Below are 72089 nucleotides of genomic sequence, written 5' to 3' on the forward strand. Positions count from 1 at the left end.
GAGTCTGAGGAATATCCATCAACTCAAGCACCGCTGGGCAGATCTGATCAGCAGGGAACAGGACCTGCTGGACCACCTGGGACTCCGGATTGGTGGCTATGTTGGTGAGTAATAATCAATTACATGGGAATAATAGGAATGTGTGCGTGAACATGTGATGATTGGTAGCCAATCTGCAAAATAAGTAGCTGACTGCGTGTTATACTAGGGAAACCTAGGCCCATGGGCATACACATAAATCCCCATTTTTGCTACACATGTACACCCAATAACAGCAGTAAAATGCAACATCTATTTGTATTTTGCTAAGTAGCCCCCTCTCTGCGTCACAAAATGATGCAAATGCTGCGCTACAAAGGTATACATATGTGTCCAAATGTGTATTTGTTGCCGGGTGTGTATGAAGACCTATGCTACCAGGCCGATGCCTCATTTTTGCAACACATACCAGATGGCTGTAGCTGCATGGAATGTACTGTTGCATTTGTGTCTGAAAAGCAACACGTGAACTGCTCTATTTGTACTCTACTGGTCATAATGGCCAGTGAGTACGTCATGTAGAAACAACATACCTACATATGTAGACGCCATAGCTAGACCGAAAATTGCAAACACATGATGATGCAACACCTGTGTGTTGCCTTCACGTCACATGAAGTTAGTCATGTTGTCCACACATATGTCACATGTGTGTCTGGTTGCTGTGTGTTGAACCTGTCCACATAGCCTGTTTGATTGTGAGTGGTCATGCAGTCCTCATGGAACCAGTTGTGGAATGTTTCTCTCTGGGATGCACATGCTGAGATGTATGGATCACATGATTGTTCGGGCCTACTAATGGAGGATTAACTTGGACGACACATGACTGTCCTGGCCACTGCATGAGTGTAGTAGGGTGTGTCACTGGAGCAGGAGACTCATCCAATGATAATCTAGAATACAAAGTCAGCCAGGCAGGATGAGCATGTGTGAAAGTGTATCATTACCATGTAATATTCACACACTGTCATTGTAACAGAAATTATTTGTCTGTTCACCCAGTCTGAGTATAATCTTCCTTTCATGCTTTACAGGTGGACCAGCCCCGTACACCGTTGGTGAGGTAGCCCATTTTGACGACCCCGATACCTACAGTGAGTGTTGCCTAAGTGCTATTTACATTGTTTGGAAATGAAGCATGATGGATTACTGTGTGTTCAGGATAATTCATGATTTGATGTGCTGGCCGTTCATTGGCTTTGTTGTTTTGGTGTGATATCAAATTGGAATAATGTTTCGGTAAAGCAATACCTAGTCATCTCTCAGATTGAGGGGCAGTAGGTCATTCAATTAGTGCGACAATTGGGAATGGCATGACTCATTTTGAATACACTGGTCAATGTTAGACTTGGTCAGGAACTTGCCATTAACTGAGTCAGCATATCAGACTGACAGTCTCCCAGATAGCTTAGGCACATGGCTTCGATGACAAGTGCTTCTTCCTAGTTGAGGATGGACTGTGTACACTGTAGGTCGGATCTTCCGGGGGTATGTACTTCCACAAGGTGACCTCGAAGTGTGTGTGACTTGAGTGCAATGGCCTAGGTGTTCTGTTGAATCATGTGAATGGGTGTTCTACCTCCTCTGTGTGTGTTGTAAAACATGCCTCACTAATAGTATGTTATGTTTGGCTAAGTCATATCATTTTGACATGTGTGGACCTGGGATGTGACAAGGTTGGCCTGACTCCAACGTGTTGCTAGCCCTTCATAGGTGTTGTGTGTGAAGGCACATGCTTGTTGAACTTTCTGTACACTCCTGGTTGTGCATTGATCATGGGATTGTTGTTTGTTCTTCCCACACCACCCACAAAGACTGGGATGTTACTGTGAAACAGGGTACCTAGGACTGTAGCAACCAGTATGTTACACGTACTTAACACCTTTTGTGACTTGAGTTTGTACCTAGGTCCAGATGTAGCAAAATGTCTCCACATTGCAAATAGCATAATTTGATGTTAGTGAGTTGCAAACGTCTGTTTCCTAATCCGAAATGTTTTTGGTGGTCATGTACATATTCGCAAAATGCTTTTCTAAATGAAAAAAATAAAGGAGTTTACCAGCCCTACTTGCAAATCACAGTGTTAGGCAATCCCATTTGCTAACGAGTACGTGGTTGCAAAGTGAGTAGCTGTTATCATCCACTTGAAGTGGCTGCTAACCAACTTGCTGACTGGAAGGGGTCCTCATTGTGAACCTTCACCTTTGTGAGTGGACCAAAATACTCCTGCACAAAACAGCCAGTGGTCTAGGGGAGCAATAATTATTGTGTAAATTACGAACAATCAATTGTTGTGAATTTAAACAAATCGCAGCTCATTTTCCTTTCAGATAAAGGGCCTACACTTGGTGAAAAATAACTTGCTTCATTTAAAAGCAGTCACGTCTATGGAGTTCTGCTGTTCCCAGCAGGCCTCCATCCCCGTGAGTGCCCATAGTTGCTAAGGTGGTGCAAGTTGGAACCCACATCATTGATGTTCATGAGGTGGGATTTAGGGACCCCATAGTGACTCGCAGACGGTGTCAGAGACACCGTTCAGCTTTGCAATTTGCTAGTTGATTTCCCATCAATTCCTACATCTGGCCCATAGTGTCGACATATGATTCATGGCCAGGGGTTCAATCTTAGCACACAACTCTTTCGAAATGCCATTGAGTGAGGAGTGTGATTCTTATCACATAGAATGACATATGTAGTGAAGTCAGTATGCGGACGAGCTGGTGCCATAATGTATAATGGCTTAGGTATGAATTGTATGAGTAGTTTAGGGTGATGTCATCCATCATGTAGAGACATGGATATGCTATATGTGATATGCCCTTCAGTATGCATGATTCACATGTACTTCCTCTGAGCCTTCCCGTGAAATATGTTGTAACAATTGCTGCAACCAATACATTGCTAGTAATGGACAAATTACCCATTGTGGTATTCAACCCACTGTAAATTCTATGCTCAATATTTGCCTTTTCCCTTCACAGCTGCAAACCTGAGTGCCGCAGCTCGCAACCAGTTTGAGCGCCGGGCAATGAGGTACAGCCACATCCTGCAGGTGCAGTGTGGGTATCGGAGGATGGCCCGCAGATACAATTCGGAACAGGCCTCCGGGGCGTGGTATGCCACACCACAGGCTCCCCCAACGGTGCCCCCAACAACCCCCGCCACTACATCCACCAGGTCTGGCCAAGTGGACCCAGCAACGGACCAGGCATCCTCATCCAGACCTGGACCCAGCCGTGTGGTGGGAGCAGGGCAGTCCCGTGCCCACACCACTCCACCAACACAATCCACCTCCACCGGCACCCAGACCTGCACTGACCCTCCGATCAACCCAGCGGACTTCCACGCATTGTCAAGGAAATTGGACAGGTTGATTGCAAAAGTTGACACCCTGATGGAGGACATGGCTGAGGTGAAGAAGAAGGTGCGCTCCATCCGGCGAACAGTACGGAGGCCAAATCAGTAGACATTTTGCCCTCCAGAACTTTTACCCCTCCCCTCTCACCTCTTTCCTATTTCATACTGTTAGTTGGGTTTGGGGGGTTAGTTATAGGATAAGTGTAGGAAATTAGCTTAGTTAGTGTTAGGTAAGAGGGTGGGGGGTCCTTCTTCTTTATATCTTATCTTTTTGTGTGGGTGGGTGGGTGGGGGGCAATGTTGGGAATCCTGTTTAAAAAAAAAAAAAAAACTATAAAAACAAAAAAAATACAAACAAATATATGTTTGTTTAGGATAGTGTAGTATGTGTGTAGGTTAGTAAGTGTTGTCCTGCATGTGTCTTGTCTCATAATGGTGGGTGGGGGGTTGATGTTTAGATCGTTTCGTTACATGTGTAGAGTAAGTTTAGCTTAGGTTAGTTAGGGACAGTTGTGGGTTAGTAGTAGTCAGGTTAGATTAGTGTAGGTTTATCTTTCCCTTAGTTGCCTCTTTTATTACTTATTGGAAATAAAACTTTTGTTAACCCTTTACCTGATGCGTTAGGTGCTACCTTTTCATGGCCTTGACAGTGTAGCAGAAAGTTTTAGTATGACATTTGTGTCCTATGCTCGCTATCACCAGGCTATTGAGGTTTAACATGCCAGCTACCCGTGTGCTAACTTGGTAAGTATCCACCATGTGGGAGAGCCACCATTGGTAGTGTGCATAGATCATCAAGATTTGGGGTTGGTATGTATCCTACTTCACAAAGAGTGCTTCCAGAGTTGATTTTGTAGGTAAATAGATAGGTCGGACAGCATTGTGAAGTTCAGGGAGAGCTTTGTAGATGAGTATTTGTTCACACTCTTGTCTTGTTGCTGTCATTGCTGACCTACATCATGTGTGTACTGCTTGAGCATGACTTTCCTTCATGGTAGTATACGCTGTAAGGGTGATTGATGCAGTGTAATTTGGTTATCATTCCTTTCATTTTACAGCATAATGTATTGTTTTAGTATTGCAAGGTGCCTACATTTCTCAGCCACCATTAGTTGTCTAGAATAGCTATGGACGGGGCCTCATTCTGTCCAACACAGCATGATTGTGTGTGCTTAGTCCCTACATCAGTTATTTTCCTCAGTCTAGTAAAGCTATGATGCAATCCTGGCCACTGCACAGATGTTTCAGTATACATGAAATCAGGACAGTAGTATAGAGAATCGACATGGTTGCCACACAACCACTTTGGAGTTATGTACTGCACAGTTGAAGTGTGAAATGACACAGAGACACAATAGGTGTGCAAGTGATATTTATTTTTAGGTGGAGTAGTGCAAAAAGTCCATTAACAATGTTAGGTGAGTCCGTTCTGGTGCATTCTTAAATGGTGATCCTATTTACAGGGTGTGGATGATGCTCCTGACATGCTGGGGTGATGTCACAGACGGTGCAGAGGAACAGGAATTGCCAAATGGTAGGAGAGAAACATTTACAGCCAATGTGGACAAGTTAAACAGTAGATTGCCGAACAGTCATTGAGGGTAGTTGGAGTGAGGCTGGCATGTGTCAAAACGTAGGACCTTGGTCAGAGTAGGGCATGGTGCAGGGACTAGGGCTTCCGGGTACTCTTGCGAGTGAATGTTATCTGTTCCATGTCTTCTTCTTCTGATGTGTGTGTTGCCTGGTGTGTCCTTGTTGTTGTTGGTTTTGAAGGGGCAACACACACCTCAGTGTCAGAAGACATGGAGGCAGACATCCCGGGGGCTGATCCCTGTCCAGTTATGAAGGGCAGTACTGCAGCAAGGAGAGCGTGCTGGTTTTTCAGAATGGCAGCCACATCCCGATGGTAGGCAGCCAGGTCTGCCCTGAGGGGTTCGATGTTGCAATCGTGCACACGCTGACTGGCTTGCTGTTGGAGTTGTTTGGTCAACTGGATGACAGCTGTGCAGATTGCCTTCTGTGTTACTAAAAGTTCCTCCAACAGCGATGTTCTGGCTTGCATTGCAGCTGCCTGATCAGCAGTTGACAGCATGCACGAACGCACCCCCTCAAGGCTGGCTGCCATAGTTTGCATCCCCACCCGCACCTCCTTGGCCAGCTCCTGCTGGACCCCAACGACTGTTCTTTCGAAGCTGGTGCCAGTGTCGTCAGAGTCCTCAGCTGTGTTGGAGCTGGCAGGTCTTACAATTGGGGTGGCGGGTGGTTCTACTGTGGTGGCTGCTTCTTCTTGGCTCCTCCTTGTTACTGAAGGGGGGGTTTGGAGGCTTTCGAGGACCATGTCAATGGTCTCTTGTGTGAGGTTGATGGTCTCGTCATCCATGTCATCAGGGAACTCATGGACAGGCATATCGGCAGGAGATCCGTGTTCCTCTGCAAAGAAACAGGGTACAATTAGTGTGTCTGTGTTGAGATCATTTAGCACTAAGATACAAGCCTTTGGATGCCTTAACTTTGTACTCTGATTTTGTCTTGGTATCTGCTGTCTGTCATAGGGCATTGTTGTAGGCCTATGGCCCACCTGTGTGTCACATATATGATATGGAGCTATCAGACATGCCTGCCAGGTCATCTCTAGGTGTTGATTTGTAATTATTTCGGAATACGCATTTTTTTGTCCTACTCCTCCCTCGGTGTTTCACTATTGTTATGGAGGGACATTTGTTTGGGTGGGCTCTCATTATCCTACATGTGATTCTTGGCTTTCTAGGCAGCAGGATAGCTAATGGTGTGGGGGACTAAGTTTGACCCACTTGTAAATAACTCGGTCACCCAGATATTCTATTTAGCTCAGACAGACTAGCAGTGCCTCTGGTCTCCCACAACAGAGGAATGTTTAGAAGTCCAAGCCCATGACATCTTTGGGACTTCTCAGGGAAGTGGTGGTCACTCAGGTCCTACACATTTCTATCTTTTCCGGTATGTTCCCATACACAAATGACACAGACAGGATTTGTTTGATATGAAGTTTCATTGTACAACTGACTTGTAGGAATTTAGGTGTGAGCCCCAATAACCAAAACAATACACACAGTTAGAACTGAAATAGTCCGCAGGAGAGTAATACATTGGTACACAGCTATCATGGTGCCTAACAGTTTCTACTCTCCCTCTGCTTGTTCTATACATATAGCACTGCATGTTAAGTTTGGAGCTTGGCTGTCTGAATCACAGGGGAGACATCATCCCTCATATCAGAGGAATGGGCTGGGATCTGGTTGTGCATCAGCAGCAAGGCAGGCCGCATCTAGATGTGATTTTCTGTTTGTAAACTCCCCCATGCGTGTCTTGAGACGAGGAAGTGAATTTAAAAGACATATGTCATTGTGATGACAAAGTTTCCCTACGCAGGAATGGCAAACCTTAACCCCTACCCCATCTATCATCAACGAACCAGACGGTATCCTTGACTGGGGCACAGAGTGAATATGTTCTGGCAAACTCCAGTGCAGAAGTAGGCAAAACAGGGTGATTTGACTAATTGCCAACACCTTAGGACTGACTATTTGCTACATTAACTGATAGGAAGGGCAATGAGATTCATTTAGTGCAAAGTGCTCTGAGGCACTTAGATGTGAGCAAATGAGTATAAGTACATTCAGGGTAAGATGCACAAAGGCCTCCAGCCTGAGGCTATTGCGCAAAGTATACGTTTCACTTGCCACGCTACACTTTGACTGACTGTGGGTGTTGTGACTGCCCTGCCAGCACACTTGCCTCACAGGCCCTGCACCATACACTTTTTATTCACATTGCATGATCTGTACATGTTAGGTGGCATGACCTATGTATGTCAATGTTAGGATGTGGTATGGATGTAAACATTGTTGATGTTTGTATCTGATGGGGTCTCATGTGTGTCTTACTGGATTGGCCTGTTTATCGTATGAATGTCCTATTTTTTGGTTAGACTGTGCAGATGTGTTTCATTGACCAGTTGCCTGTGTCCCCTCGTCAATGTTGTTGTCTGAGCAGTATGACATTTGTGATGTAGCATTGTTAGGCAGGCACGTGAGGGACCCTGACGTATGCAGCATGTGTGTGTCGTTAGTGCTGTGTGGCTCCTATTGCTGTTTACTTAGGCTTATGTATGTGTCAGTTATGGACATTCGGCATTTAAGTGTACTGGTACCTTTGTCTTATTTCTAGGAGTAGTTGCAGATGTCATCCTCACCCCCTAATTTAGGAATGTATGTTCCAGGGTGGGGTTCCTGCCATTTGGTACTATAGCTGCCCAGAGATGAGAGGTGTTATTGTCAACTGTGGTGGCAGTTAAGTTGCAGTTGTTGTATTTGCTACTGCATTACAGGTAAGGACCTAGTTGATGGGGAATAGTTTGTGCAAAACAAGTGCCTGGATGTGGATTCAGGGTAGTGTCCTTCCCACCTGTCACTGGTTTCCCTTGGCTCTCTTGTTGTAATTACAGGATGTCCCCGTGGGACTGTAGTGGTGGCAGTATTTTGTCGTGCCCCGGCTATGGTCAGTACTGGGCATTCCCCCCTGCCGTGCCCCTTTCCCCATGCCACTTCATATATGTGCTAAGTTACATGCATTGTGTAGTAGGTATCCCCCCCCCTGCTTACAGTCCCCATTATTGCATTGTAATTCCCCATGCGACTTACCCTGCATGTGCGTAGTGTCGTGGTAGTCTGCGCTGTCCAGTCCTTGTATCCCTATGACGATCTCCTCCGGGATGACGGCTGCGACCATCTCCTCCATGTGGTCCAGGGCCTCCTGTTGTGCTGGACTCCCCCCTCCAGTCTGCATTGCTGCCTTCCTGTTCCTGGCCATTTTCTCTTTGGTCCTACGTTTACAGTCATGCCAGCGTTTCTTACACTCGGTGACTGTCCGGCGTTCTTCAGCCACACTGTTTATCTTGTCCACAATTTCTTTCCAGATGGCCTCTCTCCTACTGAGTGGCAATTTTGAGGATATGAAAAGTTGGTGCTGGTGTTCCGTCACCTCTTTCACCAGGATTTCCTGCTCCTCTGCACTGAAGCGACACTTTCTTTTTTTCTTTAACATGTCCTGGTTCCTGTATGCTTCCTCCTGGCTGGGTCCTGGTCTGCTCTCATCCTCCTGGGGTCTGTTGGGGCATCTGGGATCCATATTGGGTCTCCTCTCCTGTAAGTGCAGTTTTCGCGCTAAAATGTCACGCAATAGCGTGAAAAAAAACGGCGTATTCACGATTGCGCTGTCGTAAATCGACCCACAGTGATTTGCGTCACTTTTACGTGGGTTTCCCTTACGACAGACCGACGCTGTTTGCGTCACGAAATAATGACTCCCACCTGTTGGTTGCGCCGCCGTACGTCAAAGTATAAATTTGACGCCCGAATGGCGCATCCAAATGGCGTTAGACGGCGCAATTTTTTTTGACGCTAAACTGCGATAGCGCAGTTTTGCGTCAAAAAGTATAAATATGGGCCTATGTCTTTGTTACAACCCATGTATTTTGTCTAATAGGTTTATCAGGAGGTGTCAGGGTGGTGGGTCTTGCACTTGTAAATAATTTTGTATGTTTGTTGTCTGCCACATTGACGTGGCTATGTGTTTCTATATTTACTAAGGTATTATTAGGGGTCGCCGCATTCCCCTGCCTTTGTGTATATTGCCTTCTTGTATTTATTATGTATTGTTCCTTTTTGAATTTCAATAAAATCTATTTTAAAACGTATCTGTTCTTATCAGTTTAATATCTGATACGTCCTCTATCTGGGGACCATATATTAAATTGATTTTTGGAACAGGGAGATGGAATAGGAGCTTGCTCTGTCCACTCCACGCATCAACCTGGTATTGCAGTACCTCCAGGAATGGTGCACTTCCCCACCCGGGGAAAAACATGCTGTTGAAAAAAAAGATTGAAAAGCAAAAGTAGCGTTTCACTGTCTCTCTGTAAAGTGACGCTAATGTCTTTGTGTGTAAATAAAACCAACCTGGCCACTTTGTGGCAGCCGTGTCTTGTTTTATTTATGTCGTTATTTATTTATTTATTCCGTTTTATATTTCTGTGGTATTTTATTCCCTGCCTCCCCCCACCCCCTTTTTTTATTTTTTTTATTTTTTTTATTGTCCTCTGCTCAGAGGCTTCACTTCGGTGGAGAAAAATGTCAGAAAGAGACTGCATCTTCAGCAGTGTTTTGTTTTTGGATCCATTTCCCAGGGTAGCGAGTGATGGCAAAGAGGCAAAGCAGAGGGCAAGAGGCCTTTCTTCATCTACCGCGTTTTCAGCAAGTGAAGAGGAGTGAGATAGAAAGAGCAAGATAGGAAAGGAGAGAGAGAGAGAGAGAGAGAGAGATATAGATATATATATATATATATATATATATATATGGGGGGGGGCAGCTGCTTTTGGCAGAAGAGAAGAAGTGGACACTGTCCAGGTCTTCTCCGGGCAGAAGGAAAAGACAGAGTCCTTTTCCTTCTTTGCCTGCCCCCGCCCATCCACGAACGGCCGAGCCTTATCTATAGGCCTAAGCTCTGCCTAAGCAGAGTCCTGGACAAGCGAGGGCGAGGAGCCGGCCGCTTGCTGCCAGGCTGCTGTCCAGGGTGGCCCGACCTTCCGACCCAGGGGCTGGACCCAGTGGACAGGAAGGGGAGGGGCATGCAAAAACTAGAAACTGGGCAACGTGGGTATGCTAATGGACGCATAATGAGGCGACTGCTGAGAACTCTGGGAGCCGGGAGACACCCTGATGCCAGGGCCTCTTTTTTCCTTTCGCCACTGGCTGAGCTCTTGCCAAGAGATGGGGAAAAGAGGCGAAAGGCCCGTCAACGGTCAAGGAAAGGACGACCGCAGCCCGAGTCAGCCAGGGAGACCGGCCGGTGAGGTGAGAATTCTGCCACCATTCGGGTTATCGCTTCTCGGCCTTTTGGCTAAGATCAGTGTTTGGTTCTGAACCGAACACGTGGTTTTGACAAAAGGTTGGTGAATCCGAGCCCGGAATTCTTTTTTGCTGGGCCTGCGTTTTCCTGGCTTGTCCGGGGCCAGGCTGCGTGAGGGGGGAGGAAGGTGGAGGGTTTTTGGTAGGAGGACGCTTTTTGGGCGACCCTCCGGGGACACTGGGCCTTCGCTCCACGGCTTGTCTGTGGCAAGGCTGCGTGTGCCTGGGAGAGACCCCGAGGTGAATCCCTGCACCTGGAGGTAATTCCCAGGTTCGCCGATAGAGGGACGGGCTGGGGATTCCTGGCATGACCGGGACCCAGCTGATGCCCAGACATCGGTGAGCTTGGGGAAAGCCCTCCAGGCATCCCAGGATTTTTTTGGAGCTCACGCACATAGCTGCGTGGAGCAGGAGGTTCTGACACCAGAGTCCTGGTGTCAGACTGGGAGTCCCTGGGCGCACTTTGAGAGTGCACGGCCTAGGGACACTCAATTGCAAGAATTGGAGGTGCTGGCACCAGAGTCCTGGTGTCAGAGCGAGAGTCCCTGGGCGCACTGTGATTGTGCTCGGCCTAGGGACACTCTTTTGAGGGAATTGGAGGTATCTCACACCACCCAGAAAGGAACACCTGATCCAGGTCAGGAAAACACAGTGTTTTTTTTAAATACTGGGTACAAGAGGGTGGGGTTGGATTCTGAGAAGAGGAGAAAAGTGGTGAGAGTCCCTGGGCGCACTTGGAAAGTGCTCGGCCCGGGGACATTCACTGACCAATACGGACCCACGTCTGGGACACCAAAAATAAGGCACAGATGAGATTTTTAACAAAGTAAGGAGCCACAAAAAAATCATGGCAGCCCCGAAGAGCTACGCAGCAGCCGCTGGCGGGAGCAATAATGGGAAAAACCAAAGGAATGGAAACAACACATTTACAGGGATGAAATTCTCTGTTTGATTTGAAATATTGGAGGAAGCAAAACACAAGAGGAGCATGAACCACCTTATGGACATCGTGTTTAAACAGGTATTTGGCATTAAGCCTGACCAGATCAAATGTATGCAAGACTTTAGAGTCAGGGGGCTATTTGACATAACATTCCAGAGCAAAAATATATATCAAGATTTTATTTATAAATTAAATCAAAATAGAGAAAACAAAGATTTAGAAGGTTATGTAATCACCCCACTTGCAGCACCAAGAGAAATCCCAATGACGGTGCATATGTTTAACCCTTTTACTGCACCGTCAGAAATAGAGCATTTTTTGCGCAGATACTGCCAAAGTGTTAGAGGAGGGAGTGAAGTCAGGAATGAATGGGGGTATGGAATGGAAAGAGGAGATACATGGTAGTGCTCCAAAGGGATGATGAAGGGATTGGAGGTACAAAACACCAACCTCTAAACTTCACCATAGGGCCAAATAGGGGTTTTCTGTACTACCTAGGACAACCCATGTTTTGTAAAACTTGTTTCCAGTTTGGACATATCAAAGAGCAATGTTCAGGGGATATTTGCAGGAATTGTGGCACCAAAGGGCACATGGCCCATGAATGTAAGGCCCCCCAAAAATGCAATTTATGTGGGGAATTATCTCACCTTTATAAAAATTGCCCTGCAAGGCAAAATTTCTATGATAAATCAAGAGTGGAGAGTTCAACTCAATTAGACCAAACAGGGCCAAACGAGATAAGCCCAACCATTAAAGATCCAGCAAAGGGAGGGAAAAAAATCACCATACCTGATATAAAGGCGAGCAAAAGTTTAGAGATAACCTCACAGCCCAACCCCCAAATTGTCATCCCAGAAACTCCTGAAAGCGAACTAGTAGAAAAAGAAAATATTATTGAATCAAGTGCTCAGAGCACAGACTCTAACAAAAAAATTGAAAGGCGGCATGAAATTGACTTGGATCTAGATTATAATCAAGAGTGGCTTTTTGCAACACCATCAACTGGGTCCACTCATGTAACACAAACACCAGAAACATTCTTTTCAACAGAAGAGAACATGGAAGAAGGGGAGATAGAATCTAAGGGAGATAATCAACCCAAAAACAGAAAAGTCACCAAAAAAACAAAAAATATAGACCCCAAGGAAAATATAAAAGACAATTTTTTAACCGATTCAGAAGAAGAGATGACTACTGAACAGGGGTCTAATGAAAGGGATGTTGAAGCCTCACCAAGGCAATCAATGAGACAATTAGAGAGGTTAAAAAAAAGGAGAGACAAAAGGAACCAAAATTCGTCTGAAGAAGTGGTTCAAAAAAGAAATAAAAGAAAAGCAACATCGCAGAAAAATTATATTAATTAAAAAATAACCAGTGTTCCTGGATCCAGGTACAGCGTACTCCAGGAACAATCAGACACAGAAGACCCTCCTTTAGAGGGCCTGTCTGAAATTACTAAGATTTCTTTGGAGGAGGGGAAGTCTTTTAAAGATTTTCCACCTTACATGGGAAAAGAAGAAGAGATAACATTTGAGGAGAGCCAATCTTTGCTCCCTCAGGAGATAATTGAGATTGATCCTATAGAATAATAATGTACACATGTATGCTTTCTATTTTTTAATGGCTATTACTTTAGCCACCCTAAACGTCAGGGGTATTAGACAGCAGTCCAAAAGAGCTGCTGTCTTCAATTATTGTGAAAATTTGAAGGCTGACATTATTCTTTTGCAGGAGTGTGGCATTCCATATGCTGAAGATTACTCCTTTCTAAAAAGAGAATGGAGACAAGGTCCATCATCCTGGTCAGGAGGTGGAAACAAAAATGCAGGAGTAGGCATTTTATGTAAAAATAAAAAATTTTCATTTTTACAGGAAAATGTAATTTCCCCAGGGAGAGGTTTGTCCTGTAGCTTAAAAGTGAATGAAACAATTTTTAAAGTCATTAACATTTATGCACATACAGACAAACAAGAAAGAAATGATTTATTCAATGAACTAACATTTTTTGTTACAGGTTCACAACCCACCTTTATTGCAGGGGACTTTAACTGTATAAGAACCCCACAAGATAGAATAGGTTCAGCGACACATTATAAATTAGATATTTCTTCTAAAACCCTAAATGACATAATAGACAATTGTTCCTTACAAGACACTTTCAAATCATGTAATCCTACCAACACAGGGTTTACATGGTTATCAGGAGATGGGAATACCACTTCTAGGATAGACTATATTTTCACATCAGAACATATTAAATGTTTATCCTCAAGATTACAGGACAGTTGTCTAACTGATCACCAGACACTTATATCCAAATGTGAAATACCCAGACACAACATAAAAGGTCGAAGTTATTGGAAACTAAACACTACTACCTTACAGGACGAAGAGATTATTGCTTTATTTAAAGGACAATACCAGATATGGCAAAAGAAAAAGAGTGATTTCCAAAGCTTGACTTTGTGGTGGGAATTTTTAAAAAAACAATGTAAATTATTTTTTACACACATTGGAAAGCAAAAAGCTAAAGAAAAAAGAAAAGAATTGTTTGATTTAAATGAAAAACTGGCACTGTTTGGTGAAATGGAGGATGCAGGAGTAAATGTCAAAAAACATGTAATTGAGATAAAAAATGCAATACGGAAATGGTATCTGCAAAAAGGGAAAGAAACCATTTTCAATTCCAGAGTGAAAGAATTCGAGGAAAATGAAAAATGTAATGCTTTCTTTTTTAAAAAAACAAAACAAAATAACACCCGGTTTTCCTCTTTAGAAAATTTTGAAGGTAAAGAAACATCAGATATCAATGAAATGTTACTTCATACTCATGTTTTTTTTTCAACAATGTATCAAGAAAAGCAGATTGATGAAAACATTTGTGAGGACTTCCTAGAGGACATCAATCAATCTCTCTCAAGAGAATCACAATCCTTTTTAAGTAAACCCTTTGATGGGCAAGAATTTTTGGAAGTTTTGTCAAAGGCTCCTAGGAATTCATCCCCTGGCCTGGATGGGCTCCCATGGGAATTTTATAAAGTTTTCTGGGGTACCATTGCACAGGATTTTATGAAAATGTTGACAGAGGCCATTTCAAACAAAAAATTACCGGTGTCTTTTTTACAGGGAACAGTTACCCTTTTACACAAAAAGGGAGAAAAAAACAATCTAAACAATTGGAGACCAATCACTCTGTTAAATGTAGACAGCAAAATATTCAGCAAGCTTTTAACAAATAGAATTAAACAAGTGTTATCCTCTGTAATACACACAGATCAGACCTGTGCAGTACCAGGGAGGAAGGTCTGGGATAGCCTTATAACAATTCGGGACGCAATATGGATGTCGGTAAGAAATGACTCACCATTGGGAGTTCTATCTTTGGATCTTCAAAAAGCCTTTGATAGCATCTCTCACTCCTATATGTTTAAGGTTTTAACAAGGATGGGCTTTCCACAACAATTTACACAAATGATTGAAATGCTTTACCATAATGCTGTAAGTTCTTTCCAAATTAATGTTTTTTTTTACAGATGGAGTCCCTATTAAAACAGGGGTTAGACAAGGGTGTCCCCTCTCACCAGCACTCTTCATCTGTGCTTTGGAACCCTTGCTGTCCACTCTGAGGAAAGACAAAATAATAAAAGGTTTTTTTGTTCCAGGAGCAGGGGGAACACCTGCAAAATGCATTGCGTACATGGACGACATAACAGTCCTATGTCCAGACATTCAATCTGTAAGAAGAACAATTTTACATGTAAACATTTTTTCCCAAGCTTCAGGTCTTAAACTCAACATGGAGAAAAGCAACTGCCTAACAATAGGTAGATGGGACAATCTAGCACATATACAGGTAAACACAACAACACAACTTATTAAAGTGCTGGGCGTCCTCTTTTCAAAAGACACTTCAGGTTCAGTCAATTGGGATTCGGTAATAAACAAAACACAGCAGAAGCTAGGGTTGTGGAAAACTAGATCTTTAACCCTAGTTGGTAAAATTTTGGTAATTAAAGCAGTGATCTTACCTTTAATTCTATATTATGCAATGATTTTCCCTCCACAGAAGCAGATTTTAAATAAACTACAGAAACTGTTGTGCATTTTTTTCTGGTCCTCCAAAATGGAAAAAATAAAGAGAGAAATTGTTTTTAAGCCATTAAACAATGGAGGGAAAGACTTACCAAATTTGTACCATTTTACTATGACAAATTACGTTTTTCTTTGTTTAAATGCAATAAAAGAGAAAAGAAATATAACAGCATGTTTTGTAAAATATCATGTAAACAACATTTTTAGAAAATATAAACTTGTACCTGCAGATAATGCCATTCCAAATGCCTTTTTTATCCCAAAGATGTATAATGTGATTGATATCTTTTTTAAAAATCTAAGACATTTACATTTGGACTTTGATGATTTTGCCAACAAAAAGACTTTCAAAGCAGCCATCAGGAGGACCGAGATTCTTTCCCCAGCAAACAATCTCAACGAGGAGCAGTCAAAGAAAACATGGAAGAAAGCCAACCACCCTGAACTGACAAACAGCCAAAAGGACTTATGTTGGCTAACAATTCATAAAGGACTTCCTTTAAAAAGTTTTCAACATAACAGAGGCCTGTCAGCAACACCAAGATGCCCACGGGAGAATTGCCACGCAGATGAGACGGTGTTACATTTTCTTTGGAACTGTTCCTTTGCACAAGAAACTTGGAAAAAAATTGGTCCTTTGATAAAAGGGATATCCGGACAAAAATCCATAGACTATGAACTCATTCTTTATGGAATCTCTTCTTCTTTGCCAAACACAAAAGACTTATTACTGTGGAAAATTGTGTGTTGCATTAAAGAAGGGTTGTGGATCACTAGAAATTTAGGGATATATCAACATAAACAGTTTACAATTAAAGATTGTATTAAAATAAGTTTAGACAAATTAATGACATACTACTGGATAGATTATAAATCCTGTAGTAAAGATGAAGCAGAAAAAAGATGGAAACAAAAAAATTGGAAGGATTGGGTTCCTTAAAAAAGAAATTACAGTTGTAAACCTTCTCAGACACTCTACAAAATTTGAGTCATTTTAAAATTGTTACCAGTATGTAAATAGAGAAATTATGAAACTCACAGAATATTTTTGGAAATGTGTATTTTGAATATCTTGTAAACTTGACATGGACCTAACAGATAAAGGCATGACAAGTCAAATGTATCACCACCCGTATGGTTCGGGATTTGTTAAAATGTAAATATGCACTAACATTTTCAATAAAGACTATTTTTACAAAAAAAAAAAAAAAAAATCTGTTCTTATCAGTTTAATATCTGATACGTCCTCTATCTGGGGACCATATATTAAATTGATTTTTGGAACAGGGAGATGGAATAGGAGCTTGCTCTGTCCACTCCACGCATCAACCTGGTATTGCAGTACCTCCAGGAATGGTGCACTTCCCCACCCGGGGAAAAACATGCTGTTGAAAAAAAAGATTGAAAAGCAAAAGTAGCGTTTCACTGTCTCTCTGTAAAGTGACGCTAATGTCTTTGTGTGTAAATAAAACCAACCTGGCCACTTTGTGGCAGCCGTGTCTTGTTTTATTTATGTCGTTATTTATTTATTTATTCCGTTTTATATTTCTGTGGTATTTTATTCCCTGACTCTCCTCCCCCCCCTCCTTTTTTTTTTTTTTTTATTGTCCTCTGCTCAGAGGCTTCACTTCGGTGGAGAAAAATGTCAGAAAGAGACTGCATCTTCAGCAGTGTTTTGTTTTTGGATCCATTTCCCAGGGTAGCGAGTGATGGCAAAGAGGCAAAGCAGAGGGCAGAGGGCAAGAGGCCTTTCTTCATCTACCGCGTTTTCAGCAAGTGAAGAGGAGCGAGATAGAAAGAGCAAGATAGGAAAGGTAAGAGAGAGAGAGAGAGAGAGAGAGAGAGAGAGAGAGAGAGAGAGAGAGAGAGAGAGATTATATATATATATATATATATATATATATATATGGGGGGGGCAGCTGCCTTTGGCAGAAGAGAAGAAGTGGACACTGTCCAGGTCTTCTCCGGGCAGAAGGAAAAGACAGAGGCCCGTATTTATACTCCGTTTGCGCCGAATTTGCGTCGTTTTTTTCGACGCAAATTCGGCGCAAAACGAACGCCATATTTATACTTTGGCGTTAGACGCGTCTAGCGCCAAAGTATGGGCAAATAGCGTCATTTTTTTGCGTGAACGCCTTCCTTGCGTTAATGAGATGCAAGGAAGGCGTTCCCGTCTAAAAAAATGACGGCGACGCAAATGTGTCGTATTTATACTCCCGGGCAAAAATCACGCCCGGGAGGTGGCGGGTCAAAAAACCCCGCATTTGCGCCACTATTTAACGCCTGGGTCAGGGTAGGCGTTAAGGGGCCTGTGGGCTCAAAATTAGCCCACAGGTGCCCTCCCCTGCCCCCAGGGACCCCCCCTGCCACCCCTGCCCACCCCAGGAGGACACCCAAGGATGGAGGGACCCACCCCAGGGACATTCAGGTAAGTTCAGGTAAGTATAATTTTTTATATATTTTTTTTTTTTTTGGGTGGCATAGGGGGGCCTTATTTGTGCCCCCCCTACATGCCACTATGCCCAATGACCATGCCCAGGGGACACAAGTCCCCTGGGCATGGCCATTGGGCAAGGGGGCATGACTCCTGTCTTTACTAAGACAGGAGTCATGAAATGGCGTCTGGGTGTCGTAAAAAAATGGCGCAAATCGGGTTGAGGCGATTCTTTTGCCTCAACCTGACTTGCCCCATTTTAAGACGCCCTAACGTCATTTTTTCCCAACGCCGGCGCTGCCTGGTCTACGTCTTTTTTTCCACGCACACCAGGCAGCGCCGGTCTGCTTGCGCCGGCTAACGCCATTCCATAAATACGGCGCCCGCATGGCGCTTCAGAATGGCGTTAGACGGCGCTAAATTTTTTGACGCTAAACTGCGTTAGCGCAGTTTAGCGTCAAAAAGTATAAATATGGGCCAGAGTCCTTTTCCTTCTTTGCCCGCCCCCGCCCGTCCACGAACGGCCGAGCCTTATCTATAGGCCTAAGCTCTGCCTAAGCAGAGTCCTGGGCAAGCGAGGGCGAGGAGCCGGCCGCTTGCTGCCAGGCTGCTGTCCAGGGTGGCCCGACCTTCCGACCCAGGGGCTGGACCCAGTGGACAGGAAGGGGAGGGGCATGCAAAAACTAGAAACTGGGCAACGTGGGTATGCTAATGGACGCATAATGAGGCGACTGCTGAGAACTCTGGGAGCCGGGAGACACCCTGACGCCAGGGCCTCTTTTTTCCTTTCGCCACTGGCTGAGCTCTTGCCAAGAGATGGGGAAAAGAGGCGAAAGGCCCGTCAACGGTCAAGGAAAGGACGACCCCAGCCCGAGTCAGCCAGGGAGACCGGCCGGTGAGGTGAGAATTCTGCCACCATTCGGGTTATCGCTTCTCGGCCTTTTGGCTAAGTTCAAACTTTTGTTTGAACTTGAAAAAAAGGTGAGGGTAATTTCTGACCCTTGTGTGACTGGGCCTGCGCCCTCTGGCTTGTCCGGAGCCTGGCTGCGTTGCACATAGGTGACGAGAAACTCCTCTGAAGCGATCAATACTCTTTCCAAGTGACTTGGGGGACGGGCCCTCGTACTCTGGCCTGACCGGAGCAGGGCTGATGCTCCCTTGTCACGAGGATTGAGTTGGATAGCACCTGCCGGTTATACTGGTGTGGGGTCCCTTGTCTCCCTTGAGGAGCAGTGCAGGTTCATTCTAGCGCTGTGACCTCGGGAGATTGGGGGGGGAAGTAGCTTTTTATTCCACATCCCCTTTCCTTTTAAGTTTTTTTCGTGTTTTGGTATTTGGGCTACGGTTGTGGTCCAAAAAGGGACCGGTCCTTTTAAGGACCCTTACTTTGTGGTTAAATTCTTCTTATCTTCTTTTTAGATCATTTTTGCCTTTTCTTCATAAATAGCAAGATTCTCACCAACAACAATTTTGCTTGGACTTGGAAACGAACAAAGGATCCACAAGTCAGTAGTAGTCAGTGGTAACCCCGGACGGAGGTTTTACCTCACTCTCCAAAAATCAATGGTTTTTCCAACAAAGGTATTTTCTTCCAAACCTATCAAGAAACAACACCTTCTTGGAAAGGTAAGCCCACAACAGTGTCTCTTACCCCATTTTTTGGATTAACAAAATGACTACCACCCCACTCATGCCGGGCAATGCCCGGGCATTTGATTGCATTCCTAACTCTATTCGTGTTGAAGTTGCCGAAGCACAGCGTAAAGAGAAAACTTTAATATTCATTGTGGATGATTTACTTAAAACTACGTGTGCCGTTGCTGATACTGCTATAGAATGTATACAAGATTTTTCAAATAGAGGAGTATATGATGTTACATTTTCTAGCGATTCAATTTGTCAAATGGTTTTACAGAAATTTAATGAATGCACCGCCCCGTTGATTAAAACTGGTATCACCCTTATACCTATGTTTGCCCCGAAAGAAACAGTGATAGTGGTGCACATGTACAATCCCTTCTCGGATCCCCGCTTGATTGAAGTTTTCCTCTCCCGTTATTGTTCTAAGGTCCGGGGGGGACAAAAAATCAAAAACATCTGTGGCATTTGGAACGGAAAGCGTAAATATCTGGTCACATTTAAAGAAGATCCTAATGGCATTCGAGGCCTTGCACACCCCCCCCCCCCCAAACCTTCAGCCTGGGTGTCAACAAAGGCTTTCTGCTTTACTCTGGACAGCCTCTGTTTTGTCGCCTATGTCAACAATTTGGTCATTCAAAAGAAAATTGCTCAGGGTCAAATTGTAGGAATTGTGGTAGCTCTACTCATCGTGCACAGGCATGTTCAGCTCCTAAGAAATGTAACTTATGTGGCAGTGAGGACCATCTTTTTAAAACCTGCCCAAAAGCAAATTTTTCCTACGCCAAGGCGGTTAGTGCTCCAGTTCCAATAGCACAACCTTTTCTCACCACCCTGCCTGCACCTCCTACAGAAACCAACCCAGTGTCTGAAGTGCCAGTCACTGATTCAGAAATTTTAGGATATATTGATGGGCTGCCTATCCATAGTCACAGAATCTTAGGGGATGACCCCCCTGAAAAAGATGTTACTTCTGCTTTTTTTCCTGTTTCAGATCCCGGCCTAACTATTCAACAAATAATAGAAGAAGAAACAGACCGCATAGATGCCGCGTGCATCAAACGTAAGGCTCTAGAACAACGGAAAAAGCGCTTAAAAAATCAAACACCTTCCAGCCCAGAGGCTTCTTCTGCACAACTTCAAACTACCACTGATGAACCTATTTGCGTGCCAGAGACCCCTTCTTCAAGTACATCTGCACCAAGTCAAGGAAAGGAGAACCTTCCCACAAAGGATGAATCAGGTACTGTTGAACAGTTAAATTTGTCTGCCCCCCTTTTGAATTCTCCTATACCGGACATGGATCACAGTGGGTGGTCCACTTATTTGTCACACAAAAGAAAAGGAAGAACCTCAAAAAACACGCCAGATCCACCGCTCCCTACTCGAATCAAAAGGCGCACGACCTCCTTGGACCGTGTTTCCAAGGGGAGTCGTTTTACGCCTCTCCATCACCTCTCGGATTCCGAGGAGGTTTCTCACGAAGTGGCCCAAGAACTAGAAGTCAGTGACAGTCTGCCAAAAGATTTAGATGCTACCCCTGATCTAAATCGCATGTTTCTAGCTCAACAAAGTGATGGAGATTTATCCTCCCCAGATTAGGAGTAGGTGGAACCTCTTCCTTTTACAACACTTTACATGAATGTTTCAGTTGCCACCTGCAATGTGCGTGGGATGAGCACTGATGTCACGAAAGTAATGGTACTTGATTTTTTTAAAACAGTTCCCGCAGATATTATTTGCTTACAAGAATGTCATATTCCCTTTCGTAAAAATTACTCTTCCTACAGTGGTGCGTGGGAAACTGGTCCATCTGCTTGGTCTGGGGGAGCAAATAAAAATGATGGAGTGGCAATCCTCTTTAAAAATAAACATTGGCAAATCATAGGAGAACAGGTCCTTTACCCCGGACGAGCTCTTCTCCTGTCCTTGCTAATGGATGGTATCCCAATGAGGCTATGTAATATTTATGCCCCTGCAAAAAAAACCGATAGAGAGTATCTTCTGCAATTAGTCAAACCCTTTCTTACAGGCGCTATCCCTCTTATCCTCACAGGGGATTTTAATTGTCTACTACATCAACAAGACCGTCAAGGACAACAAAATGTGTATACTCTTGATGTTACATCTAAACTTTTGCAGTCATTGGTGTTTGATTTACAATTATATGATACTTATGCCAAACACTTTCCTCCTGGCACCGGATTTACATGGGAGGCAGTGCATGGTACTACAAGATCTCGAATAGACTATGGGGGTCATTCTGACCCTGGCGGCCGGTGGCCACCAGGGCCACCGACCACGGGAGCACCGCCAACAGGCTGGCGGTGCTCCCACGAGAAGCGGTAAGTCGGCGGGCTCCCGCCGACTTACCGCTGCTCGGGGGAATCGCGCGCTCCGCCGCCATGAGGATTCTGACCCCCCCTACCGCCATCCTGTTCATGGCGGGAAAGCCGCCATGAACAGGATGGCGGTAGGGGGGGTCGCGGGGCCCCTGGGGGCCCCTGCCGTGCCCATGCCAATGGCATGGGCACGGCAGGGGCCCCCGTAAGAGGGCCCCGCAAAGTATTTCAGTGTCTGCCTTGCAGACACTGAAATACGTGACGGGTGCCACTGCACCCGTCGCACCTTCCCACTCCGCCGGCTCGATTACGAGCCGGCATCCTCGTGGGAAGGGAGTTTTTCCCTGGGCTGGCGGGCGGTCTTTTGGAGACCGCCCGCCAGCCCAGGGAAAAACTCATAATACCCTCCGCGGTCTTCTGACCACGGAGCGGTATAATGGGGGCGGAATTCTGGCGGGCGGCCTCCGCCGCCCGCCAGAATCAGAATCACCCCCTATATCTTTGCTTCTAAAAACCTCACGTCAGTTGACAGCAGTATACATCCCATTGCTTTTTCTGATCATCATATGCTTTGTACTTCTTTTCACCTTGCCACCCAGTCTGCCCGGGGCCCAGGATCTTGGAAACTAAACTGTACATTATTAATTCATGAACAAATATGTGTAAAATACCGGGCTTGTTATAAAAAATGGACTCTCCAAAAACACAAATTTTCCACTATATTTCAGTGGTGGCAATGGGTGAAATACAAAACCAAGAATTTCTTTCAGACGCAAAGTTTTCTTCTTCGAAAAACCACTTGGGATGATTTCCAGAAACTACAGAGGCGGCTTACTCTACTTCATCAACTGGGGGCTGCAGGAAAGGATGTAACTGCTGATATCCGACAGGTAAAAACGGACATGACTCGGTGGTTGCAGAAAAAAAGTAAAGCTATCATTTTTCAGGCACGGGTTCGCATTTTTCATGAAGATGAACAATGTACTTCTTTCTTTTTAAAAAAAAACCACAAACATCATAAATTGTTACAGGTGCTACAAGATGCTCAAGGGGTTCGTTGTCAAGGTACCAAAAATTTTCAAAATATTGCTTTTCAGTTTTACAAACAATTGTATGCTCCTTCCGTTTTCTCCCAACACGCAATCAAAGAATATTGCACACTGTTAACAGACACCTTTACCGAAGCACAACAAACTGTTTTAGCTAAACCCCTTACAGGAGAAGAATTTCTTACCGCCATCAAACAAGCACCTACTGGTTCGTGTCCAGGTATGGATGGTCTCCCTTGGGACTTTTATAAAAAAATTTGGGACCTTCTCTGTGTCGACTTCATGGCCATGATCCAAAATGGCTTTCACATCAACACATTCCCAAATAGTTTTTCTATTGGTATAATCACTTTACTTTACAAAAAAGGAGATGAAACATCTTTAAAAAACTGGCGCCCAATATCTCTCCTGAATGTGGATTATAAACTGATATCAAAGGTATTAGCTCTCAGATTTCAAACAGTATTATATACATGTATCCATCAAGACCAAACTTGCGCCCTTAAAGGGAGACGTATTGTTGACAGTCTTACTACAATTCGTGATGTCCTGTACTATACAAATGATCAGCATAATTCTCTTGGTGTTCTCAGTCTAGATTTTGAAAAAGCATTTGATCGAGTTTCACATCCTTTTTTGTTTACAGTACTACAACAACTTAAAGTACCTATACAGTTTATTCACATGTTATCCACCTTGTATCACAATGCAAGTAGTGTTGTTAGTATCAATGGCTTCTACACCCAAGCCTTCCCGGTTAAAGCAGGTGTTCGTCAAGGGTGCCCCTTATCCCCAGCCCTATTTGTTTGTGCAGTAGAGCCCTTTTTGTGTCATCTACGAAATGATCCCACAATCAATGGATCTTTTATCCCAGGTGGTTCTGGCACACAAGCCAAGATAGTCGCATATATGGATGACGTGTCTGTTCTATGTTCAAATCCCAAAGTTGTTAGGACTGTTTTACATCATGCTGATTTATTTCAACCAGTCTCAGGCTTACGTCTTAATCTTGAAAAATGTGTGTGTCTAACACTGGGCCCCTGGGACACTCTTGCCCGCCTGCCAGTTACTACTACTCGAGCACCCACTAAAATTCTGGGGGTTTTCTTTTCAGAAACAGGCTATGAACAAAAAAATTGGACTGAAGTATATAAAAAAATGGAGAAAAAACGTACACTTTGGACCACTCGTAAATTGTCTTTAGAAGGTAAAATTTTGGTTATCAAAGCAGTGTTACTACCAATCATGTTATATCTTACCATGGTTTATCCCCCGTCACGTATTATGTTACAAAAATGTACAAAATTGTTTTTTACATTCCTATGGGGGTCCCGAATGGAGAAATTGGCTCGGTCTACAATCTGTAAACATTGGAGCAATGGAGGGAAAGGAATGCCTGATATTTATGTTTTTTTGTATTCCAAGTTATTTTCACATACGTTATCTCAACTATATACAGAACCTTTAACTATAGCTGGTCTATTTACACGTTATTTTACAGCTGTATTGTTTTGCCAATTTGGTTTATATCACCCCAATAATTTGTACCCCCTAAGCTATTCTGTACCCCCTTATTACAAAGAAATGAGAGCCTTTGTGCAACGGTTGGATTTTACTGTTATATCCCTTGATATTTGTAAAAATTCGAAAAGTTTGAAGAAATTATTTTTCAGCCAAGAAAAAACTGAACCTCTCCTTAACTTTTCTGAACCACAGACTAAAACAGTATGGGGGTTAGTAAGCCATGCTTCTCTTCAACACAACCAAAAAGACTTGGCGTGGTTGAGCGCCCATGATTGTCTACCTGTGAAAACTTTTCAACACCGCCGTGGCCTGGCACCTTCTGCGATATGCCCTAGGAATCACTGCCTCCACGAAGAAACTGTTTCCCATCTGTTTTGGGGATGTTCATATGCACGGACCTTTTGGACACTGATGAAACCTTTTTTGGACCATGTAGCCGGGCTTCAGAATCTCACTCTGGAGTCCATACTGTACGGATTTCACCTCCCACCAGCACGGAAACTCGTAGCCTGGAGGCTTCTTAACAGCGGTAAACAGACCCTTTGGGACGCCCGTAATATGTTACTTTTTCTCCATAAAGATCTTTCTCCAGCTGATTGTCGGTGTTTATGCCTTGACAAACTGACTACATATTGGCATATCGATAAAACATTTCATGGTACCCAAGAAGCCAACAGACTATGGCAAATAAACAATTGGAAAGGCTGGGTGACTTGAAGGAATACACCTAGCCACCAGGTGTTGAAGAAAAAGGATTGGCATTTATATAGGCCTTTTTTCAATAAAGTTTTAGTAAACCAAGTTTTGGGGAGGAGGTAATGGGGATTGTATTCCACTTCAGAAAAAAAACATATGTCTCTTTTTTGATTTCCTTTATAAAAATGTTTTGCAGATCATAAAAAACACCATTGTAAACTAACGAATTTTTTTCCAAAACAAACATTGTACAAATTGTATTATAATTATTTTCCTTTGTACCCTTTTCCCTTTATAAATAAATAAAGGTTTTCAAAAGAAAAATCTGTTCTTATCAGTTTAATATCTGATACGTCCTCTATCTGGGGACCATATATTAAATTGATTTTTGGAACAGGGAGATGGAATAGGAGCTTGCTCTGTCCACCCCACGCATCAACCTGGTATTGCAGTACCTCCAGGAATGGTGCACTTCCCCACCCGGGGAAAAACATGCTGTTGAAAAAAAAGATTGAAAAGCAAAAGTAGCGTTTCACTGTCTCTCTGTAAAGTGACGCTAATGTCTTTGTGTGTAAATAAAACCAACCTGGCCACTTTGTGGCAGCCGTGTCTTGTTTTATTTATGTCGTTATTTATTTATTTATTCCGTTTTATATTTCTGTGGTATTTTATTCCCTGACTCTCCTCCCCCCCCCCCCCCCTTTTTTTTTTTTTTTTATTGTCCTCTGCTCAGAGGCTTCACTTCGGTGGAGAAAAATGTCAGAAAGAGACTGCATCTTCAGCAGTGTTTTGTTTTTGGATCCATTTCCCAGGGTAGCGAGTGATGGCAAAGAGGCAAAGCAGAGGGCAAGAGGCCTTTCTTCATCTACCGCGTTTTCAGCAAGTGAAGAGGAGCGAGATAGAAAGAGCAAGATAGGAAAGGTGAGAGAGAGAGAGAGAGAGAGAGAGAGAGAGAGAGAGAGAGAGAGAGAGAGAGAGAGAGAGAGAGAGAGAGAGAGAGAGAGAGAGAGAGAGAGAGAGAGAGAGAGAGAGAGAGAGATATAGATATATATATATATATATATATATATATATATATATAGATAGGGGGGGGGGGGCAGCTGCCTTTGGCAGAAGAGAAGAAGTGGACACTGTCCAGGTCTTCTCCGGGCAGAAGGAAAAGACAGAGTCCTTTTCCTTCTTTGCCCACCCCCGCCCGTCCACGAACGGCCGAGCCTTATCTATAGGCCTAAGCTCTGCCTAAGCAGAGTCCTGGGCAAGCGAGGGCGAGGAGCCGGCCGCTTGCTGCCAGGCTGCTGTCCAGGGTGGCCCGACCTTCCGACCCAGGGGCTGGACCCAGTGGACAGGAAGGGGAGGGGCATGCAAAAACTAGAAACTGGGCAACGTGGGTATGCTAATGGACGCATAATGAGGCGACTGCTGAGAACTCTGGGAGCCGGGAGACACCCTGACGCCAGGGCCTCTTTTTTCCTTTCGCCACTGGCTGAGCTCTTGCCAAGAGATGGGGAAAAGAGGCGAAAGGCCCGTCAACGGTCAAGGAAAGGACGACCCCAGCCCGAGTCAGCCAGGGAGACCGGCCGGTGAGGTGAGAATTCTGCCACAATTTGGGTTATTGCTTCTCGGCCTTTTGGCTAAGATCAGTGTTTATGTTTTGAACCGAACACGTGGTTTTTTTGTCAAGAGGTCGGCGAATCCGAGCCCGGAATTCCTTTTTGCTGGGCCTGCGTTTCCCTGGCTTGTCCGGGGCCAGGCTGCGTGAGGGGGGAGGAAGGGGGAGGGTTTTTGACAGGAGGACGACACTGGGCCTTCGCTCCACGGCTTGTCCGTGGCAAGGCTGCGTGTGCCTGGGGGAGACCCCGAGGTGAATCCCTGTACCTGGAGGTAATTCCTAGGTTTGCTAGAGGGACGGGCTGAGGATTCCTGGCATGACTGGGACCCAGCTGATGCCCAGACATCGGTTAGCTTGGGGAAAGCCCTCCAGGCATCCCAGGAATTTTTGGAGCTCACGCACATAGCTGCGTGGAGCAGGAGGTTCTGACACCAGAGTCCTGGTGTCAGACTGAGAGTCCCTGGGCGCACTTTGAGAGTGCACGGCCTAGGGACACTCAATTGGAAGATTTGGAGGTGCTGGCACCAGAGTCCTGGTGTCAGAGTGAGAGTCCCTGGGCGCACTGTGATTGTGCTCGGCCTAGGGACACTCTTTTGAGGGAATTGGAGGTATCTCACACCACCCAGAAAGGAACACCTGACCCAGGTCAGGAAAACACAGTGTTTTTAAATACTGGGTACAAGAGGGTGGGGTTTGATTCAGAGAAGAGGAGAAAAGTGGTGAGAGTCCCTGGGCGCACTTGGAAAGTGCTCGGCCCGGGGACATTCACAGACCACGTCTGGGACACCCAAAACAAGGCCCAGATGAGCTTTTTAACAAAGTAAGGAGCCACAAAAAATATCAAAAACCATGGCAGCCCCTAAGAGCTACGCAGCAGCCGCTGGCGGGAGCAATAATGGAAATAATGGGAAAAACCAAAGGAATGGAAACAACACATTTACAGGGATGAAATTCTCTGTTCGATTTGAAATATTGGAGGAAGCAAAACACAAGAGGAGCATGAACCACCTTATGGACACCGTGTTTAAACAGGTATTTGGCATTAAGCCTGATCAGATCAAATGTATGCAAGACTTTAGAGTCAGGGGGCTATTTGACATAACATTCCAGAGCGAAAATATTTATCAAGATTTTATTTATAAATTAAATCAAAATAGAGAAAACAAAGATTTAGAAGGTTATGTAATCACCCCACTTGCAGCACCAAGAGAAATCCCAATGACGGTGCATATGTTTAACCCTTTTACTGCACCGTCAGAAATAGAGCATTTTTTGCGCAGATACTGCCAAAGTGTTAGAGGAGGGAGTGAAGTCAGGAATGAAAGGGGGGTATGGAATGGAAAGAGGAGATACATGGTAGTGCTCCAAAGGGATGATGAAGGGATTGGAGGTACAAAACACCCACCTCTAAACTTCACCATAGGGCCAAATAGGGGTTTTCGGTACTACCTAGGACAACCCATGTTTTGTAAAACTTGTTTCCAGTTTGGACATATCAAAGAGCAATGTTCAGGGGATATTTGCAGGAATTGTGGCACCAAAGGGCACATGGCCCATGAATGTAAGGCCCCCAAAAAATGCAATTTATGTGGGGAATTATCTCACCTTTATAAAAATTGCCCTGCAAGGCAAAATCTCTATGATAAATCAAGAGTGGAGAGTTCAACTCAATTAGACCAAACAGGGCCAAACGAGATAAGCCCAACCATTAAAGATCCAGCAAAGGGAGGAAAAAAAACCACCATACCTGATATAAATGCGAGCGAAATTTTAGAGATAACCTCACAGCCCAACCCCCAAATTGTCATCCCAGAAACTCCTGAAAGCGAACTAGTTCAAAAAGAAAATATTATTGAATCAAGTGCTCAGAGCACAGACTCTAACAAAAAAATTGAAAGGCGGCATGAAATTGACTTGGATCTAGATTATAATCAGGAGTGGCTTTTTGCAACACCATCAACTGGGTCCACTCATGTAACACAAACACCAGAAACATTCTTTTCAACAGAAGAGAACATGGAAGAAGGGGAGATAGAATCTAAGGGAGATGATCAACCCAAAAACAGAAAAGTCACCAAAAAAATAAAAAATACAGACCCCAAAGAAACTCTAAAAGACAATTTTTTAACCGATTCAGAAGAAGAGATGACTACTGAACAGGGGTCTAATGAAAGGGATGTTGAAGCCTCACCAAGGCAATCAATGAGACAATTAGAGAGGTTAAAAAAAAGGAAAGACAAAAGGAACCAAAATTCGTCTGAAGAAGTGGTTCAAAAAAGAAATAAAAGAAAAGCAACATCGCAGAAAAATGATATTAATTCAAAAATAACCAGTGTTCCTGGATCCAGGTACAGTGTACTCCAGGAACAATCAGACACAGAAGACCCTCCTTTAGAGGGCCTGTCTGAAATTACTAAGATTTCTTTGGAGGAGGGGAAGTCTTTTAAAGGTTTTCCCCCTTACATGGGAAAAGAAGAAGAGATAACATTTGAGGAGAGCCAATCTTTGCTCCCTCAGGAGATAATTGAGATTGATTCTATAGAATAATAATGTAAACATGTATGCTTTCTACTTTTTAATGGCTATTACTTTAGCCACCCTAAACGTCAGGGGTATTAGACAGCAGTCCAAAAGAGCTGCTGTCTTCAATTATTGTGAAAATTTGAAAGCTGACATTATTTTTTTGCAGGAGTGTGGCATTCCATATGCTGAAGATTACTCCTTTCTAAAAAGAGAATGGAGACAAGGTCCATCATCCTGGTCAGGAGGTGGAAACAAAAATGCAGGAGTAGGCATTTTATGTAAAAATAACAAATTTTCTATTTTACAGGAAAATGTAATTTCCCCAGGGAGAGGTTTGTCCTGTAGCTTAAAAGTGAATGAAACAATTTTTAAAGTCATTAACATTTATGCACATGCAGACAAACAGTTCATTGAACAAATCATTTCTTTCCTAACATTTTTTGTTACAGGTTCATAACCCACCTTTATTGCAGGGGACTTTAACTGTATAAGAGCCCCACAAGATAGAATAGGTTCAGCGACACATTATAAATTAGATATTTCTTCAAAAACCCTAAATGACATAATAGACAATTGTTCCCTACAAGACACTTTTCAAACATGTAATCCAAACAACACAGGGTTTACATGGTTATCAGGAGATGGGAATACCACTTCTAGGATAGACTATATTTTCACATCAGAACATATTAAGGCCCGTATTTATACTTCGTTTGCGCCGAATTTGCGTCGTTTTTTTCGACGCAAATTCGGTGCAAAACTAACGCCATATTTATACTTTGGCGTTAGACGCGTCTAGCGCCAAAGTATGGGCAAATAGCGTCATTTTTTGGCGTGAACGCCTTCCTTGCGTTAATGAGATGCAAGGAAGGCGTTCCCGTCTAAAAACAGACGCACATAGCGGTGCGTGGTATTTATGCTCCAGGGCAAAAATCACTCCCGCGCGGCAGGCGGCGCAAAAAAATGGCGCAAAGCACGAATAGCGTGAAATTTTAACGCCTGGGTCAGGGCAGGCGTTAAAATGGGGCAAACACACCTGTACTTAATCAGAACACACAGAACAAACAACAGAGCAGCAGAGCAGCAGAGCAGCAACAGGGAGACATGGAGGTGCTTTTTCTTCAACGTGCACGTAGACGCAGAGCCCTGCAGCAACAACAGCAGCCACAACAACAACAGCAGGGACCCCAAAGACAGCGCAGAAGGCAGGAGAGGATATTCCGCCCAAGAACAACCCTGCATGGCCTCAGGGAACGAGACATCATCCAGAGGTACCGGTTGAACTGGCAGGCCATTCAGCAGCTGCTGACATATATTGAACAGCAATTGGCCCCCACTTTAGTGACTCCACGCACTATCCCAACAGAAACAAAGCTGCTTGCCGTACTTCACCTGCTGGCAAGTGGCTCCTTTCAGACAACTGGTGCCCTGGTTGGTGGAATCTCACAACCATCTTTCTCCGCATTCCTGCCTAAAGTACTGGATGCCATCATTGGACTGACACCCCGCCACATCTGCTTCCCTAACACACTGCAGAAGCAGCAGGAAACAAAACAGGGGTTCTACGCCATCAGTGGCTTTCCGCACGTCCTTGGTGCAATTGACTGCACACACGTACGCCTTGTGCCACCTGCTGCGAGTGAACACCTCTACCGCAACAGGAAGCACACACATTCCATCAACGTGCAGGCCATAGTCGATCACCAAGGACTGATCAGCAACATTGTGGCTAAATATCCTGGGAGTGTACATGACGCATTCATCTTCCGTCACTGCACCATCAACCAACACTTCCAGGATGGACGGTATGGCAATGGACTACTTGTTGGTAAGGACAAAAATCTACTTATATACTCACTGCACAGAAACCCTCTAGGATAAACAACACATACACCACAATAGCAACACCTAGACAGGGACACACTGAGGTACTCACATCACTAGCCATGTGTCACAAGTCACCATTGAACCTCTCACACATTTGAATTTACTCCACAGCTTAGTGTGAAGACATTCATGACTGTGGTTGCCTAAATGTCACCTTGCAAATTGGAAGTCTCACAATAACCTGTACACTAATACAATGCATAACTTTTAAGGGATGGGATGGCCTGGCTATGTTCATATGGACGTTTCTAATACCCTTTCATGTTTCAACTCTGCATGGAACTATCATCACACCCCCAGTGAGGACACACGGACACCTGTGTCACAAGTCACAATGCAAAGGAGGGCACACTGTACTTGAGAAACCAATACATCCTGCTGACAAACAGTTAGACAACAAACACTTGCTCAGCCAAGGAAAAAAAACAATGCCAAAGTTTCCACCAACAACCATAGGTTGTCACATTAGTACACAAAATAGTCACAGACAACACAACACAACTACTGCCATCAAAGATACGTACAACAGTGCCTCCTACATCTAATTGATACCATTCTGTGTTTCTCTTTCAGCTGATCAGGGGTATGGCATCCAGCCTTGGATAATGACACCATATGGGAACCCAAATACTGCTGCTGAGCGGGCATACAATGACGCCCACAAGAGGACACGCAGCATTGTGGAGAGGACCTTTGGGATCCTAAAGTCAAGGTTCCGCTGCCTTGACATCACTGGCGGAAGCCTACTATACTCCCCAGAGATGGTATGCAAAATCATACTCACTTGTGCCATATTACACAATATTTGTGTACAAAGGAACATTCCCCTCCTTGAACCGGACCCAGACATGCCTGAGGATGATGATGAGGAGGATGCTGGCCTGCAACAGGAGGGGGAACAACCTAACACCGCAGCAGGAGTGCGTAGGCGCCAACAGCTTGTGAACAATTTTTTTTACTTAAGTCATTATAATCACTTGTATTCCACACTTGTAAATAAACACAGATCACAAACACCACATCATGCTTTGGCCTATTCATTTCTGACCACCTTTAGTTTGAAATAGCTGAAGATGAATGTCGTCTCATTGATCAAGAATGCCATTAAAATTCATCACACCAAAAATAAACATCACAACTGTATGCACAGAGGGTAGGATGTGACATGTTACATTACCATACACAGAGCCCAACAAGAGTACAAATGTGACAATTAGACATGCCGGATCCAAACAACTGAAACAGTCTCTCATCCAGCCCAAAATTGGAGATCATTTGAAAGTCACATCACACGTGTTCAGAGACAGGGTGGGACCATCCATGTGTACGTGAACATGTCATCAATGGCTTCTCTCAAGTGTATGATGTGAGCAATACACAATTGCAACAACATCAGCTGCCACTAACTCAGGAGGAGACCTTGAAGTTACAGTGACAACATACACACAGACAGGTCATACTGGATCCACATTCCCACACACATGTACACATATGTCATACAACCAACCTAATATTTGAAAGTAGACCATCACAGTTGTGTCCCAGTTTGAACCTAGCAGGAAGATTGTAACATGACACTAAACCAGTTTATGCAGAAAGGGACACAGACAAGCAAAACAATCTTCGCATTATCACATCGTGAACGCTGAGAGTCTTGCAAACTTAGGGGGTCATTCTGACCCTGGCGGTAATTACCGCCATGGCGGAGGTCGGCGGTAGCACCGCCAACAGGCTGGCGGTGCACAGATGGGCATTCTGACCGCGGCGGTTCAGCCGCAGCCAGAAACGGACTTCCCGCTGCCCTTGAGAATCCGCCATGGCGGCGGAGCGCGCTCCGCCGCCATGGGGATTCTGACACCCCCTACCGCCATCCTGTTCCTGGCGGGTCTTCCGCCAGGAACAGGATGGCGGTAGGGGGTGCCGCGGGGCCCCTGGGGGCCCCTGCAGTGCCCATGCCAATGGCATGGGCACTGCAGGGGCCCCCGTAAGAGGGCCCCACAAAGAATTTCAGTGTCTGCTTTGCAGACACAGAAATTCGCGACGGGTGCAACTGCACCCGTCGCACCTTCCCACTCCGCCAGCTCCATTCTGAGCAGGCGTCCTCGTGGGAAGGGTGTTTCCCGCTGGGCTGGCGGGCGGACTTTTGGCGGTCGCCCGCCAGCCCAGTGGGAAAGCCAGAATGACCGCCGCGGTCTTTCGGCGGGAACCGCTTGGCGGGCGGCGACCGCCGCCCGCCGCGGTCAGAATGACCCCCTTAGTCATATGAAAATGGTATGCAACTTAGCTCCAAATCATCAATACTGCAAACGTCAAATGGGCTAATGAGATGAATGAATGGTCAACAGTCATTCATACCATATGGCCTTACATTCGCCCGCTGCTGCAGGTTTGCCAGGATATGATAAAAATACTCCATGGATACAGTAGCTATTCTGGATGGTCAAATCCTAGGGTGCTGGGGGCCTAACTCCACCTCTACCACCCCCAAAACATACAGGAATCATGTACTTGTGAACTAAAACACATGCATAAGGCACATGTGTGGCCTCCATGTCACAAGTTCTACACAAATATGAAACACAAAATCATAATGGGACATGGTCAGCCCCATAAAAACTGAAAGTGACTCTCCCACTCCCTGTTAGGACTACAGATAAAAGCGTCCCCATCATAAAGGTGGGGACATTTTGGAGACGGAATACCTAATGGTATCAAAAACCTCATTTCAAAATAGCCATCAGCAATTACACCAAATATGTTGTCAAATATGGTCAATACATTAGTTAACGTATCCCAAACATCACAGTGTGAAGGCCGTCTATACATAAAAGTACGGACATTTGTCATATACAAACACAAATGTGTCTCACATCGCACCGTTTTACCATGACTGTTAGAAATGGGGTCTTTGGTCGACAGTCAGGTTACCCCCTGTTCAAGCAAGGACCCTCACTCTAGTTAGGATAAAAGAGAATCACCCTCAGCTAACCCCTGCTTACCCCCTTGGTAGCTTGGCAGAGCAGTAGGCTTAACCTCAGAGTGCTGGGCGTAAAGTATTTGTACCAACACACACAGTAACTTAATGAAAACACTACAAAATGACACAACACCAGTTTAGAAAAATAGGAAATATTTATCTAGACAAAACAAGACCAAAACGACAAAAATCCAACATACACAAGTCAAGTTATGATTTTTTAAAGGTTTAAAATAAAAAGAGTCTTTAGGTAGTTGTAACACCACACTAGCGCTGCTAGCGTGAAAATGTACCTGGTTTGCGGCAAAAATAACCCCGCACGGGCGGTGTGCGTCGAAAATAACCCGGCACGGGTATATGCGTCGAAAACAGCTCGGCTCGGCGCGTCGAAAAAGCCAGCCACGCGACGGTCCGAAGTCCCGCGGCGCTGGTTGCGATCTCTCAGCCTTCGTCAGCGATGCTGCGCGTCGTTTCTCCTGCTCCGGGCGTCGATTCTCCGGTCGCGTCTCCAGCGGCGTCGTTTCTCAGCTGCGGAGCCGGCGTCGCGTCGTTTTCTCAGCCGCGATCGGATTCGCGTCGATCTTTTCTCCGCACGGTGCGCGGTGCGTGTATTTTTGTCCTTAGGCTGCCAGCCTCTCCTTTCAGGGTCCCAGGAACTGGAAGGGCACCACAGAGCAGAGTAGGGGTCTCTCCAGAGACTCCAGGTGCTGGCAGGAAGAAGTCTTTGCTATCCCTGAGACTTCAATAACAGGAGGCAAGCTCTACATCAAGCCCTTGGAGATTTCTTCTTCAAGATGGAAGGCACACAAAGTCCAGTCTTTGCCCTCTTACTCTGGCAGAAGCAGCACTGCAGGAAAGCTCCACAAAGCACAGTCACAGGCAGGGCAGCACTTGTTCCTCAGCGATCAGCTCTTCTCCAGGCAGAGGTTCCCCTTGATTCCAGAAGTGTTTCTAAAGTTTGTAAGTTTGGGTGCCCTTCTTATACCCATTTTAGTCTTTGAAGTCACCTTCCTTCAAAGGGGACTCACACCTTCTTGTGAAATCCTGCCTTGCCCAGGCAAGGCCTCAGACACACACCAGGGGGTTGGAGCCGGCATTGTTAGAGGCAGGCACAGTCCTTTCAGATGAGAGTGACCACTCCACCCCTCCCTCCTAGCAGAGATGGCTAATCAGGAAATGCAGGTTACACCCCAGCTCCCTTTGTGTCACTGTCTGGTGTGAGGTGAACAACAACCCAACTGTCAAACTGACCCAGACAGGGAATCCACAAACAAGGCAGAGTCACAGAATGGTTTAAGCAAGAAAATGCTCACTTTCTAAAAGTGGCATTTTCAAACGCACAATCTCAAAATCAACTTTACTAAAAGATGTATTTTTAAATTGTGAGTTCAGGGATCCCAAACTCCACCTGTCCATCTACTCTCTAGGGGAATCTACACTTTAATCATATTTAAAGGTAGCCCCCATATTATCCTATGAGAGAGAGACAGACCTTGCAACAGTGAAAACGAAATTGGCAGTATTTCACTGTCAGGACATATAAACCACATTACTATATGTCCTACCTTATCCATACACTGCACCCTGCCCTTGGGGCTACCTAGGGCCTACCTTAGGGGTGCCTTACATGTAAGGAAAGGGAAGGTTTAGGCCTGACAAGTGGGTACACTTGCCAAGTCGAATTTACAGTGTAAAAATACACATACAGACACTGCAGTGGCAGGTCTGAGACATGATTACAGATCTACTTATGTGGGTGGCACAACCAGTACTGCAGGCCCACTAGTAGCATTTGATTTACAGGCCCTGGCACCTCTAGTGCACCTTACTAGGGACTTACTAGTAAATCAAATATGCCAATCATGGATAAACCACTTACATACAATTTAAACAGGAGAGCATATGCACTTTAGCACTGGTTAGCAGTGGTAAAGTGCTCAGAGTTGAAAAGCCAACAGCAACATGTCAGAAAAAATTAGGAGGCAGGAGGCAAAAAAGACTGGGGATGACCCTGCATAAGCAAAAGTCCAACACGACCCCCTACCAGCCTAAAGCCAGGGGAGAACAATCAATACCTTGATGTACTTCCCTGATTGGGGCGATAGAACAGGGACCCAGGCCCACAACAGCAGGGGCATGTTCCAGTTCTACGCCTTCCTGACTCCAGTTGGATCCCTCTGTCCATACTCTCAGGGCCCACTAAGCTAACCCATGGGGAACCCTTCTCCACATCTACAGACACCATCTGTGCAACACCTAACTTTACTTTGCTCACAGATGTATTGCAATGGGCAGATAGTACCACCAGGGCCAACACAGTGGTGTTGCCCACTCCACCCCCGGGGTGTGACTCTCGTCCTCCCCCCCCCAGGGGCAACTCTGTCCACCAGGACAGCAAGCCACAGTGGCCCCAGACAACTGTCAGGGATGAGAGCCCGACCTCAGGCCTCTCTAACCACTGTGACTGTGGAGAGTGGGGGGCGGTAGCCCCAGGTGCCTGGCACCTTTGACCACTCTCTCTTCCACCAGGTCAGGGATGACAACCTGACCCTGGTCCTCCCCTCTGGGGCTCTGTACCCTCCCTGCAGAAGCGGCACCCCCAGAGTCCAAAACTGTCAGGGTGCTTGTAGAAGCAGTCCTGCACAATTCTTCCATCAGTGCAGGGATGTTAACCTGCAACTGATCCTCCAACCTGGGGTCTGTACCTTCAGGTTGGACCAGGGCCAGGGGTGAGGCTTCCCTCCCCCTGCCCTCTCTTCTGGGGTCCTGAACCACCCAACTAGGAGCGGCCCCCCCAGAAGACAACATGGTAGGGGTACTGTTAGCAGTAGCCCCTTCCTCCAGGTCAGGGGGGACACCCTTAACCTGGCCTCCCAATCCAGGGTCTGTACCCACAGACTGGATCACTGCCTGGCAACCCAGGACTTCCTGGGGGGCATACCTACCCCCTACCAGGTCAGAGTTTACCCCCTGAACCTTATCATTCAACCCAGAGTCACCACCCTGCGGTTGAACCATTGCCTGGCACACCAGGACTTCCAGGGGAGCACACCTACCCCCTACCAGATCAGAGCTTACCCCCTGAATCTGGCAATCCAACCCAGAGTCACTACCCTGCGGTTGAACCACTGCCTGGCGCACCAGGACTTCCTTGGGAGCACACGTACTCCCCATCAGGTCAGAGTTTACCCCCTGAACCTGATCATCCAACCCAGAGTCACCATCCTGCGGTTGAATCATTGCCTGGCGCACCAGGACTTCCTGGGGGGCACACCTACCCCCCACAAGGGAAACACTTTCCCCAAGGGCCATACAAGAGTCTGGCTGGCGCAGGTCTCCTGACCTCTGCCCATCTGACAGAGTCTGGATTCCCCCCAGCCCAGAAATGGTCTCACCAAGGTCATTCCTGGGGGGCTCTGCACTCAGAGCTGACCCCTGACCCTCCAGGTTCTCCACTGGGGTCCGCAACCCCCTCTCAACCCTCTGTCTGGACTTCTGCAACCCCTCACTAGGAGTGGTACTGCCAGACACCAGAACTGGTGGGACGCTGGCTACAGCCGCCCCCCCAAGTTCTCCTGACACTGTGGGGTCTCCCTCAACAGATGGCCCTATGGTACAGGCTAGGCTCCCCTCCTGGGGTTCCCGCAGGGAACCCTCCAGGACCTGGGACCGGATCTCGGGCACCTTGGGCCTCAACCCATCCCCATTCCCTCTCCTCTGAGACTGGACATGGGGTCCCTCACCCATCCCACTACACTGGGACCTACCTGGGACACTACAATCCTTCCCTACCTCACCTGGTTGGGAACTACCTAGACCACTCCTCTCAGGAGCACCCCCAAATGCCTCTTCAGACTCTCTGGTACTCACCCAGAAGTCTGCCTCCATTGTAAGCTCCCTGGGGTCAGAGAACTCACACTCCACCTGGTGTTGGCATAGCTCTGGAAAATAAGGACTAGACATATGCTCTCCAGCAATTACATCACTCAGCCCCTCACATGAATTAACCAAAGTACCCTTCACCCAACCATCCAGTGACTCTGCCTTGACAAAGCACCCCACATCACCCTCCTGAGACTGGTGAGACAGTACCTGACTGTCCCTGACACTCAACCCACACTCTTCTGGGATGTTTTCACACTCCATAACCAGGACTTCTACCTGGGGGGAACCCCTCTCCCTGTCACTCTCAACTAGAGTCAGTAGAGTGTCCCTCCCACCAGTAGGAATATGACTCCCCATGCCAGTTCCCCAATCCACCTCAGGGACCCTGTGCATCACTGGAGCTACCTCATACCCCTGAACCTCCTGGCGTGTGTTAACTCCCTCCTTCAAGTAGGGCACCACCTCTCTGGGCATGTGTACTTCTGCAGCATCACTGGATATACAATTGTTGCTGCCACCATTCCAGCTGGACTCAGCCCTCATGACTTCCAGCTCTTTCAATTTAAGCTCGTAAGCATAAATCATTTTTTTAATCTCTAAGTCCCTCCTCCTTTCTTCCAACTTCTTGAATCGGCGAGCCCTGTCTGCCCGTCTGTCCTGTAACTCTTCAGGAGTCAGACCCTTGGGTGACACCCTGCTATCCCTCCTGGGGACCCTCCCCCCAGGCGTAACAGGTACCTCCACTACACCACTGTGTATCCTCTGCACTTCCCCACCCACATTCTCCTCCTCTGTGTGCCCTCCAGCCTTCTTGATTGTCACCCCGGCCCTCTGTGCCTGTTGCAGCTCCCCCTCCCTGGTGGAGCTCTCAGTGGGACAGTCAAGATCTTTAAGGAACTGTTTCAATTGAGCAACTGAGTACTCCTTCAGTTTCTCCATTTCAAACACAGCTCCAGCTGTTGCATCTCCAGATTGAGACATGATGGTCACAAGTGCAAAGTTCCAAAGGCAGAAAAAAAATAATTTCCCAATGAAGTAAAAGGGATCAGCAAAATCATGGAAGTAGAATAAAAAGAGTCCTTAAGAGAAAAATCAAAAGATCACCAAACAAGTAGTATGTGGTCGCGTAGTGGTCTGAGATCAAAACAGTAGTGTACACTTAATCACTGTATGTCAAGTACAAATACAAGTCCAAATCCCGACCGCTGGTCACCAATGTTAGAAATGGGGTCTTTGGTCGACAGTCAGGTTACCCCCTGTTCAAGCAAGGACCCTCACTCTAGTTAGGATAAAAGAGAATCACCCTCAGCTAACCCCTGCTTACCCCCTTGGTAGCTTGGCAGAGCAGTAGGCTTAACCTCAGAGTGCTGGGCGTAAAGTATTTGTACCAACACACACAGTAACTTAATGAAAACACTACAAAATGACACAACACCAGTTTAGAAAAATAGGAAATATTTATCTAGACAAAACAAGACCAAAACGACAAAAATCCAACATACACAAGTCAAGTTATGATTTTTTAAAGGTTTAAAATAAAAAGAGTCTTTAGGTAGTTGTAACACCACACTAGCGCTGCTAGCGTGAAAATGTACCTGGTTTGCGGCAAAAATAACCCCGCACGGGCGGTGTGCGTCGAAAATAACCCGGCACGGGTATATGCGTCGAAAACAGCTCGGCTCGGCGCGTCGAAAAAGCCAGCCACGCGACGGTCCGAAGTCCCGCGGCGCTGGTTGCGATCTCTCAGCCTTCGTCAGCGATGCTGCGCGTCGTTTCTCCTGCTCCGGGCGTCGATTCTCCGGTCGCGTCTCCAGCGGCGTCGTTTCTCAGCTGCGGAGCCGGCGTCGCGTCGTTTTCTCAGCCGCGATCGGATTCGCGTCGATCTTTTCTCCGCACGGTGCGCGGTGCGTGTATTTTTGTCCTTAGGCTGCCAGCCTCTCCTTTCAGGGTCCCAGGAACTGGAAGGGCACCACAGAGCAGAGTAGGGGTCTCTCCAGAGACTCCAGGTGCTGGCAGGAAGAAGTCTTTGCTATCCCTGAGACTTCAATAACAGGAGGCAAGCTCTACATCAAGCCCTTGGAGATTTCTTCTTCAAGATGGAAGGCACACAAAGTCCAGTCTTTTGCCCTCTTACTCTGGCAGAAGCAGCACTGCAGGAAAGCTCCACAAAGCACAGTCACAGGCAGGGCAGCACTTGTTCCTCAGCGATCAGCTCTTCTCCAGGCAGAGGTTCCCCTTGATTCCAGAAGTGTTTCTAAAGTTTGTAAGTTTGGGTGCCCTTCTTATACCCATTTTAGTCTTTGAAGTCACCTTCCTTCAAAGGGGACTCACACCTTCTTGTGAAATCCTGCCTTGCCCAGGCAAGGCCTCAGACACACACCAGGGGGTTGGAGCCGGCATTGTTAGAGGCAGGCACAGTCCTTTCAGATGAGAGTGACCACTCCACCCCTCCCTCCTAGCAGAGATGGCTAATCAGGAAATGCAGGTTACACCCCAGCTCCCTTTGTGTCACTGTCTGGTGTGAGGTGAACAACAACCCAACTGTCAAACTGACCCAGACAGGGAATCCACAAACAAGGCAGAGTCACAGAATGGTTTAAGCAAGAAAATGCTCACTTTCTAAAAGTGGCATTTTCAAACGCACAATCTCAAAATCAACTTTACTAAAAGATGTATTTTTAAATTGTGAGTTCAGGGATCCCAAACTCCACCTGTCCATCTACTCTCTAGGGGAATCTACACTTTAATCATATTTAAAGGTAGCCCCCATATTATCCTATGAGAGAGAGACAGACCTTGCAACAGTGAAAACGAAATTGGCAGTATTTCACTGTCAGGACATATAAACCACATTACTATATGTCCTACCTTATCCATACACTGCACCCTGCCCTTGGGGCTACCTAGGGCCTACCTTAGGGGTGCCTTACATGTAAGGAAAGGGAAGGTTTAGGCCTGGTAAAAATACACATACAGACACTGCAGTGGCAGGTCTGAGACATGATTACAGATCTACTTATGTGGGTGGCACAACCAGTACTGCAGGCCCACTAGTAGCATTTGATTTACAGGCCCTGGCACCTCTAGTGCACCTTACTAGGGACTTACTAGTAAATCAAATATGCCAATCATGGATAAACCACTTACATACAATTTAAACAGGAGAGCATATGCACTTTAGCACTGGTTAGCAGTGGTAAAGTGCTCAGAGTTGAAAAGCCAACAGCAACATGTCAGAAAAAATTAGGAGGCAGGAGGCAAAAAAGACTGGGGATGACCCTGCATAAGCAAAAGTCCAACAATGACAAATCACCTTTCCAAAGCTAAACACATGAAGACATTTGGATAAATTTGCTCCATATTCTACGCATACAGCATGGCCGTCATAATTTGTTCATGTACATGAGTGCACACAATGCAGAGTCAGATACAAATGTATCCAAAAGTGTCTTGATATTTCACCTTCAAATTATTATTTACATCCACAATATTTTTGACTCTGCATCATGTTCACTACTGTACGTGTAATAAAAACCACGCCCATGATGTATGCGTCGTGAAATTGACGCTATATGCACAATATATTGCTCATTTCATGTGCAGTATTAATTATTAATATTCATACATTTTTTTTTCACTCCGCATCATGTGCACCACTGTACGTGTAAAAAAAATGAAGCCCATGATGTATGCGTGGTCAAAATGACGCTACATGGACAATATGTTGGTCATTTCATGTACAGTATTAATTATTAATATTCATATCATATTTTTTGACTCCGCATCATGTGCACCACTGTACGTGTAAAAAAAACGACGCCCATGATGTATGCGTGGTGAAATTGACGCTACATGCAGAATATGTTGGTCATCTCATGTACAATTTGAAATATTAATATTCATAGCATATTTTTACACTCCGCATCATGTGCACTGTAATGCGTCAAAAAAATATGACGCACATCTGTGTATGCGTGAAAACATGACGCATTACGCGAAAATAAAAACGGCGGCCATTTTATGCAGGAAGTGATGTAATAGGATATCCTGTTTACCAAATCTGTACTGGGAGTTGACTTTCACTTTCACTTTGCAGTCTCAGAGTTATCTAGACTGTGTGGTTGTGTGAAAGGTGTTGTCCTGTGTTTTACTGCTTTAGTGTCCTGTGTGCCTTGTATTTGTGTCAATCTTTTATTGTTGTCAAACATTGTCTCAGTCTGTTTAGTGTTGTTTTGTCTATACCTGTGATAGTTTGTATTGTCTGTGGGAGTCTGTTGTGGGTAGCATAGTTTGGGGGGTTAGTTGGGCTATTTTTCTCCTTCTTTTTCTTTCACACCTCTACCTTTCCCCATTTCCCACTTTTTCTTTCATTTTTCTTTTGTACTTTTTTACACCTCTCATCATGTCAGGTAGGCCTCGCCTGTCCAGGATGGGTGAGGACGAATTGGGGGGCTTCATATGGCTCGTAAGCCATTTCCTCCCACTGATGCTGGAGGCTGGGGGCCGTGTGATACAGGGGTATCACACGGAGGCGAGGAAAATCCGTTGGGAGAAGGTGCGCCATCACCTGGTCCGGGTCTACGGGAGTCTGAGGAATATCCATCAACTCAAGCACCGCTGGGCAGATCTGATCAGCAGGGAACAGGACCTGCTGGACCACCTGGGACTCCGGATTGGTGGCTATGTTGGTGAGTAATAATCAATTACATGGGAATAATAGGAATGTGTGCGTGAACATGTGATGATTGGTAGCCAATCTGCAAAATAAGTCGCTGACTGCGTGTTATACTAGGGAAACCTAGGCCCATGGGCATACACATAAATCCCCATTTTTGCTACACATGTACACCCAATAACAGCAGTAAAATGCAACATCTATTTGCATTTTGCTAAGTAGCCCCCACTCTGCGTCACAAAATGATGCAAATGCTGCGCTACAAAGGTATACATATGTGTCCAAATGTGTATTTGTTGCCGGGTGTGTATGAAGACCTATGCTACCAGGCCGATGCCTCATTTTTGCAACACATACCAGATGGCTGTAGCTGCATGGAATGTACTGTTGCATTTGTGTCTGAAAAGCAACACGTGAACTGCTCTATTTGTACTCTACTGGTCATAATGGCCAGTGAGTACGTCATGTAGAAACAACACCTACATATGTAGACGCCATAGCTAGACCGAAAATTGCAAACACATGATGATGCAACACCTGTGTGTTGCCTTCACGTCACATGAAGTTAGTCATGTTGTCCACACATATGTCACATGTGTGTCTGGTTGCTGTGTGTTGAACCTGTCCACATAGCCTGTTTGATTGTGAGTGGTCATGCAGTCATCATGGAACCAGTTGTGGAATGTTTCTCTCTGGGATGCACATGCTGAGATGTATGGATCACATGATTGTTCGGGCCTACTAATGGAGGATTAACTTGGACGACACATGACTGTCCTGGCCACTGCATGAGTGTAGTAGGGTGTGTCACTGGAGCAGGAGACTCATCCAATGATAATCTAGAATACAAAGTCAGCCAGGCAGGATGAGCATGTGTGAAAGTGTATCATTACCATGTAATATTCACACACTGTCATTGTAACAGAAATTATTTGTCTGTTCACCCAGTCTGAGTATAATCTTCCTTTCATGCTTTACAGGTGGACCAGCCCCGTACACCGTTGGTGAGGTAGCCCATTTTGACGACCCCGATACCTACAGTGAGTGTTGCCTAAGTGCTATTTACATTGTTTGGAAATGAAGCATGATGGATTACTGTGTGTTCAGGATAATTCATGATTTGATGTGCTGGCCGTTCATTGGCTTTGTTGTTTTGGTGTGATATCAAATTGGAATAATGTTTCGGTAAAGCAATACCTAGTCATCTCTCAGATTGAGGGGCAGTAGGTCATTCAATTAGTGCGACAATTGGGAATGGCATGACTCATTTTGAATACACTGGTCAATGTTAGACTTGGTCAGGAACTTGCCATTAACTGAGTCAGCATATCAGACTGACAGTCTCCCAGATAGCTTAGGCACATGGCTTCGATGACAAGTGCTTCTTCCTAGTTGAGGATGGACTGTGTACACTGTAGGTCGGATCTTCCGGGGGCATGTACTTCCACAAGGTGACCTCGAAGTGTGTGTGACTTGAGTGCAATGGCCTAGGTGTTCTGTTGAATCATGTGAATGGGTGTTCTACCTCCTCTGTGTGTGTTGTAAAACATGCCTCACTAATAGTATGTTATGTTTGGCTAAGTCATATCATTTTGACATGTGTGGACCTGGGATGTGACAAGGTTGGCCTGACTCCAACGTGTTGCTAGCCCTTCATAGGTGTTGTGTGTGAAGGCACATGCTTGTTGAACTTTCTGTACACTCCTGGTTGTGCATTGATCATGGGATTGTTGTTTGTTCTTCCCACACCACCCACAAAGACTGGGATGTTACTGTGAAACAGGGTACCTAGGACTGTAGCAACCAGTATGTTACACATACTTAACACCTTTTGTGACTTGAGTTTGTACCTAGGTCCAGATGTAGCAAAATGTCTCCACATTGCAAATAGCATAATTTGATGTTAGTGAGTTGCAAACGTCTGTTTCCTAATCCGAAATGTTTTTGGTGGTCATGTACATATTCGCAAAATGCTTTTCTAAATGAAAAAGATAAAGGAGTTTACCAGCCCTACTTGCAAATCACAGTGTTAGGCAATCCCATTTGCTAACGAGTACGTGGTTGCAAAGTGAGTAGCTGTTATCATCCACTTGAAGTGGCTGCTAACCAACTTGCTGACTGGAAGGGGTCCTCATTGTGAACCTTCACCTTTGTGAGTGGACCAAAATACTCCTGCACAAAACAGCCAGTGGTCTAGGGGAGCAATAATTATTGTGTAAATTACGAACAATCAATTGTTGTGAATTTAAACAAATCGCAGCTCATTTTCCTTTCAGATAAAGGGCCTACACTTGGTGAAAAATAACTTGCTTCATTTAAAAGCAGTCACGTCTATGGAGTTCTGCTGTTTCCAGCAGGCCTCCATCCCCGTGAGTGCCCATAGTTGCTAAGGTGGTGCAAGTTGGAACCCACATCATTGATGTTCATGAGGTGGGATTTAGGGACCCCATAGTGACTCGCAGACGGTGTCAGAGACACCGTTCAGCTTTGCAATTTGCTAGTTGATTTCCCATCAATTCCTACATCTGGCCCATAGTGTCGACATATGATTCATGGCCAGGGGTTCAATCTTAGCACACAACTCTTTCGAAATGCCATTGAGTGAGGAGTGTGATTCTTATCACATAGAATGACATATGTAGTGAAGTCAGTATGCGGACGAGCTGGTGCCATAATGTATAATGGCTTAGGTATGAATTGTATGAGTAGTTTAGGGTGATGTCATCCATCATGTAGAGACATGGATATGCTATATGTGATATGCCCTTCAGTATGCATGATTCACATGTATTTCCTCTGAGCCTTCCCGTGAAATATGTTGTAACAATTGCTGCAACCAATACATTGCTAGTAATGGACAAATTACCCATTGTGGTATTCAACCCACTGTAAATTCTATGCTCAATATTTGCCTTTTCCCTTCACAGCTGCAAACCTGAGTGCCGCAGCTCGCAACCAGTTTGAGCGCCGGGCAATGAGGTACAGCCACATCCTGCAGGTGCAGTGTGGGTATCGGAGGATGGCCCGCAGATACAATTCGGAACGGGCCTCCGGGGCGTGGTATGCCACACCACAGGCTCCCCCAACGGTGCCCCCAACAACCCCCGCCACTACATCCACCAGGTCTGGCCAAGTGGACCCAGCAACGGACCAGGCATCCTCATCCAGACCTGGACCCAGCCGTGTGGTGGGAGCAGGGCAGTCCCGTGCCCACACCACTCCACCAACACAATCCACCTCCACCGGCACCCAGACCTGCACTGACCCTCCGATCAACCCAGCGGACTTCCACGCATTGTCAAGGAAATTGGACAGGTTGATTGCAAAAGTTGACACCCTGATGGAGGACATGGCTGAGGTGAAGAAGAAGGTGCGCTCCATCCGGCGAACAGTACGGAGGCCAAATCAGTAGACATTTTGCCCTCCAGAACTTTTACCCCTCCCCTCTCACCTCTTTCCTATTTCATACTGTTAGTTGGGTTTGGGGGGTTAGTTATAGGATAAGTGTAGGAAATTAGCTTAGTTAGTGTTAGGTAAGAGGGTGGGGGGTCCTTCTTCTTTATATCTTATCTTTTTGTGTGGGTGGGTGGGTGGGGGGCAATGTTGGGATTCCTGTTTAAAAAAAAAAAAAAAAAAAAACTATAAAAACAAAAAAAATACAAAAAAATATATGTTTGTTTAGGATAGTGTAGTATGTGTGTAGGTTAGTAAGTGTTGTCCTGCATGTGTCTTGTCTCATAATGGTGGGTGGGGGGTTGATGTTTAGATCGTTTCGTTACATGTGTAGAGTAAGTTTAGCTTAGGTTAGTTAGGGACAGTTGTGGGTTAGTAGTAGTCAGGTTAGATTAGTGTAGGTTTATCTTTCCCTTAGTTGCCTCTTTTATTACTTATTGGAAATAAAACTTTTGTTAACCCTTTACCTGATGCGTTAGGTGCTACCTTTTCATGGCCTTGACAGTGTAGCAGAAAGTTTTAGTATGACATTTGTGTCCTATGCTCGCTATCACCAGGCTATTGAGGTTTAACATGCCAGCTACCCGTGTGCTAACTTGGTAAGTATCCACCATGTGGGAGAGCCACCATTGGTAGTGTGCATAGATCATCAAGATTTGGGGTTGGTATGTATCCTACTTCACAAAGAGTGCTTCCAGAGTTGATTTTGTAGGTAAATAGATAGGTCGGACAGCATTGTGAAGTTCAGGGAGAGCTTTGTAGATGAGTATTTGTTCACACTCTTGTCTTGTTGCTGTCATTGCTGACCTACATCATGTGTGTACTGCTTGAGCATGACTTTCCTTCATGGTAGTATACGCTGTAAGGGTGATTGATGCAGTGTAATTTGGTTATCATTCCTTTCATTTTACAGCATAATGTATTGTTTTAGTATTGCAAGGTGCCTACATTTCTCAGCCACCATTAGTTGTCTAGAATAGCTATGGACGGGGCCTCATTCTGTCCAACACAGCATGATTGTGTGTGCTTAGTCCCTACATCAGTTATTTTCCTCAGTCTAGTAAAGCTATGATGCAATCCTGGCCACTGCACAGATGTTTCAGTATACATGAAATCAGGACAGTAGTATAGAGAATCGACATGGTTGCCACACAACCACTTTGGAGTTATGTACTGCACAGTTGAAGTGTGAAATGACACAGAGACACAATAGGTGTGCAAGTGATATTTATTTTTAGGTGGAGTAGTGCAAAAAGTCCATTAACAATGTTAGGTGAGTCCGTTCTGGTGCATTCTTAAATGGTGATCCTATTTACAGGGTGTGGATGATGCTCCTGACATGCTGGGGTGATGTCACAGACGGTGCAGAGGAACAGGAATTGCCAAATGGTAGGAGAGAAACATTTACAGCCAATGTGGACAAGTTAAACAGTAGATTGCCGAACAGTCATTGAGGGTAGTTGGAGTGAGGCTGGCATGTGTCAAAACGTAGGACCTTGGTCAGAGTAGGGCATGGTGCAGGGACTAGGGCTTCCGGGTACTCTTGCGAGTGAATGTTATCTGTTCCATGTCTTCTTCTTCTGATGTGTGTGTTGCCTGGTGTGTCCTTGTTGTTGTTGGTTTTGAAGGGGCAACACACACCTCAGTGTCAGAAGACATGGAGGCAGACATCCCGGGGGCTGATCCCTGTCCAGTTATGAAGGGCAGTACTGCAGCAAGGAGAGCGTGCTGGTTTTTCAGAATGGCAGCCACATCCCGATGGTAGGCAGCCAGGTCTGCCCTGAGGGGTTCGATGTTGCAATCGTGCACACGCTGACTGGCTTGCTGTTGGAGTTGTTTGGTCAACTGGATGACAGCTGTGCAGATTGCCTTCTGTGTTACTAAAAGTTCCTCCAACAGCGATGTTCTGGCTTGCATTGCAGCTGCCTGATCAGCAGTTGACAGCATGCACGAACGCACCCCCTCAAGGCTGGCTGCCATAGTTTGCATCCCCACCCGCACCTCCTTGGCCAGCTCCCGCTGGACCCCAACGACTGTTCTTTCGAAGCTGGTGCCAGTGTCGTCAGAGTCCTCAGCTGTGTTGGAGCTGGCAGGTCTTACAATTGGGGTGGCGGGTGGTTCTACTGTGGTGGCTGCTTCTTCTTGGCTCCTCCTTGTTACTGAAGGGGGGGTTTGGAGGCTTTCGAGGACCATGTCAATGGTCTCTTGTGTGAGGTTGATGGTCTAGTCATCCATGTCATCAGGGAACTCATGGACAGGCATATCGGCAGGAGATCCGTGTTCCTCTGCAAAGAAACAGGGTACAATTAGTGTGTCTGTGTTGAGATCATTTAGCACTAAGATACAAGCCTTTGGATGCCTTAACTTTGTACTCTGATTTTGTCTTGGTATCTGCTGTCTGTCATAGGGCATTGTTGTAGGCCTATGGCCCACCTGTGTGTCACATATATGATATGGAGCTATCAGACATGCCTGCCAGGTCATCTCTAGGTGTTGATTTGTAATTATTTCGGAATACGCATTTTTTTGTCCTACTCCTCCCTCGGTGTTTCACTATTGTTATGGAGGGACATTTGTTTGGGTGGGCTCTCATTATCCTACATGTGATTCTTGGCTTTCTAGGCAGCAGGATAGCTAATGGTGTGGGGGACTAAGTTTGACCCACTTGTAAATAACTCGGTCACCCAGATATTCTATTTAGCTCAGACAGACTAGCAGTGCCTCTGGTCTCCCACAACAGAGGAATGTTTAGAAGTCCAAGCCCATGACATCTTTGGGACTTCTCAGGGAAGTGGTGGTCACTCAGGTCCTACACATTTCTATCTTTTCCGGTATGTTCCCATACACAAATGACACAGACAGGATTTGTTTGATATGAAGTTTCATTGTACAACTGACTTGTAGGAATTTAGGTGTGAGCCCCAATAACCAAAACAATACACACAGTTAGAACTGAAATAGTCCGCAGGAGAGTAATACATTGGTACACAGCTACCATGGTGCCTAACAGTTTCTACTCTCCCTCTGCTTGTTCTATATATATAGCACTGCATGTTAAGTTTGGAGCTTGGCTGTCTGAATCACAGGGGAGACATCATCCCTCATATCAGAGGAATGGGCTGGGATCTGGTTGTGCATCAGCAGCAAGGCAGGCCGCATCTAGATGTGATTTTCTGTTTGTAAACTCCCCCATGCGTGTCTTGAGACGAGGAAGTGAATTTAAAAGACATATGTCATTGTGATGACAAAGTTTCCCTACGCAGGAATGGCAAACCTTAACCCCTACCCCATCTATCATCAACGAACCAGACGGTATCCTTGACTGGGGCACAGAGTGAATATGTTCTGGCAAACTCCAGTGCAGAAGTAGGCAAAACAGGGTGATTTGACTAATTGCCAACACCTTAGGACTGACTATTTGCTACATTAACTGATAGGAAGGGCAATGAGATTCATTTAGTGCAAAGTGCTCTGAGGCACTTAGATGTGAGCAAATGAGTATAAGTACATTCAGGGTAAGATGCACAAAGGCCTCCAGCCTGAGGCTATTGCGCAAAGTATACGTTTCACTTGCCACGCTACACTTTGACTGACTGTGGGTGTTGTGACTGCCCTGCCAGCACACTTGCCTCACAGGCCCTGCACCATACACTTTTTATTCACATTGCATGATCTGTACATGTTAGGTGGCATGACCTATGTATGTCAATGTTAGGATGTGGTATGGATGTAAACATTGTTGATGTTTGTATCTGATGGGGTCTCATGTGTGTCTTACTGGATTGGCCTGTTTATCGTATGAATGTCCTATTTTTTGGTTAGACTGTGCAGATGTGTTTCATTGACCAGTTGCCTGTGTCCCCTCGTCAATGTTGTTGTCTGAGCAGTATGACATTTGTGATGTAGCATTGTTAGGCAGGCACGTGAGGGACCCTGACGTATGCAGCATGTGTGTGTCGTTAGTGCTGTGTGGCTCCTATTGCTGTTTACTTAGGCTTATGTATGTGTCAGTTATGGACATTCGGCATTTAAGTGTACTGGTACCTTTGTCTTATTTCTAGGAGTAGTTGCAGATGTCATCCTCACCCCCTAATTTAGGAATGTATGTTCCAGGGTGGGGTTCCTGCCATTTGGTACTATAGCTGCCCAGAGATGAGAGGTGTTATTGTCAACTGTGGTGGCAGTTAAGTTGCAGTTGTTGTATTTGCTACTGCATTACAGGTAAGGACCTAGTTGATGGGGAATAGTTTGTGCAAAACAAGTGCCTGGATGTGGATTCAGGGTAGTGTCCTTCCCACCTGTCACTGGTTTCCCTTGGCTCTCTTGTTGTAATTACAGGATGTCCCCGTGGGACTGTAGTGGTGGCAGTATTTTGTCGTGCCCCGGCTATGGTCAGTACTGGGCATTCCCCCCTGCCGTGCCCCTTTCCCCATGCCACTTCATATATGTGCTAAGTTACATGCATTGTGTAGTAGGTATCCCCCCCCTGCTTACAGTCCCCATTATTGCATTGTAATTCCCCATGCGACTTACCCTGCATGTGCGTAGTGTCGTGGTAGTCTGCGCTGTCCAGTCCTTGTATCCCTATGACGATCTCCTCCGGGATGACGGCTGCGACCATCTCCTCCATGTGGTCCAGGGCCTCCTGTTGTGCTGGACTCCCCCCTCCAGTCTGCATTGCTGCCTTCCTGTTCCTGGCCATTTTCTCTTTGGTCCTACGTTTACAGTCATGCCAGCGTTTCTTACACTCGGTGACTGTCCGGCGTTCTTCAGCCACACTGTTTATCTTGTCCACAATTTCTTTCCAGATGGCCTCTATCCTACTGAGTGGCAATTTTGAGGATATGAAAAGTTGGTGCTGGTGTTCCGTCACCTCTTTCACCAGGATTTCCTGCTCCTCTGCACTGAAGCGACACTTTCTTTTTTTCTTTAACATGTCCTGGTTCCTGTATGCTTCCTCCTGGCTGGGTCCTGGTCTGCTCTCATCCTCCTGGGGTCTGTTGGGGCATCTGGGATCCATTTTGGGTCTCCTCTCCTGTAAGTGCAGTTTTCGCGCAAAAATGTCACGCAATAGCGTGAAAAAAACCGGCGTTTTCACGATTGCGCTGTCGTAAATCGACCCACAGTGATTTGCGTCCCTTTTACGTGGGTTTCCCTTACAACAGACCGACGCTGTTTGCGTCACGAAATAATGACTCCCACCTGTTGGTTGCGCCGCCGTACGTCAAAGTATAAATTTGACGCCCGAATGGCGCATCCAAATGGCGTTAGACGGCGCAAATTTTTTTGACGCAAAACTGCGATAGCGCAGTTTTGCGTCAAAAAGTATAAATATGGGCCTCAATCTGTAAGAAGAACAATTTTACATGTAAACATTTTTTCCCAAGCTTCAGGTCTTAAACTCAACATGGAGAAAAGCAACTGCCTAACAATAGGTAGATGGGACAATCTAGCACATATACAGGTAAACACAACAACACAACCTATTAAAGTGCTAGGCGTCCTCTTTTCAAAAGACACTTCAGGTTCAGTCAATTGGGATTCGGTAATAAACAAAACACAGCAGAAGCTAGGGTTGTGGAAAACTAGATCTTTAACCCTAGTTGGTAAAATTTTGGTAATAAAAGCAGTGATCTTACCTTTAATTCTATATTATGCAATGATTTTCCCTCCACAGAAGCAGATTTTAAATAAACTACAGAAACTGTTGTGCATTTTTTTCTGGTCCTCCAAAATGGAAAAATAAAGAGAGAAATTGTTTTTAAGTCATTAAACAATGGAGGGAAAGACTTACCAAATTTGTACCATTTTACTATGACATATTTCTTTTCTCTTTTATTGCATTTAAACAAAGAAAAACGTAATTTAACAGCATGTTTTGTAAAATATCATGTAAACAACATTTTTAGAAAATATAAACTTGTACCTGCAGAAAATGCCATTCCAAATGCCTTTTTTTAAAAATCTAAGACATTTACATTTGGACTTTGATGATTTTGCCAACAAAAAGACTTTCAAAGCAGCCATCAGGAGGACCGAGATTCTTTCCCCAGCAAACAATCTCAACGAGGAGCAGTCAAAGAAAACATGGAAGAAAGCCAACCACCCTGAACTGACAAACAGCCAAAAGGACTTATGTTGGCTAACAATTCATAAAGGACTTCCTTTAAAAAGTTTTCAACATAACAGAGGCCTGTCAGCAACACCAAGATGCCCACGGGAGAATTGCCACGCAGATGAGACGGTGTTACATTTTCTTTGGAACTGTTCCTTTGCACAAGAAACTTGGAAAAAAATTGGTCCTTTGATAAAAGGGATATCCGGACAAAGATCTATAGACTATGAACTCATTCTTTATGGAATCTCTTCTTCTTTGCCAAACACAAAAAACTTATTATTGTGGAAAATTGTGTGTTGCATTAAAGAAGGGTTGTGGATCACTAGAAATTTAGGGATATATCAACATAAACAGTTTACAATTAAAGATTGTATTAAAATAAGTTTAGACAAATTAATGACATACTACTGGATAGATTATAAATCCTGTAGTAAAGATGAAGCAGAAAAAAGATGGAAACAAAAAAATTGGAAGGATTGGGTTCCTTAAAAAAGAAATCACAGTTGTAAACCTTCTCAGACACTCTACAAAATTTGAGTCATTTTAAAATTGTTACCAGTATGTAAATAGAGAAATTATGAAACTCACAGAATTTTTTTTTGGAAATGTGTATTTTGAATATCTTGTAAACTTGACATGGACCTAACAGATAAAGGCATGACAAGTCAAATGTATCACCACCCGTATGGTTCGGGATTGGTTAAAATGTAAATATGCACTAAAATTTTCAATAAAGAATATTTTTACAACAAAAAAAAAAATAATCTGTTCTTATCAGTTTAATATCTGATACGTCCTCTATCTGGGGACCATATATTAAATTGATTTTTGGAACAGGGAGATGGAATAGGAGCTTGCTCTGTCCACTCCACGCATCAACCTGGTATTGCAGTACCTCCAGGAATGGTGCACTTCCCCACCCGGGGAAAAACATGCTGTTGAAAAAAAAGATTGAAAAGCAAAAGTAGCGTTTCACTGTCTCTCTGTAAAGTGACGCTAATGTCTTTGTGTGTAAATAAAACCAACCTGGCCACTTTGTGGCAGCCGTGTCTTGTTTTATTTATGTCGTTATTTATTTATTCATTCCGTTTTATATTTCTGTGGTATTTTATTCCCTGACTCCCCCCCCCCCCCCCCTTTTTTATTTTTATTTTTATTGTCTTCTGCTCAGAGGCTTCACTTCTGGTGGAGAAAAATGTCAGAAAAAGACTGCATCTTCAGCAGTGTTTTGTTTTTGGATCCATTTCCCAGGGGTAGCGAGTGATGGCAAAGAGGCAAAGCAGAGGGCAAGAGGCCTTTCTTCATCTACCCGTGTTTTTCAGCAAGTGAAGAGGAGCGAGATAGAAAAGAGCAAGATAGGAAAGGAAGGAGAGAGAGAGAGTGTGAGAGAGATAGATTATATATATATATATATATATATATATATATATATATATATATATATAGGGGGGGGGCAGCTGCCTTTGGCAGAAGAGAAGAAGTGGACACTGTCCAGGTCTTCTCCAGGCAGAAGGAAAAGACAGAGTCCTTTTCCTTCTTTGCCCGCCCCCAGTCCGTCCACGAACGGCCGAGCCTTATCTATAGGCCTAAGCTCTGCCTAAGCAGAGTCCCTGGCGGGCGAGGAGCCGGCCGCTTGCTGCCAGGCTGCTGTCCAGGGGTGGCCCGACCTTCCCACCCAGGGGCTGGACCCAGTGGACAGGAAGGGGATGGGGCATGCAAAAACTAGAAACTGGGCAACGTGGGTATGCTAATGGACGCATAATGAGGCGACTGCTGAGAACTCTGGGAGCCGGGAGACACCCTGACGCCAGGGCCTCTTTTTTCCTTTCGCCACTGGCTGAGCTCTTGCCAAGAGATGGGGAAAAGAGGCGAAAGGCCCGTCAACGGTCAAGGAAAGGACGACCCCAGCCCGAGTCAGCCAGGGAGACCGGCCGGTGAGGTGAGAATTCTGCCACCATTCGGGTTATCGCTTCTCAGCCTTTTGGCTAAGATCAGTGTTTGGTTTTGAACCGACTGCGTGAGGGGGATGAAGGGGGAGGCTTTTTTGCAGGAGGACGCTTTTTGGGGCGATCCTCCGGGGACACTGGGCCTTCGCTCCACGGCTTGTCCGTGGCAAGGCTGCGTGTGCCTGGGGGAGACCCCGAGGTGAATCCCTGTACCTGGAGGTAATTCCCAGGTTTGCCGATAGAGGGACGGGCTGAGGATTCCTGGCATGACCGGGACCCAGCTGATGCCCAGACATCGGTGAGCTTGGGGAAAGCCCTCCAGGCATCCCAGGAATTTTTGGAGCTCACGCACATAGCTGCGTGGAGCAGAAGGTTCTGACACCAGAGTCCTGGTGTCAGACTGAGAGTCCCAGGGCGCACTTTGAGAGTGCATGGCCTAGGGACACTCAATTGGAAGATTTGGAGGTGTTGGCACCAGAGTCCTGGTGTCAGAGTGAGAGTCCATGGGCGCACTGTGATTGTGCTCGGCCTAGGGACACTCTTTTGAGGGAATTGGATAGTTTGCAGAAGCAAACCTGCTTGAGGTATCTCACACCACCCAGAAAGGAACACCTGACCCAGGTCAGGAAAACAGTGTTTTTTAATACTGGGTACAAGAGGGTGGGGTTTGATTCTGAAAAGAGGAGAAAAGTGGTGAGAGTCCCTGGGCGCGCTTGGAAAGTGCTCGGCCCAGGGACATTCACTGACCAATACGGACCCACGTCTGGGACACCAAAAACAAGGCCCAGATGAGCTTTTTAATAAAGTAAGGAGCCACAAAAAATCTCCAAAAACCATGGCAGCCCCTAAGAGCTACGCAGCAGCCGCTGGCGGTAGCAATAATGGAAATAATGGGAAAAACCAAAGGAATGGAAACAACACATTTACAGGGATGAAATTCTCTGTTCGCTTTGAAATATTGGAGGAAGCAAAACACAAGAGGAGCATGAACCACCTTATGGACATCGTTTTTAAACGGGTATTTGGCATTAAGCCTGATCAGATCAAATGTATGCAAGACTTTAGAGTCAGGGGGCTATTTGACATAACATTCCAGAGCGAAAATATTTATCAAGACTTTATTTATAAATTAAATCAAAATAGAGAAAACAAAGATTTAGAAGGTTATGTAATCACCCCACTTGCAGCACCAAGAGAAATCCCAATGACGGTGCATATGTTTAACCCTTTTACTGCACCGTCAGAAATAGAGCATTTTTTGCGCAGATACTGCCAAAGTGTTAGAGGAGGGAGTGAAGTCAGGAATGAATGGGGGGTATGGAATGGAAAGAGGAGATACATGGTAGTACTCCAAAGGGATGATGAAGGGATTGGAGGTACAAAACACCCACCTCTAAACTTCACCATAGGGCCAAATAGGGGTTTTCTGTACTACCTAGGATAACCCATGTTTTGTAAAACTTGTTTCCAGTTTGGACATATCAAAGAGCAATGTTCAGGGGATATTTGCAGGAATTGTGGCACCAAAGGGCACATGGCCCATGAATGTAAGGCCCCCAAAAAATGCAATTTATGTGGGGAATTATCTCACCTTTATAAAAATTGCCCTGCAAGGCAAAATCTCTCTGATAAATCAAGAGTGGAGAGTTCAACTCAATTAGACCAAACAGGGCCAAATGAGATAAGCCCAACCATTAAAGATCCAGCAAAGGGAGGAAAAAAAACCACCATACCTGATATAAATGCGAGCGAAAGTTTAGAGATAACCTCACAGCCCAACCCCCAAATTGTCATCCCAGAAACTCCAGAAAGCGAACTAGTACAAAAAGAAAATATTATTGAATCAAGTGCTCAGAGCACAGACTCTAACAAAAAAATAGAAAGGCGGCATGAAATTGACTTGGATCTAGAATATAATCAAGAGTGGCTTTTTGCAACACCATCAACTGGGTCCACTCATGTAACACAAACACCAGAAACATTATTTTCAACAGAAGAGAACATGGAAGAAGGGGAGGTAGAATCTAAGGGAGATGATCAACCCAAAAACAGAAAAGTCACCAAAAAAACAAAAAATACAGACCCCAAAGAAACTCTAAAAGACAATTTTTTAACTGATTCAGAAGAAGAGATGCCTACTGAACAGGGGTCTAATGAAAGGGATGTTGAAGCCTCACCAAGGCAATCAATGAGACAATTAGAGAGGTTAAAAAAAAGGAAAGACAAAAGGAACCAAAATTCGTCTGAAGAAATGGTTCAAAAAAGAAATAAAAGAAAAGCAACATCGCAGAAAAATGATATTAATTCAAAAATAACCAGTGTTTCTGGATCCAGGTACAGTGTACTCCAGGAGCAATCAGACACAGAAGACCTTCCTTTAGAGGGCCTGTCTGAAATTACTAAGATTTCTTTGGAGGAGGGGAAGTCTTTTAAAGATTTTCCCCCTTACATGGGAAAAGAAGAAGAGATAACATTTGAGGAGAGCCAATCTTTGCTCCCTCAGGAGATAATTGATATTGATTCTATAGAATAATAATGTAAACATGTATGGTTTCTACTTTTTAATGGCTATTACTTTAGCCACCCTAAACGTCAGGGGTATTAGACAGCAGTCCAAAAGAGCTGCTGTCTTCAATTATTGTGAAAATTTGAAGGCTGACATTATTTTTTTGCAGGAGTGTGGCATTCCATATGCTGAAGATTACTCCTTTCTAAAAAGAAAATGGAGACAAGGTCCATCATCCTGGTCAGGAGGTGGAAACAAAAATGCAGGAGTAGGCATTTTATGTAAAAATAAAAAAAATTCTATTTTGCAGGAAAATGTAATTTCCCCAGGGAGAGGTTTGTCCTGTAGCTTAAAGGTGAATGAAACAATTTTTAAAGTCATTAACATTTATGCACATGCAGACAAACAGGAAAGAAATGATTTGTTCAATGAACTAACATTTTTTGTTACAGGTTCACAACCCACCTTTATTGCAGGGGACTTTAACTGTATAAGAGCCCCACAAGATAGAATAGGTTCAGCGACACATTATAAATTAGATATTTCTTCTAAAACCCTAAATGACATAATAGACAATTGTTCCTTACAAGACACTTTCAAATCATGTAATCCTAACAACACAGGGTTTACATGGTTATCAGGAGATGGGAATACCACTTCTAGGATAGACTATATTTTCACATCAGAACATATTAACTGTCCTGTAATCTTGAGGATAAACATTTGTCAGCACCACGAGAAATCCCAATGACGGTGCATATGTTTAACCCTTTTGCTGCACCGTCAGAAATAGAGCATTTTTTGCACAGATACTGCCAAAGTGTTAGAGGAGGGAGTGAAGTCAGGAATGAATGGGGGGTATGGAATGGAAAGAGGAGATACATGGTGGTACTCCAAAGGGATGATGAAGGGATTGGAGGTACAAAACACCCACCTCTAAACTTCACCATAGGGCCAAATAGGGGTTTCCTTTACTACCTAGGGCAACCCATGTTCTGTAAAACTTGTTTTTAGTTTGGACACATCAAAGAACAATGTACAGGGGATATTTGCAGGAATTGTGGCACCAAAGGGCATATGGCCCATGAATGTAAGGCCCCCAAAAAATGTAATTTATGTGGGGGTTTGTCTCATCTTTATAAAAATTGCCCTGCAAGACAAAATCTCTCCTCAGACAAATCAAGAGTTGAGAGTTCAACCAAATTAGATCAAACAGGGCCAAATGAGATAAGCCCAACTTTTAAATAACAGGCATATGGGGAAGAAACATCCACCCTACCTGATCCTACCGTTAGCGAAAGTATAGGCAAAACCTCACAACCCCAGACCCAAATTGTCATCCCAGAGACTCCAGAAGAAAACTTGGTACAAAATGAAAAAAAATAAGGAATCAGGTGCTGGTGCCACAAATTCTAATAAAAAAACAGAAAGCCGACCTGAAATAGATCTAGATTTAGAATATAGTCAAGATTGGCTTTTTGCAGCTCCAACAACTGGGTCCACTCATTTAACCCAAGGGCCAGAAACTTTCTTTTCAACAGAAGAGAACATGGAAGAAGGAGACAGTAAGGAAAATGAACAACCTAAAACCAAAAAAGTTACCAAAAAAACCAAAAATAGTGATCTCAAAGAAAGTTTAAAAGAAAATTTTCTATCTGAATCAGAAGAGGAGATGCCAACTGAGCAGGCTTTTAATGAAAGGGATTTTGAAAGCTCCCCAAGACAATCAAAGAGGCAACTAGAAAGATGGCTAAAAAGGAAAGAGAAAAGGAACCAACAGTTTTCTGAAGAGGCAGTTCAAAAAAGAAATAAAAGGAAAGCAACATCACAAAAAAGCGATACAAATTCTAAAATAACCGTTGTTCCTGGATCCAGGTACAGTGCACTCCAGGAGCAATCCGACCCAGAGGACCTTCTTCCAGATGCTCCTTCTGAATCCTTTTCCAATCCTTTAGAGGAAGGGAAGTCATTTAAAGATTTTCCCCATTTTATGGGAAAAGAAGAGGAGATAACAATTGAGGAGAGCCAATCTTTGCTCCCTCAGGAGATAATTGAAATTGATCCTGTCGAATAATAATGCAAAAACATGTATGGATTTTATTTTCTAATGGCTATTACTTTAGCCACCCTAAATGTCAGGGGTATTAGACAGCAGTCCAAAAGAGCTGCTGTCTTCAATTATTGTGAAAATTTGAAGGCTGACATTATTCTTTTGCAGGAGTGTAGCATTCCATATGCTGAGGATTACTCCTTTCTGCAAAGAGAATGGAGACAAGGTCCATCATCTTGGTCAGGAGGTGGAAACAAAAATGCGGGAGTAGGCATTTTATGTAAAAATGACAATTTTTCTATTTTGCAGGAAACTGTAATTTCCCCAGGGAGAGGTTTGTCCAGTAACTTAAAAGTAAATGAAACAGTTTTTAAAGTCATTAACATTTATGCACATACAGACAAACAGGAAAGAAATGATTTGTTCAATGACCTAACCTTTTTAGTTACAGGTTCACAACCCACTTTTATTGCAGGGGACTTTAACTGTATAAGAGCCCCCCAAGATAGAATAGGTTCAGCTACACACTATAAATTAGATATTTCTTCTAAAACTTTAAATGACATCATTGACAATTGTTCCTTACAAGACACTTTCAAATCATGTAATCCTAACAACACAGGGTTTACATGGTTATCAGGAGATGGGAATACCACCTCTAGGATAGACTATATTTTCACATCAGAACATATTAAATGTTTATCCTCTAAATTACAAGACAGTTGTTTAACTGATCACCACTCATATCCAAATGTGAAATACCCACACACAACATAAAAGGTCCAAGTTATTGGAAGCTAAACACCACTACTTTACAGAATGAAGAGATCATTGCTTTATTTAAAGGCCAATACCAGATATGGCAAAAGAAAAAAGGAGATTTCCAAAGCTTGACTTTGTGGTGGGATTTCATTAAAAAACAGTGTAAATTATTTTTTACACACATTGGAAAGCAAAAAGCAAAAGAAAAAAGGAATGAACTTTTTGATTTAAATGAAAAACTGGCACTGTTGGGTGAAATGGAGGATGCAGGGGTAAATGTTAAAAAACATGTAATTGAGACAAAAAACGCAATACGGAAATGGTATCTGCAAAAAGGGATAGAAACCATTTTCAATTCCAGAGTGAAAGAATTCGAACAAAACGAAAAATGTAATGCTTTCTTTTTAAAAAAATCAAAACAAAATAACACCCTGTTTTCTTCTTTAGAAAATTTTGAAGGTAAACAAACATCAGATATAAATGATATGTTACTTCATACTCATGCTTTTTTTTCTAAAAGGTATCAAGAAAAACAGATTGAAGAAAACATTTGTGAAGAATTCCTGGACGACATCAATCAATCTCTCTCAAAAGAGTCACAATCCTTCTTGAGTAAACCCTTTGATGGACAAGAGTTTTTGGAAGTTTTGTCCAAGGCCCCTAAAAATTCATCCACTAGCCTGGATGGGCTCCCATGGGAATTCTATAAAGTTTTCTGGGGTACCATTGCACAGCATTTTATGAAAATGTTGACAGAGGCAATTTCAAACAATAATTTACCGGTGTCTTTTTTACAGGGAACAGTTACCCTTTTACACAAAAAGGGAGAAAAACATAATCTAAACAATTGGAGACCAATCACTCTGTTGAATGTAGACCGCAAAATATTCAGTAAGCTTTTAACCAATAGAATTTAAAAAGTGTTATCCTCTGTAATACCCCCAGACCAGACCTGTGCAGTACCAGGGAGGAAGGTCTGGGACAGCCTTATAACAATTCGGGACGCAATATGGATGGCGGTAAGAAATGACTCACCATTGGGAGCTCTATCTTTAGATCTTCAAAAAGCCTTTGATAGCATCTCTCACTCCTACATGTTTAAGGTTTTAACAAGGATGGGCTTTCCACAACATTTTACACAAATGATTCAAATGCTTTACCATAATGCTGCAAGTTCTTTCCAAATCAATGTTTTTTTTTACAGGTGGAGTTCCAATTAGAACAGGGGTCAGACAAGGTGTCCCCTCTCACCAGCACTCTTCATCTGTGCTTTGGAACCCTTGCTGTCCACTCTGAGGAAAGACAAAGTGATAAAATGGATTTTTGTTCCAGGAGCAGGGGGAACACCTGCAAAATGCATTGCTTACATGGACGACATAACAGTCCTATGTCCAGACATTCAATCTGTAAGAAGAACAATTTTGCATGTAAACATTTTTTTCCCAAGCTTCAGGACTTAAACTTAACATGGAGAAAAGCAACTGCCTAACAATAGGTAGATGGGACAATCTAGCACATATACAGGTAAACACAACAACACAACCTATTAAAGTGCTAGGCGTCCTCTTTTCAAAAGACACTTCTGGTTCAGTCAATTGGGATTCGGTTATAAACAAAACACAGCAGAAGCTAGGGTTGTGGAAAACTAGATCTTTAACCCTAGTTGGGAACATTTTGGCAATAAAAGCAGTGATCTTACCTTTAATTCTATATTATGCAATGATTTTCCCTCCACAGAAGCAGATTTGAAATAAACTACAGAAACTGTTGTGCGTCTTTTTTTGGTCATCCAAAATGGAAAAAATAAAGAGAGAAATTGTTTTTAAATCATTAAACAATGGAGGGAAGGACTTACCAAATTTGTACCATTTCACTATGACAAATTACGTATTTCTTTGTCTAAATGCCATAAAAGAAAAAAGAAATATAACAGCATGTTTTGTAAAATATCATGTAAACAACATTTTTTGAAAATATAAACTTGTACCTCCAGATAATGCCATTCCAAATGCCTTTTTTATCCCAAAGATGTATAATGTGATCGATATTTTTTTTTAAAACCTAAGATATTTAAATTTGGACTTGGATGATTTTGCCAACAAAAAGACTTTCAAAGCAGCCATCAAGAGGACCGAGATTCTTTCCCCAGCAAACAATCTCAACGAGGAGCAGTCAAAGAAAACATGGAAGAAAGCCAACCACACTGAACTGACAAACAGCCAAAAGGACTTATGTTGGCTAACAATTCATAAAGGACTTCCTTTAAAAAGTTTTCAGCATAACAGAGGCCTGTCAGCAACACCAAGATGCCCACGGGAGAATTGCCACGCAGATGAGACGGTTTTACATTTTCTTTGGAACTGTTCCTTTGCACAAAAGACATGGAAAACAATTGGACCCTTGATAAAAGGGATATCGGGACAAAGATCTATTGATTATGAACTCATTCTTTATGGAATCTCTTCTTCTTTGGCAAATACAAAAGACTTATTACTGTGGAAAATTGTGTCATGTATTAAAGAAGGGTTATTGATCACTAGAAATTTAGGGATATATCAACATAAACAGTTTACAATTAAAGATTGTATTAAAATAAGTTTAGATAAATTAATGACTTACTACTGGGTGGATTATAAATCCTATGGTAAAGATGAAGCAGAAAAAAGATGGAGACAAAAAAATTGGAAGGATTGGGTTTCTTAAAAATCGAAAATCACAGTTTTAGCCTTTTCAGATACTTTACTAAATTTGACTCATTATAAAAATGTTACTACCTGTATGTAAATAGAGAAATTATGCAAAACATGGATATTTTTTAAATGTGACCTAACAGATAAAGGCATGACAAGTCATATGTATCACCACCCGTATGGTTCGGGATTGGTTAAAATGTAAATATGTACTAAAATTTCAATAAAGACTATTTTTACAAAAAAAGAAAAAAATCTGTTCTTATCAGTTTAATATCTGATACGTCCTCGATCTGGGGACCATATATTAAATAGATTTTTGGACCAGGGAGATGGAATAGGAGCTTGCTCTGTCCAATCCATGCATCAACCTGGTATTGCAGTACCTCCAGGAATGGTGCACTTCCCCACCCGGGGAAAAACATGCTGTTGAAAAAAAAGATGAAAAAGCAAAAGTAGCGTTTCACTGTCTCTCTGTAAAGTGGCGCTAATGTCTTTGTGTGTAAATAAAACCAACCTGGCCACTTTGTGGCAGCCGTGTCTTGTTTTATTTATGTCGTTATTTATTTATTCCGTTTTATATTTCTGTGGTATTTTATTCCCTGACTCTCACCCCCCCCCCCCCCTTTTATTTTTTTTGTCCTCTGCTCAGAGGCTTCACTTCGGTGGAGAAAAATGTCAGAAAAAGACTGCATCTTCAGCAGTGTTTTTCTTTTGTTTCTGGATCCATTTCCCAGGGTAGCGAGTGATGGAAAAGAAGCAAAGCAGAGGGCAAGAGGCCTTTCTTCATCTACCGCGTTTTCAGCAAGTGAAGAGGAGCGAGATAGAAAGAGCAAGATAGGAAAGGTAAGAGAGAGCGAGAGAGAGAAAGATGGGGGGGGGGCAGCTGCCTTTGGCAGAAAAGAAGAAGTGGACACTGTCCATGTCCTCTGTGGGCAGAAGGAAAAGACAGAGTCCTTTTCTTTCTTTGCCTGCCCCCGCCCGTCCACGAACGGCTGAGCCTTATCTATAGGCCTAAGCTCTGCCTAAGCAGAGTCCTGGGCAAGCGAGGTGCCGGCCGCTTGCTGCCAGGCTGCTGTCCAGGGTGGCCCGACCTTCCGACCCAGGGGCTGGACCCAGTGGACAGGAAGGGGAGGGGCATGCAAAAACTAGAAACTGGGCAACGTGGGTATGCTAATGGACGCATAATGAGGCGACTGCTGAGAACTCTGGGAGCCGGGAGACACCCTGACGCCAGGGCCTCTTTTTTCCTTTCGCCACTGGCTGAGCTCTTGCCAAGAGATGGGGAAAAGAGGCGAAAGGCCCGTCAACGGTCAAGGAAAGGACGACCCCAGCCCGAGTCAGCCAAGGAAGCCGGCCGGTGAGGTGAGAATTCTGCCACCATTCGGGTTATCGCTTCTCGGCCTTTTGGCTACGATCACAGGTAGGTTCACCTAGTCTGGGGTCTAGCTGGGAGGTCTGACTCTGATCACTAACACCGGAAGGTGCTGGGCCTGCGCTCCTTGGCTTGTCCGAGGCCAGGCTGCGCGCTAACTGGTGGAGGGGTTAAGGGTCCAGGGAGAACTCGCGATAGGCCATCTTGGGGGCTGGGACTCGTGTCTGGCTTGTCCGGAGCGAGGCTGCACCACCTTTGGGAAGCCAAACCTGAGGGACACCTGCATCACTGGGAAAAGCCACTACACATAGCTGTAGGGGACCCTGAGGGACTCCCCCTGCCGTCGCGGACCCCGAGGGACCCCCACTGCAGCCGTTACTTTGGGTCTCGCACACAGCCATGTTTTGTTTGGGCCCGCACCCTTTGTTCCCTCTGCCGTGACTCCAGGAGATTCCAGGCGGGATCTGGAGTTTTGGACCCCATCCTCGGCGGAGCTCTCGGAGAGCTGTGACCCCCCCCCACCCCCATCCAACGTTCATCGCGGTCCCGGAGTTCCGAGACTCCGCAACCAGATCGTGCCCCCCCACCAACCTTCATCGCGGACCCGGAATCCCGGGTTTCCGCAACCCGATCGCGGCTCCGTAGGGAAAGCCGTTCTCACCGCCTACACGGAAGGAAACCTTCGGCCCATGGTCCCAGTGCAGGAGCACTCCCGCGGTCGAAGGATCCACCTTCCCCACTGCCCCCCTTTGCAAATTCGGGGAAGAAACCTCCTCCCGCCCGCGGCTCCAATACCGGAGCACTCCTGCCGGTTGGAGGTCTCTGAGGACATCTTTGAGAGCTCTTCCATCCGCGATAGAGTGCAGGAGCACTCCTGCGGCGGGAAGAACACCCGCACTGACTCACCTGCCTCTGTCGGATCCTATACACCCTCTACCCGCGGACTGAGTGCAGGAGCACTCCCGCGGGCAGGAGGCTTTGTTCTCTCACACTCTATTGGAAACAGCGGTACAAGTTCAGGAGCACTACCGCTAGGGGAAAAAGCATTTGCCTGCTCTTGCATGAACACAGAGCGCCCTCTAGTGCTTCAGAAACAAAAAGAAAAAGACCAGCCAAACCGTTTTTTTCCTACCAAACTCCAGAGGACATCAGCCTCAAGGATCCAGCAGCCGCAGTTTTTCTTCCACAAAGTTCCAAAAGGTGAGCAAAACATCCCCTTCCCCACAAATCCTCCCCCCTCACCACTTATTTTAAAGGGCTCCTTTATCTCTGTGATTAGAACTTTCCCTTACCACCACATCCCTTTCTAGCACACACTTTCTTTCAAACCCCAGCTATGTGTGGTTAACCGAAGACATTTTGAACATTTTTGAGGAATCCTCCTCAACACCAAAAAAATTGCACCAGTTTGGAGTGCTATGGGCTCAGGGCCACAATATGATAAAAATGTCCCAAAACAAGGGCATATTACTATCAAATTTGAAATCGAAGAGAACGAAAGAAACATGAAAGGGGTACAATATATTGCCACTGAAATTCTTGAGAAATTATTTTAAGTAGGCATCGACCAATTAAGATGCATTCAAGATTACCCTAGTAGAGGGGTTTATGAATTCAATTTTATAAAAGAAGCTACGGTTAGCAATATTATGTATGGATTACTATTTAAAAAGGAAGAAGAAGCCATGAAAGGCGTTACAATAACTACTTCTGCAACCTCCAGGGAAATCCCCATCACAATTCATATGTACAATCCTTATGTACCAGATAACGACGCAGAACTATTTTTGATGAAATACTGCTCCAAAACAAGAGGTGGTTGGCACCTTAAAAATATCTTAGGAATATGGAATGGCAAAAGAAGGTACCTATGCACGCTCAAACCGGACGAAACAGGTCTGGGAGGGCTAAAACACCCACCTGCAACATTTTCAATAGGAGCAAACAAAGGTTTCCTCAACTACCCCAATCAACCTACATACTGCAGAGGATGCCAAACTTTTGGGCATACAAAAAGACAATTGTGACAAAGAAATTTGTAAAAATTGTGAAGAAACAGGCCACAAAACTTTTGAATGCCGACGACCTAAAAAATGCAACATTTGTGGCAGCGATAAACATTTATACAGATTTTGTCACCTAAGGCAAGCATCCTACGCTCAAATTGCTAAAAACTCAGGAGATCCCGAACCAAAAAATAGCCAACCTTTCACATTTATAGGCCAAACCTCAAACCAGCAAGACGAAATAGAGATAGACCATCTGGAAGCAATCACCAAAATAAGCTCAGATACCCTGCCAACAGAAGCAGAAAACACAACAAGCAGAAACATCCCCCCAATAGGAAACATCTCACAAAAATTACAGGAAAATCCCCCAAAAAGAAATGAAATTTCTCAGGAACCTAGCATTGCCCCACTTTCAGACACCCAAGTAGCCCTCGCTGTCCAACAAATGGAAAACGCCATAGGTCAATTACAACAAAAGAAACTGTACCTACACAAACCGGTATGGATGATGAAGGATGGCAACTCCAAAAGGGAGGGAAAAAGGAAAACATCCTACATCCATAAAGAAAAACTCAAACTCACGCCCAAAAAAATAGCACCAGAAAAAACCAGAGGCAAAAGCGTGAGCGGAAAGTTCAGCGTTCTACAAAACCTCTCTGATGAAGAGGAGGTCCCAGACTCTCAAGAGTCCACCAATCAGGCAAAATCTCAGGCTTCAAATTTGGAATCCACCCCAGCTCTCCCCACCTTCTCACCATTCCTAGGGGCACAGAAGAATACAGCCCTCTAACCCCCATCATGAATGGAGGCATGTCAGAAAATATGGATTCACCATGGTCACCATTATAACAAAAGACTTGACTATGACTTTAACTACCATAATAATGGCAATCACAATTGCCTCTCTAAACATTAGAGGTTTAGGAAACAACAACAAAAAATTGGCTGTTTTGGAATACTGTAAAAACATAAATGCTGATATCTTTTGTTTTCAGGAATGCGCCATAACTCAAAAAAGAGACTACAATGAAGAAAAAAAAAATGGTGGTCACTTGGCCCATCCGTATGGTCAGGAGGGGGCAACAAAAATGCTGGCATAGCGATTCTATGCAAAAATCAGGATATACAAATAGTAAAAGAAACTGTTATATCTGCGGGAAGAGCAATGATTGTAACTGTACTTTTAAATGGAAAAAAAATTAACATATGCAATGTTTATGCACCCACTGACAAAAATGAAAGAACTGATTTGTTTGAAATGTTAAAACTTTTTCTCACAGGCCATGACACTCTGTTTGTGGCAGGAGATTTTAACTGCATCATGCATGCCAAAGACAGAATAGGGAAATCCCCGTTTTACAATTTAGATGCATCCTCCAAATCCCTCATCTCTCTCACAACAGATACAAACCTTAAGGATGCATACAAAGACACACCAGGTTCATTTTTCTCATGGCATTCAGACAAAGGCACAACACAATCACGCATTGACTTCATTTTTTGCAAGAAATCAACAGAAACAATACATTTCACAATCACCCCAACTCCTTTTTCAGGCCACTCTACATCTATAGCCACTCTCAACATACAAATAATCAAAAACAAAAGGAAAAACTACTGGAAACTTAACACCTTACTCCTCCAAGATGAAGACGTAATCAAAGATTTCCAAACTTTCTACACCTCAATGCAAAACAACAAACACCATTTTGACTCCACAATGGAATGGTGGACACACAAAAAAAGAAATAGCCCTTTTTTCCCGAAAAAAGCTACACTAAAAAGCACAGAAAAAAAAGAAAGATTCAACATCCTACAGGACCGCATCTCACTCTTACAAAAACTCCAAAACCTTGGTCTAAACACGCAAAAAGAATTAGAACAAACAAAAAAAGAAATGAACGAATGGCTACAAGACAAAGGGAAACAAATTATTTTCAACTCCAGGGTCAAACACCATGAAGAAGGGGAGAAATGTACATCCTTCTTTTTTTTTAAATTACTGCAAAATCACTAAGAAATAAAAGAATTTAATGATGAAGAAGGGGTTATACAGAAAGGGACAGACAAATGTAAAGAAATTGCCATAAAATTCTATGAAAAATTGTACAGAAAAGAAAATGTAGATCACTCCTCTATCACAGATTATGTTGGTTTGATGAAAAATGTGCTTCTACCTAACCAAATAAAATTCTTACAGGAAGATTTTAAAGGAGAAGAATTTTCACAGGCTTTACAAAACTGTAAAAAACAATCCAGCCCGGGAGCAGACGGACTCCCATGGGAATTTTACAAATCATGTTGGCCCATCATCGCTAAAGACCTCATAAATATGTTTAATGATTGCACCCAGAAAAAAGAACTCCCCATAAACTTTTGCCAAGGAATCATAACTCTCATCCACAAAAAAGGCCCAGAGAGTGAATAAAAAAATTGGAGACCAATCTCGATTCTCAACGTGGACTACAAGTTGTTCTCCAAAATCCTAGCAAACAGAGCAAAGAAAGTACTACACACAGTAATTCAAGATGACCAAACATGCACAGTCCCAGGAAGGCAAATTTGGGACAACCTCATCACCATCAGAGAAACCATCTGGACAACCAAAGAAAGGAAAGAAACGATTGGCATCCTGACTTTAGACTTCAACAGAGCCTTCGACAAGATCTCACACACCTTTCTTTTCAAAGTTCTTGACAAAATGGGTTTTCCTCCCATCCCATTTTCACACAGATTATTGAAATATTCTACGAAAATGCCTACAGCTGCATAAATATAAACGGTTCCCTCTCCACACCCTTTCAGATCAAGTCAGGAGTACGCCAAGGATGCCCGCTCTCACCTGCACTTTTCATCTGCGCTTTGGAACCTCTCCTGATCCAACTAAGAAAAGACAAAATCATAAAAGGATCACAGATTCCCGGAGCAAAAAAACAGAGTCAAAGTGCATCGCTTACATGGATGACCTGACGGTAATATGCCAATCACCACAAGCCGTTAAAAGAACAATTTTACACACACAACTTTTTAGCGAAGCATCAGGACTCACCATCAATGAAGAAAAGAGCACAATCCTCACAATAGGCAATTGGGACCACCTTGCAAAACTACCAGTAAAGACTGCCACAGAAAACATAAAAATCCTAGGGATATCCTTCTCAGAAGACACACAAGGGAAACAAAACTGGGAAGATGCAAAAAAGAAAATCCAAACAAAAATAAACTTATGGAAAACAAGAAAACTCTCCCTGGAAGGGAAAGTACTAATCATCAAAGCAGTTCTAATCTCCATCCTACTCTACGTAGCAACAGTTTTCCCCCCAAACAAAAGAACAATCCAACAAATAAACCAAATAATATACACCTTTTTCTGGAACTCAACTGCAGAAAAACTGAAGAGAGAACTCATCTGCAAACCACATGACAAAGGAGGAAAACAACTACCAAACCTGGAAGACTTCCTTTTTTCAAAATATTTTATGCTGTGCTACAAAAGTATCCAAGACAAAGAAACAAAAAGTGCACATTTCATAAAATTCTACGCAGGCTTCCTTTTCCACAGATTCAAACTATTTTCTGTCATAAACAAGGTTTTTGAACTAATCACTCCCCCAATGTACTTATGCCTACAACCCTTCTACAATAAACACAAACAAATTCTAAAAGACATCAACACCAAAACCCTTGCAAGAAACCTGACCAAAGACATCGAACGACAAAGCAAGGTAAACCCCATACCAAACCTAAGCGAAAACAAAACCACAGAGACATGGAAACAGATGAGCTGGAAACACCTCACTAATGAACAAAAGGACATCTCCTGGATGACAGCCCACGCATGCCTACCAACTAGACAATTCCAGCACCGCAGAGGTATGGCCAGATCACCAATCTGCCCAAGAAACTCATGTTTACATGAAGAATCAAACCTACACCTCATGTGGAACTGTGCATACGCACAAAGATTGTGGAAAAGACTTGGAAAACTCCTCAAACAAATATCCACACAAAGAACTCTGAACCACAAACACATCCTTTACGGGCTAGACCTCCCCAAAGACAAAGGCCTCACAAGGAAAATCATCAACGCCGGGAAGGAGGCACTATGGGTCTCCAGAAACCTCCTACTCTTCAACCATAAAAATCTGAACACCAATGAATGTTTAAAGATATGTATAAATAAAGCTCTAATCTATGTTTTTTTAGATATTAAAAAAATGGGATCAGAAGAAGCAGAAATAAAATGGCAATATAAAAACTGGGCAAAATGGATCCTAAAATAAACTTAGGACACTATTTTTCTATGAATGATCTAGATGTAAACCACCAAAAGGGCAGCCTGCGTGCCCCCTTATTGGTATGGTAAAATGTACACCACCCTCTGGGATTGGTTAAAATGTAATCCTGTCTCAAAACTTCAATAAAAGATATATTTTTATAAAAAAACAAAAAAAAAAATCTGTTCTTATCAGTTTAATATCGGATACGTCCTCTATCTGGGGACAATATATTAAATTGATTTTTGGAACAGGGAGATGGAATAGGAGCTTGCTCTGTCCACTCCACGCATCAACCTGGTATTGCAGTACCTCCAGGAATGGTGCACTTCCCCACCTAGGGAAAAACATGCTGTTGAAAAAAAAGATGAAAAAGCAAAAGTAGCGTTTCACTGTCTCTCTGTAAAGTGGCGCTAATGTCTTTGTGTGTAAATAAAAACAACCTGGCCACTTTGTGTCTTGTTTTATTTAGGTCGTTATTTATTTATTCCGTATTATATTTCTGTGGGATTTTATTCCCTGACTCTCCCCCCCCCCCCCCCCCCTTTTTTTTGTCCTCTGCTCAGAGGCTTCACTTTGGTGGAGAAAAATGTCAGAAAAAGACTGCATCTTCAGCAGTGTTTTTCTTTTGTTTTTTGATCCATTTCCCAGGGTAGCCAGTGATGGAAAAGAGGCAAAGCAGAGGGCAAGAGGCCTTTCTTCATCTACTGCGTTTTCAGCAAGTGAAGAGGAGCGAGATAGAAAGAGCAAGATAGGAAAGGAGAAGGAGAGAAGGAGAGAGAGAGAGAGAAAGAAGGAGAGAGAGAGAGAGAGAGAGAGAGAGAGAGAGAGAAGGAGAGAGAGAGAGAGAGAGAGAGAGAGAAGGAGAGAGAGAGAAGGAGAGAGAGAGAGAGAAGGAGAGAGAGAGAGAGAAGGAGGAGAGAGAGAGAGAGAGAGAGAGAGAGAGAGAGAGAGAGAGAGAGAGAGAGAGATGGATGGATGGGGGGGCAGCTGCCTTTGGCAGAAGAGAAGTGGACACTGTCCAGGTCTCCTCCGGGCAGAAGGAAAAGACAGAGTCCTTTTCCTTCTTTGCCCGCCCCCGCACGGCCGAGCCTTATCTATAGGCCTAAGCTCTGCCTAAGCAGAGTCCTGGGCAAGCGAGGGCGAGGAGCCGGCCGCTTGCTGCCAGGCTGCTGTCCAGGGTGGCCCGACCTTCCGACCCAGGGGCTGGACCCAGTGGACAGGAAGGGGAGGGGCATGCAAAAACTAGAAACTGGGCAACGTGGGTATGCTAATGGACGCATAATGAGGCGACTGCTGAGAACTCTGGGAGCCGGGAGACACCCTGACGCCAGGGCCTCTTTTTTCCTTTCGCCACTGGCTGAGCTCTTGCCAAGAGATGGGGAAAAGAGGCGAAAGGCCCGTCAACGGTCAAGGAAAGGACGACCCCAACCCGAGTCAGCCAGGGAGACCGGCCGGTGAGGTGAGAATTCTGCCACCATTCGGGTTATCGCTTCTCGGTCTTTTGGCTAAGATTGTGTGAATTGCATTGCAATCTTGCCTAAAGGTTAGTGTCTTCTGGAGGAGGCAGGTGATGGGCCTTCGTTCTCTGGCTTGTCCGGGGCAAGGCTGAGGCACCTGTCTCTGAAAGAAGGGACGTGAGGGCGAGCAAGTGGTGCCTGTAGTGTACTGTTTTGGAAGGGTTTTCCTTCGCACTCTGGCTTGCCCGGAGCCTGACTAACGGGACACACAGAAGCACACTTGTACTTAAAGGGCCTTTGTGCTCTTTATTTTCTCTTTCTTTCTAGGTGCTGTTTTTTTGGAAATCCTTTGTCCTACAGGGACACCTAGGGGCGCACTGTGGCATAGCAGGCTCTTGGATATTTCCAAGCAGCACGGAACAAACTCTTGCTTGCAGGGACCTCTAGGGAGAAGGCAGGAAATTGCAACCAGGGGCCTTATGAGGTACTGCAGTCATCTTTCTTTTCCTATCTCTAGAATTTGATATAAATGTTCTTCTTCGTGTTGGCTTTTTCACGATAATCTCATCATGGCCACTATTAAAACAGGGCCAGATGTCATCCCGTCAGGGGATGCTATTCCTCACTCAGGGGATGCTATTCCTCACTCAATGCGAGTGGAGGTGGAAGGAGGAGTGAAAGGTGAGAAAAATATTTGTTTTCTTATAGACACAATTTTAAGACAAGAATTAAAAATAGCAGACAACATGATTCAATGTATTCAGGAATTCCCTGGAAAAAGCGCATTTGATATTACTTTCATTTCTGAAAATATTTGTAGGAATGT

At 44.4% G+C, this 72089-nt stretch overlaps 3 non-coding genes and 3 pseudogenes across 3 annotated transcripts; all 6 read left to right on the plus strand.

Moving 5' to 3' along the window:
- Positions 1 to 9090: 9090 nt before the first annotated feature.
- LOC138297563 (U2 spliceosomal RNA) lies at positions 9091 to 9283 on the plus strand. The gene has a single exon (XR_011204161.1). It is a non-coding gene; the product is annotated as a U2 spliceosomal RNA (small nuclear RNA).
- Positions 9284 to 16563: 7280 nt separating this feature from the next.
- Positions 16564 to 16745, plus strand: LOC138297579 (U2 spliceosomal RNA). Its single transcript, XR_011204168.1, has one exon. It is a non-coding gene; the product is annotated as a U2 spliceosomal RNA (small nuclear RNA).
- An 8614-nt stretch (positions 16746 to 25359) lies between these two features.
- On the plus strand, positions 25360 to 25538 carry LOC138297567 (U2 spliceosomal RNA; annotated as a pseudogene).
- A 27387-nt stretch (positions 25539 to 52925) lies between these two features.
- On the plus strand, positions 52926 to 53105 carry LOC138297570 (U2 spliceosomal RNA; annotated as a pseudogene).
- A 9266-nt stretch (positions 53106 to 62371) lies between these two features.
- LOC138297600 (U2 spliceosomal RNA) lies at positions 62372 to 62550 on the plus strand (annotated as a pseudogene).
- A 7403-nt stretch (positions 62551 to 69953) lies between these two features.
- LOC138297582 (U2 spliceosomal RNA) lies at positions 69954 to 70137 on the plus strand. The gene has a single exon (XR_011204170.1). It is a non-coding gene; the product is annotated as a U2 spliceosomal RNA (small nuclear RNA).
- Positions 70138 to 72089: the final 1952 nt, after the last annotated feature.

This window comes from Pleurodeles waltl, chromosome 5, assembly GCF_031143425.1.
Source record: "Pleurodeles waltl isolate 20211129_DDA chromosome 5, aPleWal1.hap1.20221129, whole genome shotgun sequence".
NCBI lineage: Eukaryota > Metazoa > Chordata > Amphibia > Caudata > Salamandridae > Pleurodeles > Pleurodeles waltl.